Source organism: Neolamprologus brichardi, chromosome 6 (genome assembly GCF_056152115.1).
Source record: "Neolamprologus brichardi isolate AB-2024 chromosome 6, ASM5615211v1, whole genome shotgun sequence".
Lineage (NCBI taxonomy): Eukaryota > Metazoa > Chordata > Actinopteri > Cichliformes > Cichlidae > Neolamprologus > Neolamprologus brichardi.
This window is the reverse complement of record NC_142109.1, coordinates 12,677,450-12,749,538: the sequence shown is the minus strand read 5'-3', so window position 1 is coordinate 12,749,538 and position 72,089 is coordinate 12,677,450. Positions and strand designations below refer to the sequence as shown.

At 40.3% G+C, this 72,089-nt stretch overlaps 1 protein-coding gene across 1 annotated transcript; it reads left to right on the top strand.

The window, feature by feature from the left end:
• Nucleotides 1-63,154: 63,154 nt before the first annotated feature.
• pou4f2 (POU class 4 homeobox 2) lies at nucleotides 63,155-66,117 on the top strand. The gene is made up of 2 exons (XM_006796058.3): nucleotides 63,155-64,029; nucleotides 64,357-66,117. Exons 1-2 carry the CDS (start codon nucleotides 63,808-63,810, stop codon nucleotides 65,284-65,286), a joined length of 1,152 nt encoding a protein of 383 aa, XP_006796121.1. The 5' UTR covers nucleotides 63,155-63,807; the 3' UTR covers nucleotides 65,287-66,117.
• The last annotated feature ends 5,972 nt before the right edge of the window (nucleotides 66,118-72,089 follow it).

The following is a 72,089-nucleotide window of genomic DNA, read 5'->3' as shown; positions in this document are numbered from 1 at the left end:
ATGCTTTCCCCCTTTTTTGTCCAGTCAACACAACACTCAAGAGAACGTGCCATATGTGGGGTGGGTGTGAGGGGTGGGGTAGTTACAGTTTAACAATAAAACTAAAAGCAGAGTGAGAACCAAAAGCAAACAACCAATAAAAAAGTCTAAAAGTAATAAAAAAGGTTTAAAAATCTTTGGTAAACTTGTTCTGTGTCAGATTCAGACTTTAGTCTCTGATGTTAGTCCTGACCTAACTTGCACCTTTGCCAGTGATCCAACCTCCTAAAGCAGACACTTGACTTTGTGTACAAGGACACAAATCAATAGATAAGGTTTGTGTTGAATTGGGAAAATGTGTGTCCAGGAAAACAAATGTATAAATTCAGTTGCATGACTGTTTCACAAACTCATTTCACAATGAGGCCGTGCTGGTAACCAAACCAAACCTACCAACGTCAAACACTAATACTTTATACACCCCTCAGCTTCAGGGTTTGCAACACCTATAACTTCTGACCCTAGCAAGCAATTTAGTGTTTAGTTTTTAAACAAACCTCTCTGAAATCTAACAGTGTAAGGAAATATGTGGCTCCCAGTGTAAGGCTCAACACTCCCCAAAGCCCCCAGTCTTATATCCACAGCTACGCACAGATGACGAGGAGTAAACAGAGCATGAGGGAGGATACTACTATGGTAGATTTTTCAGCTGTGATGTAATTATGGAGATATCACAGTGAAATCAAGCTGGCTGTGATTCCTCAGTAAAAGGAGCTCATGCTAATAGCACTAGAAAATAATGTGTGATGATGGACTTGGTCCTCTGCTCTCTTCTTGTTCCTGTCACTGCTGCTTTAAGGCCGTCAGTGCAATAGTGAGAATCCTGACATCACCTTTTGATTTACACACATGCATCTGCACGTGCACTCGTGCAAAAACAGCACACACAAACACACATACACACAAGCAAAAGAAGAAATTGAAACACACACCCTTTCAAACACACACACACCAGTTTACACAGACACACACACATACGAGAGGCAGGCTGCGAGCAAGCTGGGTTTTTGTGTAGCACCACATGCGAATGAGGCTAAAAGAAGTGAAATGAACCCTTTGAGTCAAAGAGGAGCTTGGGGCGTGCTGCAGGCAGAGAGCTCAGTCAGAGAGGGAGCTTGGCAGGCAAATGCGCCTTCTGTTGACAGCTTCCACTGAACATCTAATGGCAAGAGATGGGGGCCCACAACCGCCTTCTTCCATGCCATTGGTTTCCCATTTTATCACATTTAGTAGGGCGCCTCTCAGCGCATTTGTAAATATGTCAAGTCACCATTCATATTTTACAGTTATTAGCATTGTCTCTCAATTTCTTTTCTGAGCAATGTTGTTTTTCTTCTTTTTCTTTCTCAGGAAAGTTCTTTGTTTCAGCTCTTTCTGTTCAGAGTTAGAGAACAGGGCTAGGCACTGATGCCTTAGAGACTAGGTTTTTTTGGAGAAGGGGTTTATGTATTCTTTATGATGTGATATACAGCCTGAGAGAGGGAACACTGGGTAAGAACATACCAATGCCAGGCTACGTTCTCAGCATGATATGAGGATGAAAATGATATGAGAATGTCTGAGTGCTTGCTCTCTTTCTGTCAATACCTGGGGCTGCGATTGTAAGTGAATGGCCCATCACGATTTTCAAGGTGCTTTCGCAAAATTCCTGATGTCCTTATATAGCACAAAGGTAAAACAAAATAAAAACAGGTAAAAGAGAAATGGTGACCATGTTTAGAGGTTATATATACACATATCTATCTATCTATCTATCTATCTATCTATATATATATATATATATATATATATATATATATATATATATATATATATATATATATATATATATATATATATAAAAATCAGATTAATAAATTAATTAAAGAGAAATTATCGACTATATATGAAAATGACAGTGAGATTAATTATGATCTAATTTTACTGTCTTTCAGCTAAATGTTTTGATTTTAGCGCCTCCGTGTCTACTAGTTTGATTCAGTCTTGCTTGTTTATGTCAGTCAACTTTTAGTCTCAGCGGGCGGCTGTTTCAGCAAAAAACAAAACAAACAAACCTACAAACACACACACACACAAAAACCCAGCAGCCCTCAGCAGGGAGCTGTTTTTAGACACACAAAAAAGAAAAAAAAGACCAACAGCCCAGCCCCAAACGGCAGCCAGTGGACAAAGTTTTAGCAACTAGCCACTGAAAAGTGTGAAATAATTAGCAGTTTAGTTGCCAAACACCCCAAGATTCTCCTCAGGACTTGGTTGAGATAAAAACGGAGGAAAAAGAAAAGTGAGTCTTGGAATGTCAAAGTTGTTCTGTGTTTGCTGAATGTGTAACACAACTTTGAGGAAAGTGTAGCCTGTTTTATTGTCCCCCCCAGACACTCAGTTAAAACCGTCGCAGCAAGTTGCAAGTTGGAAACAATTAGAAAGGAAGAAACTGTATTTGACAACAATGACACAAGTATATGATATACAAATATCATAGCCACATTTTTTTCGCCTGTATATTCATTGCTTAGTTAGCATGTTTAAAATTCAAAAGGATGAAAGTCCTCAAAGTGCTTAAAGTTTTGCCCTCAGGAGACGTAATGAGAACTTTCTGTGTGGATCACTGTAAAGAATGACATCATTACGTAAAGGTGCCTTACCCTCAGCTCTCGCCCTCTGTCTAAAGACCTTTAGAAGAAAGGCCACATCTCTGGCTATAATTCCAATTAATATTTTCCCCTCTGTGCTGTGTATGCATAGATCACCTTGATGTGGCCACTGCTTTGAATGCACTGAGGGAAAGAAAGTACTTTTCTTAATGTGTGAAAATGATAAACATGTTGTTCCTTGGCTATCTAATTTGCTGTGATGGTATTAATCAGTGTTGCACGGCAGGCGACGGTGAAGCGGAAAGGACAAAATGAACCAGAACATTAGTCAATGGGAAGAATGATGTATTACCTGTTCACTCATAAAGTCATTGAGTGGGGAAATTAGAGAAAGAACTTAATGTTCACATGACTTCAGCTCCCTGTGTAAATATCAAACTGAAGATCAAGAGGAGCAAAGACACGTAATGTGTCCCTATCTATCTATCTATCTATCTATCTATCTATCTATCTATCTTACAGATGGTTGCAGACCCTCACTGTTGTACCTCTCTCCTGATCGCCTTTATACACACTGATAACTAGATCTTTCAAATTTCGATTCACTTCATCAGACATGTTGCCACTGATTTTCAGTTCAGCTCTTGTGTATCTCAGTCTTTTATCAGTTTCCCTTCCTTACGGAGGTCTTCTTGACAGTCAACCTTTCATTGGGCCCATTTCTAATGAGGCGACGGGCCAGGTGCATCTCTCAGGTCCTGTATCAGGTCTTTCCTGGATTTTCTTCCTGTTTCTTAAGGACAGTACTTCCAGGTTCTGTTGTAGGTTCTAGGCCTGTCACTTTTTCCTTTTATCCTGCTCTTGTCCAGTTTCCTCACAATTCTTAAGGACCAAGTTATGCCACATTTTTTGGCAAAAACCTCTTTGGAATCACCTCGTTGGTGAAAAAAAAACAACACTTTTACACCAGCCAAACTCTGTTATGTTTGGTATTTTTTGTAAATTCATGTAAAGAAATGGGAAAAAAATCTGTGTTTTTGCAATGAGCTGCTAGTGACAAAAGATAGATACAAACCTGATTCTTTGCTAAGTTGCCTGTTCTGTGTAGACAAAACATTGCTTCATCTTTTTCATGCTTGAATGATTCATAGGTCACTATTAAGTGGCTTAACAAACATCTGGTCTGTAAATGATCGGGTACATGAACTGGACTGAAAATGAGTGAAACAGCAGCCAATGTCCGAAAGAAAAACTCCAGAAAGCTTGGAGAACTATTGCTCAAATCTGTCTGTCGCAGTCTTTATCAAGCACACAGCTGAATTTGAGAATTTATAGACATATTAAGTTCTGTTAATAAGTCTTTCTTAACCAGGATGAAAATGCAGACTTATATGACATTTGTCTCTCCCATATTGGAGATATCACTCAGTGTGAACAGCACTGTCACCTGGTGAAGTGGAGTTTTCGGCCTCCTCCTCAGAAGATGTGGCAGCCTTCTTCACAGTCTCCTTCTCCTATTTTAACGGACTTCTACATATGTTATTGAAAAAACACCATTTATTAATTTATTACTAAATTAATAAAATTGCTACGAAAGTGGAAAACATAGAGTAGGCGACCGCAGTATTTTGGTTACTTAAAAACTTCTCATATATAACACCAAAGCCCTAAATAATTATTTTCTCTGTTAGGTAATTTGTGGTCCTTTTTCCATAAATGATCATATCAACAGTACTAGAAAATAGAAAATATTACAAAGTATATAAGGTGGTGTGAGTGTGTGTGCGTAAACAACAAAACTCACAGGAAGAAGTCATGGAGTAACCAGAATAAGAGACACTGTACAAACTGGTGGATGGACAGAACGCTGGGGGAGGAGTAAGGAGGTTCCTGAGAGAAGAGGAGAGAGGGGAGCGTGGGGGACGGAGCCAGACCTCTAACAAGTGATTATACTGAACCCCCCTCCATCCCTCCGCTCCCTTTTCTCCCCCTCAGGGCATGGGGACAAGAGAGCAGCAGGCTGGCAGTGTCTGCATGTGTGTGTGTTTATGTGTATCTATATATACGTGTGTGTGTGTGCGCGCGTTTGCACCCTGCCTGTTTCAGCATATTGTGCCCTCAAACACAAAAAGATGATTAGTGGGATTTTCTGTTGGCTGAACAGCATGCCTTTAAGACTGAGACAGCTGGTAAAGGATGTTCAAGATGAAATGGTCCTGGGGTCTCCTCGGAGCCATTCCACTTGAAGAAAAGACAGAAAATAAAAACAGTTTCAGGCCAACACACAGCGCACGGCTCTATTCACGGGCTGTGCTGCATATTACAATGAAGTCACCTCATTCATGAAGCCGAGTGTTATTCCTCTGATGGACAGGTCGGGAATACTGTAAACATTTCTCTGTTTCTCTTTACTTTTTTCATTACACATATTAAGGTAAAGTCCATTGCACACACACACACACACACGCACGCATGCACAAAAGGTGTCCCTTTTGCCCAAAGGTTAAACAAATATATTGACTTTAATCAAACTACACATTTAAAAGCCCAGCTCATATTAAAACAAGGGGCAAATCTCGGCATTCTTTCCAAGCTCATATAAATCCAACCAACAATATCTATTTATTCCTTTATGCAATATGCCTTTAATAAACATAGTGTCAGAGGGAAACCAAATCATCCACGGCTGAGAGCATGTACGAAAATCAATTAAAATGAAGTCACGGAGCTGGCTGCCCAATTGTCTGTGGCAGTTATTTGATATAATATGGTTAATACTACTGGCTGGGTAAATTAACACAATTCTTCCACCGTGTGTGTGTGTGTAAGTGTGTGCGTGACGATAAGGGGGAGGTTCGACGGAGGGCACTTGGTTCCCAGGGGACTTCTGGGAGTCAGAGTAATACAGCTTGAAGTAAACAATAGCAGTAGCTGACCAGAGAGGACCTCAGATGCTTGCAGGATCTGCTGGCTATAATTGAAGCTATAATAAATTTTCAGTCGTCTACACGTGCACTACAACTGAATGATGCATTGTGAAATGACGAAGAGCTACAATTTTACTATTGTGATTATTACATGCGCAATTAGCAGCATTAAAACAAACAGTAGGAGGAGAAAGAGTTACCTAGTGACCGTCGGCCAGCAGCTGCTGTCAGTAAATGTGTTAAATTAACATCATGAGAATTGCTTACTTTCATTGTAGGAGTTAGCTTAGAAGATCCACACTATTTTACCTTCAGTGCAATATGTCTGTCTCACACATCAACGCTCTCAATATGTGATTAAGAAGAACAAGAAAGAACAAGAAATGCCACAGTCATCATACCCTCTCTTTATCCCTCCAAATGCAAAGTTTCTCTTTTATGTGGAACATCATAAACGCTTCACTGTGGCTCCACCATGCTTTTAGTTTATGTAAGCCTAGATCACCTGTGTTGCTACAGCTGCTCCCTGCTTCATCTCTGGTAAGCCAGCTATTTCTGGTTGATGTAAAGAAATGTCACTACCACTGTGCCAGGATAGAAATATTACTGCAAAACTTTGATATTCTGCAGAGACATTTATGAAGCAGTGATAAGCTATGGATAAGTATAAGGATATGGAAAGGGACTGAATAAAACAGATTTTGATATATGCTTTATTATGCAAACTAACAAAAACCCACCCCATGCGCATTTTCTGCCAGACCCGGGGCGCTTTTTCAAAATTTTTGTATTCCTGCATTTAGTGAAAAAAATTCCACCATACAAATACATACAAATTTTGTGACAGTTAAGTCATTTTGGGAGACATTAAATGTAACGCGGAACAAACTCAAACTGAGAACATAACATGACATTCGCAGTGGGATGATATATGTGAAAACTGGAAAATAAATTTGAATTGATAATAAATGTTTTCTGAAAACTTAGAGATGTTAGTAATTGCTGTATGTGCGAAAATATTTGTCCAAAGTTTTACTGTAATTAGCCCAGGAGAAAGGGTGTGTTGAGAGGTATATACATACATGCATAAAATCATAGTGGGATACAAAAATATGGACAGTTAGCTTAGAACACAGACAGCACCCAAAACTGCTTACATGGTTTAACCCAGCAGCGTAGCATAACACTACAGAGCCCACCAGCACCTATAAATTCCATTCATTATTTCTAAGCTATACCTAAAAGTGTCAAACTACGTACTACTATCAGTTAATGCCCAAAGTATACGTATCATTAAGTTTATCATTTGTTTAGAAAAGGAAAACTAGTTTTTCATGGTTTAACTAGTGAAGATGCTAATTTAAACTTATTTGTATGTAATTGAGTAGTTTCATTCCTTTACAGTTATATATTACACTTGTTTACAAGTGTATGTTTACACTTGGTACAAACATCTAATTAATTATAATGATAGCTTACTATAATACATATCATCTGTGTTTCTGTCTGTGTGTTTATTTGTTTGTTTGTCCTTTAACTCCTGCTAAATGTTCAGGAGTTGAGGAACCAAACTCACCACTCAGCTACATCTTAGGCCCCTGAAGGTTCTTATCTATATCAGATACTATGATGTCATCACGTTACTTAGCAGCTCCTTAGCAATGGGCTAAAATGACCTGTTTTTAGCATTTATGAACCTATAATATATTATAAAAGCATTGTATTATTTTAATTTCATGACAATAACATCTCATTTGTGTTACTCATTATTTGTATACAAAAATGTAACGATACATGCCTAGGAACCACCTAGCGAAGAGCTAAAATGACCCCTTTCTTAGCATATAAACACCAGACTGCACCAGACTTTTTTAATATGCTTTCGTGATTAAGTATATCAGATTCCCAACAGCACGTGTCACAGACACCATAGCACTGGCATATACTAAGTTTTATTGGTTAAAGGTCTGTGTAATTTCCTACGGACACTCAGTTTAAAATATTTTAACGAATTGTTTAGGAGCAATATGTGCACATGGTTTGTTTTTTCATTTTTCTTGTTTTGCTGCCACATCTCTCTTGTTTTTCCTTCCCTCCTTTAATTTTATATTTACCCATAAGAACTTTCCATCTTATTCTGGCTCCTTCTTTCTCACTCCTGAACCACATGGCCAGTCATTGTTGGTGGTGCACTGTACTGTGATGCATGGACTTCGGTGGATCGTTTGTATGGTGTCACAGAGCGATTGATTCTGGTGGTGGTGGTAGAAGGGGGGGGGGGGACCAGGAGAGGGGAGACGGGCAGAGGGGCGGTGGCCAGGCCCCCCCACGGCCTGCTGGGAGAAGGAGTTGAAGCCAGGCGCTGAGCTTGAGGGCGGTACTGAGGGTCACAACACATTGTTCTCCCCTCTCAACCCGTCTGGAACCTGTCACACACTTGTAATGGATGGTGAAGGAAAGAGTTTGAAGAAAGAAAGGGGGAGGAAGTAGAAAAAAAAGAACAGTTAGAGGTATTTTTGGATTTTTTCCCGTGATTTTGACAAATGAAGGATCAATCAAGCCCTCGGCCTTTTTGGAAAAAAATATGATAGCTGTGCATCTGTTTTCAACAGCTCACAAAGGGTGAAGAAGAAATATTATTACCGAATGTTGGATTTGTATTTACTTTCTGTACAAGAAGTTAATGACTTTTTGAACAAGCTATTCTAAATCAAATTTAGAATAATAATTCAAACTAATATAAAACCATTTCTGTACACTATTAATAATAATCCTTTTACAAGGAGGTGCATACATAAATCTTCAGACTCCAGCTGTTGGTGTCCATTTGTTTGTTTGGTAATCTTTAAGATGCATGACTTTGCTAGAAATTTCCTGCAAATATATTTTTTTAGTTTGTTTTACAAAGTAAATACAAAGCTGGGATTTTTAACTGTTAACTTTTTTTTTGCTGTTTAAGACATGATAGCTAGTGATCCTTTCATTGCCATCGGATTGTTTTTTAAAGTTTTACCGCAGTTACTAATCCAAAGCACTGTTACTGAGTTGTATGTTTTTGAAAAGGCCCCCCAAAATGGTAGCTGTCTGAACCATGGTTATTAGAGATAACTAAAACTAAACTAAAACCTAAAACTAGACTTGAAAAAACATTTTAGTTAACTAAAATAAAAAAATAGAATTTTGAAAGAATTTAAAACGAACTGAAACAATTTTGTAAACTTGGAAAACTAGCTAAAATAAATATCCTCACATTTAGTTTCTGTTGGTTTGCCAGAATAGGCTATCACAGTTTGCTTCTTCAGGTTTTGATGAACTGTGAGTCAACTGCTTACAAAACATTCTGCATTTTTATTGTAATACCTACACTGGGAATATGCCTCCAAACATTTAATCATATTTTTAAAAAGATGAAAACAAATGAAACTAATAAAAACTAAAACTAAGAATAACAACTAACCTGAAACAAGCAAACACAATCCAGAAACTACGTAAAAATAAAAATTAATTAGAAAATTTAAAACTATAATATCTCACATGTGAGTTTTCTGTAGTAGGTACATAAAAGGATCATTTGAATCTGAATTATATTTAATAGCAACACGTTTTTGACACGGGATTGCATTCACAGTATGGTTAAGGCTAGAGGAAAATAAACTCATTGTGCATCACTTTATTGCTGCAGGTTGGCCACTAACCCAGGTCACATGTCAATCAATGATATCCTGCGTTCTTGCTGCAAGTTTAGCTTTAATTACTCGTCTTGAAGTTGAAAAAAGTTTTGTGTGAGCAGCAGTTATTTCACTCAGCGTCGCTTTAAGTCACTGAATGTTGTTGACTTTCCATAGTCTCAGCGGCTCCTAGTCACTTCCTGTTTGGATGGTAGCTTAGGCAACTAAATGTAAGGGAAATGCCACAGTTACACTTAATAAGAAGTCTAGCATTTACTACAGGTCTGCAATGGGAATCTCATGTGCTACACATCCAGCCTCACCAACATGCATACCACTTCCTGTACTGGCACCGATTGTGAATCACAAATTGGAATCTCGTCCTATACAGACTATAAATCAGTGATTTGTAATATATGTACACATATATTTACACACACACACACACACACACACACACACACACACACACACACACACACACACACACACACACACACACACACATATATAGATATATACTCGCAATAAGTGATAATGCTAAGCTATGACAGCCTTTTTCCTTTGGATCAAATTGTGACAACAGGTGAGCAACCGCTGACAGATCTGAAGGTCCTGAGAGCATAAAACCTCTCATCAGCAGCCCCAGAATGAAGACATGGAACAGGACACTGAATGACAGAGCTTCCCTTGGTATGTGTCATCGTGCGTAGGGTATTGTTGGCACTCTGGACCCTGCACGTGTGGCACGGTCCACATCCACTGTTCCATGTCTACATCAAGGAGCCGTGGGTGTGTTCAACATGCAAATGATTGCAGATCAGCGGGGCCACTCGCTGCCTGAACTCTCCTGTGAGCCCCTGAACAAAAACAAAATCCCTCCAGCACAGCCACATAGCAGAATGACAATATATGTCAGAGAGTGTGACACCACTCTTTGAGATACGATATCACACGGGTCAGTGTGCGCATATTAAGTCCAGCTCTCACTTCCCTTCCACTTACACAATATTTCTTCCGCCTAGCAGCGCTGTCTGAGTATTTCTGAGGTCCATGTGAAGGGGAGCATATAACACAAAGGCAATGAGGCTTAATTAAGACACTTTAGCAAGTGATCACAGTGGGCAGATGGCTTTCTGTAGTGGATCCAAGCTCAACCACGGGACACTGTGAAGTTGAAAAGAACTGCCAAAGGGGGCTCTGCAAGTGGGCTTCCCTTCTCACCAGCCAGACGGGTGGAGGGTTAGGGGGATGGATGGATGGAAAAGATGCACGGGTGAGAGGGGTGAGGTCTGAAAAGCAGACCACCCTGCTTCCTTTTATTAAAGGGAAAGGTATCCTGTAATAACAGGACCACGTGTTAAGGATTGATGACAGTTATTAAACACTGCAAAAAAGCCGGGACCAGGGAATCTCATGATGCTGTGGGATTTCTGTTCAGAACAGACATCCATATAGACGGTGTTACCACTCACAATGGTTGTCGTCACTGCGCTCTCTCAGCCCTGTAAGACAGCATGGCGTGTCTCATTTTTAGCTCAGTGTGTTTGTCAATCCTCAGCTGGCCCTGCTCCAGCAGCAGACAGATCAGAGGATTATGTAAGCTGGAGGGGCCTTGAGCTAAGTGTGCTGAGAGTTACTCAGAGGTGTGATTTGACAATCTACGTGCCAAACCATCGCCCAGCCCTCAATACATGCAATAGATGTTAGTGATCACATATCCAGAGGGGTAGAGCGAGCAGAAAGAAAGCAAACCAATATTTTTGTTATGTTTACTCTCAGCGCTCTTCTTCTCCTGTGTTGCTGTTTCATTTATGTGAGCTGAAGGGGGTGCGGAGTGAATGGGAGATGGATAGAAACAGGTAAAAAGCAGCAATTTATCTTCAAGGAAACTGAGCTAGGATAGTAATTTTTTGTACTGTTGTTTTTTTTGTTTTTTCAAATGAGCACAGCACAGATAAAACAGAGTAGATTGCCACCAGCTATTCCCCATCATCCTGTTGACTCATGGAAAAGATATGTATAAAAAAAAATTGTGCGTTTTTCTTAAGGTGTATGTAAAACATGGCGTCTCTTAAGATGTATGTCTGTGTCCAATACTGTAATTTATTAATAGAAAACTGGTCTTTTCAAAACCACATTAAAAAAAAGTTATTTAGGAAACAAATGATCTCAGTTCGACTCTTTCTGTGTCAGAACATTTCCCCCATCACCAGAAATCCAAGTGGATACTTGAACTTTTTGTTTAAAGCTACCTGCTGATCTATGGGCAGACTCACATGAAGATATTATATTATTAGATTAGATATTATATATGCAAATATTTACCATTTGGTGGATTTTCTCATCTGATCATCATTGTAAAACTAAAGCAGAAAACAGAAATAAGTAATTTAATACATAACACTTATACTAAATAAATATGTCAATGTATTTGAACTTTTCAGTGAAGTTAAAACAACCCTTCACTGTTGAGATTGCAGAATAAATCTGAATCTTATCTTTCAGTTCTAAGATTTCATGCATCAGGATGTAATTTGAACAATCTCATGCTCCTGTGGTCTTAAAATAAGGTAAATATAACCCGAGCTGAATAACAACACACTGTGTAATTATTTAATAAAAAACTAAGCCAAAATCTAGAAGCAGTGTGAGAAAAGCTAAGTATGATCCACATGATTCGCCTTCAGCATACGTTACTTAAAATCTTTGCTTTCTGTGTGACTTCATCAGGCTCTCACACCATTCTTGAGAAATTTTGGTGCTCTCTTCTTTACAACGTTGCGTCAGTTCATTGAAGTTTGAGAGCATTCATTCATGCAAAGCTCTGTTATTATCTCACTACATTTCAGTCAGGTTTACATCTGGACCCAATGAATGGAAGGTGCCCTGGTCCAAATCCAGCACCATGACAGTTGGTATGAGCTGAGCATTATGGCCGGACAGGTCAGAACTGCAATACAGCATGAACTAGAGCTTCTGTGTAGCATTATGTTCGTCACTTATAAAAGCTGGTGAGCATCGGCCCATAATCTGTGTCCACTGGTGCATTGTTTGTCGATGCAGAGGACTGTTGTGACTCAAAACTCTCCTTTGAAGTCTCTGCCGTGACAAGCCGCTGAGCCGTGGATGAATGGATGAACATGGGCATCGGCAGCCCTGCCAGCGTGGCGCCCATTCCTTTGAAACAGCCAAGGTAAACGTATGCAGCGTGCTATTTTCATCCCTCCGTGGCTGTCAACCTAAATCTGCCTCTCCAACCGGTCATTTTTATCACTTGCCAAAGCTGCCAACTGGTGATAAACTTTTAAGTTAGTTTTTAAATTTCATTTCCCTAGAGTCAAACCGAGCAGGAGTCAGCTAGAATTTGCAATGAATTGCCCAAGGGCAAAAATGTTTTGTTTTTTCCCCTGCACCCACTTGCACAGAAAAGAAACAAATAAACTGAAAAAAAAGGAACAGAGGAAGAATTGGACACAGACAGCAAGGCGAGCCTACAGACATCCAAACACACATGTAGAATCTTATTTTTTCAGGAACATAAGGGAGCCACATTACCTATCTGTTTATCAATCAGTCAGTCAATCAATCTATCTATCTGTCTGTCTACCTATCTATGCATGAAGAGTCAGGCGGTCGTAATAGCGAGGCAGCACTTGTTAGAGAGGTAATATCAGGGTATAAATAAATCCTCTGTATCACAGATGGGGGAAAGAAAGAGAGTGAGCATAAAGAGAGCCATTCATCAGTCTCCCGGGGGAGCGGGACAAATTAAAGCCCATAAAAGGGCCTCATTACTGGGGGCAGCTCTCCTGTCTCAGCCTCCTTCATCCTTCCACATCACCTCTCTCACTCTCTCATTCTCTCTCTGTTTCTGCTTCTGTTTCTCTCTCTCTCCTCACTCTCTCTCTCTCTCTCTCTCTCTCTCTCTCTCTCTCTCTCTCACACACACACACACACACACACACACACACACACACACACACACACAGACACACACACTCACAAAACACCATAAGCACCACCACTATCAGGGGGAAATTATACACATAAAACACTAAGGATTCCAGTGCTGCTGCTAATATGTCCGTATGACAATGTCCACAGGCACTCGCTGATTCATTCCACTGTGCTGAGCACACACACACACGTTCTTTGCATATTGTATTTTAATTGATTGTTATAGCAGGTGATGAAGCCACTCTATGGCTGTTTTTGTGCTTGCTTAGAGTACCTTTTGATCATTCTGACTTATGGAGGCTTACACATTTGCATTTTAATTATTTTTACTTAGTGTTGTGGAAAGGTGGAAAACACAGAGCACTTGAACTTTTAGACCCACTGCAAGACTTAATGAAAGGGCAATTTTCAGACATTATGCTCTTGTATAACATCTCATTGAGGACTGAGCCCAGCTGATGAGGAGATAATGTTGCTGCAGCCACCTGAAGGATTACATTATCCTCAGTCCGTTGAGCAGCTCCTCACTGAAAAGGATAAAGTGTGTAGCAAAGTTTATTTCCATTCGTCCATACTTCAAAAGACACAAAGAATTTGGAGGAAAGTATTAAGTATGAGGGTGATGAGAATTTATGACCAAAGAGAGAGGAGTGACAGTATGACCGGTGATTCCCAGCACTGTTTTGCTACTGTAATATGCACAAAGTAGGCTTGTGTTTTGTTATGGTAGTACATGTTTTTGGTATTGTAGCTTTGCAGATAACACCCAGATTTATGTAGCTCTCTCACCAAATTATTTTAGCCTTGTTGATTTATTATTATTATTATCAAAATGGGATAGCAGCAATAATTAATTAATTAGATTACATGTAAAAATTGACATGTTATTTTGCTGCGTGAGTAAGGTGGAAATTGTTACATTTAATGAAATTTGTTCCAATGAAATAAACTTGACTGGTATAGATCCCGTTTATATCAAGCAAATTTTCTTTTAATAAATTATTATTTCTATACAAATAATAAAACTTTGATTTTATATATTTCTTAAATTTTACATTTTATGTTATAAAAAGCTTATTCAAGTCCTTCCAGTAAGATATGGCATTTAGTTCATAGTATTACTTTTTGTTTACAAGTTAAAAAAGGGTTTGGGCTCTTAACATATAGCTGACATATTTAATCATCATAAACCAGAAAAAGTCTTTGAAAACTCCAGGAAGCCAAGTGGTGCCTAGATCTAAAACTAAACAGGATGAATTAGCTGCTCTAATGCTCACTGCTGGAAACTAAGTAACTCTTAACTTATCAGCCTTTATCTTGGCACGATACCTGTATTTTTTATCATTTAATTGGACTTTGTTCTCTTATTTACCTGCCCCTTATTTTATTCATGTTCATTCTTTTAATCTATAGCAGATGCTCAGTCTATCAATAGAGATACTCAATAGCATTTAGTAATATTCTGGAAAAATAATTGGAGATTAGGTATCGGAATTTCAGGAGCAGAACCTGTCAAACCTAAAATGAGGACGTGGGCCCAGGTAGTGGAAATCCTGTTAACCGAGGGATGTTGGAGTGAAAGAGGAAGTAGAAGAAGAGAAACACATGCAAACAAATTCCACTGTTGTTCTGACAAAAGATGTACATTTTGACCTCACTGATTTAGACACTACCAATAAACCTTTATCTTCCTGGTGACAACGCACAATAATGAAAGGACTTGGGAGAGTTACAGCCTTTTCCAGGTTAACTATTGTGCTTTGCTGCATGTGTGAGCTGCTTTGGGAAACGCATCTTCAGAGTCGAAAACTTCAAAATGCAAGAAATGTGCCAAAGCGACTGAGGAAAAAATGGAAAAGCAAAATTTTACAAAAATAACATTAAATTATGAAAAAGGGTACGCCGCGTTTTTTTTTGTTTTTTTTTAATTGAAGCAAAACTTCAATTAAAGCAAAAAAAAATCCTACAAATAAATTCTCTGGCCTCAACATTGTCATATTATCATGATCATTTAGGTTCTGTTAGCAAGCAGTAGCTTATTTTGAATGGTTACGCAGAAATATTGCCTGCCAAAGATGTGAGAGCAACAGAAAGAATAAAGTTTTAAGCTGGACACCCACTGCTTTGTAAAACCAATGTGAGACTACAGATTTGGGTGATCATTCCCTGCTGGCTCACCGGTGTCGTCATTCGATAAACATAAACCTTAAAGCTGCCCTTTGGCGCTTTCTTCTGCACGAGATGTGGTCCCATCAAAATGTGTTAGACGAGTCCTTCTGAGCCAGCAAATATGCTGAATGCATTTCCTTCCTTTCTGAAATACTGCTGCAAACCTGACTAAAAAATATATTCATGAATATTTACATCAGCTTGTCGTCTTCTTTTTCCCCGACTTTGTTGGCACATTGCTGCATCTTAGTGTGGGAAACCACCGGTTGTTATGTGCGTAGCATCACCAAACATTCCTGTTTGTGCGTTCCTTTGGATAAACACGTGGTACAATAGTGTGTCTGCTTACTGAAGCTCTATAGTTCGAGCAAACAACAGTTAAGCAGTGGACAATAAGAAGTGGGCCCTTCTCCCAACGCCTGGTATGCAAAAGCATGTTTTTAGGTGATTGTACAGTTACAGACAGCAATACACTTAATAAATGTTTATGGCAAAAGAAACAATTAGTCATTTCAAGTCGGCAATGCTGCTAAATTACATGTGTTTGCAGAAAGTTTTTGATAGGACTGCAAACCAAAACTCGCAAATAAGTCGAGAAGAAAAGCACAACATTTAATGAGCGCAAAGCAAGAAAGCTGCTCTGGGACCCTTTGCACAACTAAAGCTCCTCAGCTTCACAATCCCACCACCAATCCTCCTGTTTTCTTTCTTAGAAATTAGCCTACAGACTAAGTGTGGAGTTATGTGAGGCTTCTTATTTCATTACAGGCCCCGTGTAAATAAAAGAAATTTGCCATCAGTACAGGCGAAAGTATGTTCTGAATCCTATGAAATCCCTGACATGAATTATTGACAGTCTAATGGGACTGTGCGAATGATGCTGGAGTTGAAGCCTGAGAGCAACCATTGTGAGGAGAAGCTTTAATATAATACCAATTTCTCTCTCTGCATGATGTGTATCAACTACCCCAACCTCCAAACAACCTCCGCATACACACCCCGGCCAGCCGCAACCACAACTAACACCTGTGCATACACAATACACAACAAAACCCGAGTGGATACAGAACAATTTTGCCAGCATACCTTCCCAAAAAATTTAAATCACTTCAGGTTTGGTTACAAGCCGTCCAGAAGAAGCACAAATAAAAATGTAGAGTAAAACTCGGCTTCTGTTTACTCTGAGAAACCTTGTCAAATTACACTTTGACATCTTATATTACGGCAGCGTGAAATGAGAGCGGTTGATAGGATGTGAATCAGAGAAAGCTAGATGAGATGGTACAGCTCTTGGGGGGATTCATTCCAGCATTCGCCCCGCGGAGACGCTGGATGTGTAACATCTCACTTTATTTTCCTCAACGCAATGTGAGGCCCCACTTTCTACTTTTGTCTTTCAGCTCAAATTCGCACACAAACTGCATACTCAATGATTATTTGCATTAAATTATTAATATGCCAATGGTAACTGTGCTGGGCTTTGGAGTCGGTGCAACCAGCGTATATTCTTTCAAGATGAACATGGCAAGAAGGAACTTCAAGGCTGGTAGCCCTCATTTAAATCAAGTAAGAAAAGAAGACACTATTGATTCCATGCTCTCTCTCGCACATTGGTTTGGCTTGCCTTCCAAAACATTATTTCTTTGCAAGGGGGTGGGGGGTGGGGAGGGGGTCCCCATAGAGCTCAAAACAAAGAGGACAGACTTGTTTGAGGGTAATACTCTTGTGCACAGCGTGAGGCATGCACTAACAAGAAGGAGCAGACTGAAAAAAAAAATGTTCCAAACTTCATCCATAGTTGTGAAGCTCCTACCTTCGTGGCCGCGCAATCAGGGACAAAATAAAAAAACATAGCAAACAATGACGGGACAGGCGTATCTCGAAATATGCCACATCCAGATGCCTCACGTCAGCATGTGAACAAACTTCAGGTAAAAATAATAAAATTAAAAGGGAGAGATGGGAAAAAAAGAAGAAACAGTAACAATTTCCTCCCATCAACATGCCAGCATTTGTAATTTAACCCCTTCAAGATTCAACACTTAAAGACACCAGCATTCATTTCTCCATCATCTCCATCATAATGTAAACAGCCGAGTTTGAAGGTATGGTACGAGACAAAGCCGAGTCTGACTCGCTCAGCTCACGATCAATAGAAGGGAAAAAGACACAGAGTCTGGAGTCTAATTGATGGGGCTGCTGTGACTGCTGCCCTTCAGAGAACAAGTGCTTATTATTCGCCCGTTGATGATTTGACACAGTTTGATCTGCACATATCCAATTGCGGGCTTTCTCTGCATCAGGGTTTGTTTACGGATTGATTGATCAAAGGGCTCCCGCATGTCTCCGTTTGTTTCATGTGCGCACACTGAGGGACACTTTTGGCTTTTATTACTGTAGTGTGAAAATTGTAATTTTTGAGTCCATTTGATAAACACTAAAAGAGATTTATAACACACCTAGTTATGTAGTCCCGACCTTGACTTTCTGTACTGTGTAAACACGGTGTAAACCTCGGAGTCTGAAAACATACAGGGTTTTTAAACCCGAATGTTTACGCGGTGAAGGGAACGAAATAAGTTTTACTCGTATAGCAAACATGTTCATGTGTGTTTAACAAGTTTAAAAAATAAAGCTGTAATAGTGAGAGCCCCACGATGCTCGATACAGTTTAGGAAACACAACGAACACATAAAGACTTCTGGAATATTACCAATGTGTTTAATCTTTGGTATTATTATCTTTGGCCTTTACAGTTACAGTAACTTATTACTCCTCAAGTTAGTAACTGCTAGCACCAGTAACATTGTTATAAATATATGCTATAAAGTTTCCTTCATGAAGATTATTTGCATGTTTTTGAACACGTCATTTTAACCAAAAAAAACCTGTTCAGAATAGTATTTGCCAACCTTATTTGTCTAGGTCCTCAGTCACACAGGCCTAGAAACCAGTCGGCAACCATCTGGTAACAACCTGTCATGAGGCAAAACTGTGTGGTCTCTTACTGGATGGCAAGTGTTTGTTGGAGGAGGTCGGTAGTATGACATTAGCAGTGTTGGGAAGGTTACTTTTAAAATGTATTCCATTACAGAATACAGAATACATGCCCCAAAATGTATTCTGTAACGTATTCCGTTACGTTACTCAATGAGAGTAACGTATCCTGAATACTTTGGATTACGTAATATATTATCATGCTATTTACAACTACGTGAATGTACTATTGCTGTGATTTATTACTGTTACTGAAGGTCCGCGGCTCCGAACCGTAGTAAAGGGACCTCTGGCTAATATGTCGGGTTCGTGTTGGGCTCATAGCTGAAAACTAGCTTTACTTTGTTGTCTGGGTCAACTTTGCTTGCGAGAGACAGAGAGAGGCGTTGAAAGGCTGCTCCAACAGAACTTATTTTTTCGGAGGAAAACACAAACACAGCGTACAGTCGAGTCTTAATAGCTTACTTACAACTGGGCTTGTCAGGCACTCTTCTTGGCTGCAGTGGTTATTATTATATTCACATGCTTCCAGCTCCCGTTTTTGCTTGATGACAGCTCATACTTTTCCTTTTTCTCCCTCCCTCGCTCACAGACACATAACGTGTATGGCAGTCCATTCTCCCTGCAGCACGGACTACACTGCCTATGATGCTACATTCTTTAGAGCTATGCATGTAGCATTCTGCCTATTAGCTTAGCACAACAACAAAAAGTCGCTCTCTCACCCAGGAAACACGCAGAGAGAGAGCGTCACCCTGTAACTATGGCAACCGTAACGCTGCCGCCTGGAACTACAGAACATAGCTGTCAAACAAAACCCAAACAGTCCTGACCCGCCACAATATGAAACAGGGAAGTACCGCCGTGTAATCCATTTATTTCAACAAAGTAACTGTATTCTAAATACCACATTTTTAAACGGTAACTGTAACGGAATACAGTTACTAATATTTTGTATTTTAAATACGTAAAGGCGGTACATGTATTCCGTTACTCCCCAACACTGGACATTAGTTGAAAGTTGCTCTGAAATCCTCCTTGTGATTGCTTTGGCTGTTGTCATGTCTTTTGTCCTCTCTTTCCCCCCTTCGCCCCAACCACTAGCAGCAGATGGCAGCCCCTCCCCAAGCCTGGTTCTGCTGGAGGTTTCTTCCTGTTAAAAGGGAGTTTTTCCTTCCCACTGTCAGCAAAGTGCTTGCTCATAGAGGGTTATATGACTGTTGCCTTGTTTTTCCTATGTTGTCTGATTGTAGGGTCTACCTTTCAGTATAGAACGCCTTGAGATGACTGTTGTTGTGATTTGGATTAAAAAACTACTTGGCAAGCAGTAGTGAAACTATGAACATGTGACGCAAAATTAAAACGTAAACCGTTCACCTTCAAAATAAAAAGTCTTGCCTGCAGCAGTATGACATGACTTCTACTCTCCATTTCTGGTTTTTGTTGCGCTTTTTTAAGTTTCACTACATCTCGGAGAGTACATAGCGAGTGTTTGCAGACAAGACGGTGTCTTCCACGCTTACTACAGTTGTCTGCACCAATCTGCTAGCAATTCAAAACTAAATTTTATTTACACCATCATTTACTTGAAAGTAGTAAAAATGTTACGCGTACAACATAATGATCCTAAAAATCCTTTTAGAGGAAGTTTACACTCATACTGCAGCACAGGCACCTCTAGCTCTATTTATGAATATAGGGTGTGGCCTGAACGGAGACAGGCTGGTGTAGATTTCAAGTTATTATGTAGTTTTTATAATGATTAAAAGCAGCTTGGCTAATGCTCAGTGGTTTAAGCACTCTAATTTCTTTTCTAGTATGTCCACTCTCCCTCTCTCTCTCTCTCTCTCTCTCTCTCTCTCTCTCTCACACACACACACACACACACACACACACACACACACACACACACACACACACATAAATATACAACCAAACAAACAAGCACACTTTCACACCGTGACATTTTAACACACGCACTGCACACACAGTGGCGATGGCACTGGTACACCATGAATACTGCATGCACAGTATGTTTAAAGCACATACAGTTTACAGAGGATCACAACCTACACATGCTTCCTGCTGGCAGTGCTTTGGGGAACTGTACTGGCATGATTTGTACAACTTACACTTCATAAAGCATTTACCAGGCAACATTTGTGTGAGCTGTATATTCACAGAGAGCAGCAACTGACAGACAGGGAGACGAGTGAGAGGATGATGAAGGAGCAAAAGGGCAAATCATCCTAGCTCAGCGTCTGCATACAAGCAGTTTATGTGTGTCATACATACTGTATATATTTTGTGGTCTACAGGCTGCTTGTGTCTGTGTGTAATGTGCGTGTGTGTGTGCGTCTTCTGGTCCAGGTCATTAGAAGCAGCTTGCTGTGCCCTGATTTGTGCATTCACAGTATGTGAACACAGCATGACATCGATTAGTACTTTGTGTGGCATTTCACACAGGCCTCATCTCTCAACCTTCATTTCCTACTGTCACTGGATCAACTGGATCAGATCTACGATATGAGGCGTTTGCACGCCTGCGTATGGGTGTATGTGTGGGTGGAGGGGGGGGGGGGGGGGGGGGGGGGGGGGGGAGAGGTGGAAAGAGAGAGAAAGATAGCAAACCAGTAGCCTTTCCTGTGTTGGAGTGGTGCTAAAAACCAGTTGAGAAGTCAGCTCGCGTGGTTAAAAGGATCCTGAGTGTTATCCTGTCAAAAGACTTTGTTTTGTCAACAATGCATCCTGTACTCTTAAGCAACAGCTAAGCCATGAACATTAGTAGAGTTTTCAATATTTTATCAATGCAGAACACTGAATTTAGGCCAAATATCAGTTGTATAAATACCTGGGCAACAGGCATGAGTATGCATAACTAATATTACTGTTACATTTTAACAGTTTTCAGTCAGCAACATTTACAGATTTAATCAGTTTAAGATTCTCAGTAAATCCCATTTGTGGGGAAGAATTAATGCTCCTGCTCCTTCTTCAATACCGCGGTTAAAGTGATTCAAGTTACTGCAGATCATTTGTGGCTGTTTTTTTTTTTTTTTCAAAAGTGAAGTAAAAAGTTCAAGTTAATTTTGCTATTGAACAAAGGAAGAGCAGTACTAGTAAAATGTGTGTAGGAAAGGAGAACTTCAACAGTCAAATCAAATCACAAAAAGACAGCAGGCCTGTTTGTGTAGGTCGGAATGAATGCATCCATTTGAGGCATGTTTGATGCATTTCAAAATCCAAAAACAGCAGCATTTAAACTGACGCTGATGATACTTTGCACAGGTCAAAGATTTCACCATGAATTGGAAGAACCACCAAAGATGGACCACACATAGAAAATCTCGCAAACACAAGGAGTGGCTGCATTGGACACTTTTAATTGTGTCACACTGCAACAAGGAAGATATCCTGTCTTCACTGAAGGGGGTAAAATAAATGACCTAAAAAAGCACAAAAATCAGCAAATGCACCCACATCAGTGTAGGTTCAAAACAATCTGCAGTGTAGTTGAGCCGGTGATATAAATTTCTTTGAGTTTGCTAATACTATTGCAAAAGGCTGTATTTAAATAACATTTAGCTTGGATCCTTTTGTATTATTAGTTTATTTAGGCTTGGGGTGTTAACTGTTTTCAGCTTCTGAATAGTGGCACGCCAGAAAAAAAGAATGACTCCGTTATGGGATGTGTACATGTGGCTAAAATTACTTGATTAAGCTTAGGAACAAGTCTTAGTCACAGTTAAATGAAACCAAGATTGATCAGTTAAAGTACTAGTAATATGATTCATCCATTGATGGTTCTTATTGGCAGCTCATCCAGGGTGTACTCTGGATGAGCTGCCAACAAGAACCCAATCCAGCAGTCACGTGAACACCAAGATTGGTCAGTTGTGCAAAGGCGAAACCAAAATTTTGATTTTCACTTTCCTTTTCACTTCTTTTCTGTCACTTTTCACATGTATGACTGTGTTTAAATCCATGAACGCTTCCTACAGATTAGTTCTAGTCAAACCCCTGAGTTCATCACCCCGGCCTACTTTGTTCGCTATTTTTAGAGAAGAGTTACCAAAGGCACACCGGACTTTACACTCTGATGACCCAATCTCACCAAGCACAGCACAGGATTTCTATCTTTGTAGATGGTATAATCACCATTTAACTAATGGCAATTAGATACGGATGATGTTGACCAGGGAACAGGGAGGTGTGTATTTCTCTGTGGCAGTTTGAGGAAACAGAAAATCTGCCCAGTCGATGTATAAGTGTCCGCCCGACTAACGCTCGCAGGTCTATTTGCACACACACATCCTAAATGAGTGGTCCTTAAACTTGGTAAGGTGCTCAGGAGGCTGCGGGAAGCACTGAGGGTGGAAAGCTGAAATCAGCACCACATGCACAAAAAAAAAAAAAAAAGAAAATCTGGCTGAAACTACACAAAAAAACAGAACATGTCTTTTAATGAAGCAACCGTGGTCCTCGGTCATAATTTTCAAAGAAGTAGCCAAGATTAAAGTCAAAGGAGTCTCCCAATGGCTTCAAGTCTGCACTGCTTTGAAAAATACCCCCAGTGTACAAAGCACCCCCCCCCCTCCTCCCTTTTTCTCTCCACCCACCCTATCTTTCTCTCTTTCACACTCTTCTTGCTCTGTGTTTCTCTTTCTTTTCCCCTTTTTTCCCCCAGAATAACTGGAGCTGCACTTTAGCCACCAATTCAGGCCCCTGATCCCATCATTAAAAAGGCTCAGGCAGAACAAGGGCTTTTTACGTGTGCGTGTGTGTGTGCAAGAAAAAGAGAGAGAGACAGACAGAGACAGGCTGACAGACCTGGGCCTGCCAAACGATGTGGCGCTCGCTCTTTAAGTGCAACAGACACCTCCTCTCCGACTACAGAACTAACACTATGCCACGCGCACGCACAGTAGGATGAATAATTGATCGGCCTGGGGCTTCACGTGTTAAGAACAGAGGAGGCGTGCCAGTAGCGTTTTCACTTCAAATTTGTATTGTCTTTAGTCTCCGCCAGCCATCTACATTTCTAACACCTGCCTCAGTCAGATGTGCGCCGGTGCACTAGCCCCGGAACTATCTTTCATCTCGCACACACTGTTACTGGAAGAAGAGGAAAAAACACACACTTTCAAGAGATCATTATCCAGTAGAGAAACCAGGACACAAGTTCGATAGCTTCCCTTCTTCCTGCCGCCTCCACCGGCAGTAACCTTTGTTAGATCATTTCAGCACCTGCAAAAATCTTCAAAACAGGAAAGAGGCTCAGTGCTTGCAAAGGTTTCGCACATAAAGCGCAAAAGAAGTCTAAACATCAGGTCTTAATTGTGCTACTGAAAAAAAAGAAGATTTTCAGAAAGTAAACATGGATCACGTTGCCTGAAATGTCAAGAGCACTTATAGTGCAGTTATCAGCTGGTAAAAAAAAGTTTAGTCATAAAAAAATGATAGGATAATCACATTAATTTAATGCTGACAAGTTATCATTGATATTACAACCTTTCTGGCCGAATTTTATTAAATTACCACACAAGTGAGGTTACATCAGGGAGGTGGCTTTTATTGTGAGCATGCTATAAGTGTTTTTCTAAATATAGTGCAGGTTGTCTGTTTGTTCAGGGGGACAAAAAAGTCCCAGAATTTTCCAGATCAGTGTTTCTTCCTCTTTAAATAATGACACAATTAACCCTGGGAAGATTTAGTCTATACCTTCCCCTGAGTTTACATAATATTAGAGATGCAGCATATTTGTTGATGCACATCAAGGAAATAAAATGATGTATACACACCTGACTAAAAATCTGGATTTGGTTACAAAGACTTACGAAGACAGCGAACGAGCATCCCCATGTGTTTAACGCGTGAACACGCTGACATGTTTACTACCTTTGTTCAAAACCAAGATGTATAAATTTTAAAAAAAAGTGTAAAAGAATCAGTAACACATGCGTTTGACTTTGATGCTTCCCCTTTACATTTTTACGCTTGCTCTGAGAAGCAAATGTATGATTAAACAATAAATAACAGTGTTTAGTCTACATGCATTTTACATTTAAATGATTTAAAAGCTTTAAAATGTTGCTGTGCCAAATCAGGTATGGGCCACTGGGTGTTAGAAGAAGTTGTGTGACCATTTCTCATCTCCTGAGAATTAGAGAGTAGAGAACATTTTCGTAGAGACCCTCATAAGTCACAAAAGATAAGTAATCATGCTGCATATAGACAATTTGCTAAATATATTTGCTTTCTTGTGAGAGCAAAATAAAATGGGCAATAGGCAAGTAGTTTTTGCTTTAACTTATTATCATCCTAATAAAAATGTTGTTGAATGGTTCTCTATAAGCCTCAGGAAGAGGATAATGCTTTTGTTTTCCCTGGAAAACTTACCTTTTATTTCAGATGTAACTCAAACAGTGACCCTAAGAAACTGGTATAGAAAGGTGACGTGCAATGAATCTCAGCCACGTATTAGCTGAAAGGGCTCCAAATAAACTCAGTAAGTAAAAAAACTCGCTGCTATATAAATTGACTGTATGCGAGTGTTTCCAAACAGAAATCAGTGGCACTGGGGGGAAGTGATGAAGCTGTCAGCCAACACTTTAAATAAATTCTAACCAGCATGAAGACTTCAAAATTGGGTATCCTGACTGTGTTAAACAGAGACACCAACAAACCGTCTAAATATCACTGTTTAATAGTGTATATCACATGCCTATGCCTTCCTCTGTACCGAAGTCAGAGTTTAAAGGTGCGGTTTTAGATACAGTGCATCGGATTATTTATTAGACAAGCTGAACTTTAAGAATTCTGAAAAGTTTAGCTCAGAGTTTCATCCATGTTTGCATCCGGCTCTCGGCAAGAAAGCAAATAAGCACCTTACCCAGATTTTCAAACTACTCCGTTAAGTTTAAGGTACGCTGAAGAATATGAAGTTTTTGGGGTTTTTTGGAAAGTACGTAACAAGTTCCATCACTGCCTTGACTCGCCTGCCAAGCTGTTCATCACTATGTAATGTCCTCATGCATTATAAAGACCTGGCCACGATTAAAAACAGCACACTCAAAAACAACAAGTGATCAAAGATCCTGAAGTTGACTGAAGAGGAACCGAGATGGCTTGACCTTAAACATACTTGTGGTCCCCAGTGGATCAGAGAACCAGCTCCCTCCTCTGTAAACAGTCCTGTAATATTAAACACAGAGGGCGTCAAAGGGCTCTAATGTTTGCTCCTCTCGACTGTGCATTGGGATGTTTTGCCCAGGGTTGCTGTCCCACCATTATGACATCACTCAGGACTTGAGCAGCGGTCTATCAAAGGCTCTGCGGTGGCTTATCGTATTCATCAATGGAAAATATTCATATGCATATAGACCCTTGCCACCCTAGAAGGGGAAGCGTTTCCTTTTTAACGGCACCAATGCACTGGCAACACATGAAAAGTTACAAAACATCAAATAAGGCAGTGGGAAAGGAAAATTAAAAATACAAAACGCTGGGGTGAAAAAGCAGACATTAAAAGAAGAAGAATTTCTTTAGAAGACTAATCATTGAGCATGGCTTGATTAATCACCAATGACTTTCTTGGATAACTGTCCAACATTACTTTTGATTTAGCATGCTGGGTGATCAATAGAAAGAGCTCGGGGTGTTTTTTCTAATTAAGATAATTCATGGTGTGGCTGGTATGGGTAAATTACAAATTACTTTGTACATGTAGATACACATTACAGAACTCTCAAGTACGATGAAGTTGTTAAGTTTTCTTATTCTGGAACTGATCTCTTATCTAGTCACCAGCTGGTATGGACATATCGATTAGTAAGCTGCAAACTTGTGTTACGACTTAACAGACACACATTAAACCGAGAATATAAGAGAGAGCCCTCCGTCTTAATATTTGTTGCTTTTCTTATGCACGGACAGAGATCGGCCAGCTGTCTCCCCCCAGTTCTAGTTTTTAACCTGAGCTAAGCTAACCAGCTGCATCCTGCGGCTTCATTTTTAGTGTAAGCATATATCCCAAAGTGCCATATTCCTAAGAATTTGCTGTGCAGGAAGTGGTGTAATGTTATTGTCAGTTCAAAGACACACGAGAAGAGAAGTGTGACAGGGTGTTACGGTCCACATCCGGCAGGTCTGGGACATGGCTGCTGAAAAGCCTGTCTTTATTGGCAGCTCTTCCAAAGGCGAGATTTAATGGAAACGGCGAATGCTAAACCTACTGAGGATCAAAGAGGCTTGACAGCAGGTGGATCATTCTGCACCGGAGAAACAAAACCTTATGACTCTGTTGGTCGGAGGAGGATTGGGGCTGGCTTGAGGTGATTTTTCTGTTGTTTGTGTCAAAATTTGATTCTGGAAAATGCTTTCTCCTATAATTTATATCAAGCCAGCTCAGCAGGTTTAAAGATAAATGGTATCGATATTGAACTAATAAGTAATTGTGCTGCAAAATGCAAAATTTAAAAACTGTATCAGGCGTCTCTAACTTCTTTAAAGAGCATCTGTGTTACTGGAAAAAAAAGGTGCCGGGGAGCGTGGAGTAATGATAAAATAATAATACTCCAGTTCAGGGTGGTATGTGTATGATGCATGTCCTTTATTGTTAGAATAAGAAGGCAGCTGCATTCAACATCTGTAGGATACGCCACCAACACTGCAGCTGCTCACTAATTCAAAGCAGTCCTGTTTGTCCACTGCCACTTCTCAGCAAACTGATGTCAATTGAATAACTGCAAATCTTGCTGTTTAGTGTATAATCGGGAGGTGTTTCGAGTTACCGCAGGCCTCCGAGCCGCTGTTAAACCCGGAGACTTTACCGTGACGGGGGCCGCGATGCAGAGCAGAGCATCAAAAACGAGGTGCCACGTTTTCTCAAACACAGAGGTAGGTTAAGTGGCAAAGAATAGCAGAAAAACGACATTTCAGAACACCGCTGCTGCACTACGTGCTTATGCCAGCAGAAATGGCTTAAATACACCCCCATGAATATGCGAGTTCGGTATGAAGAGTTTGACAACAAAGGGCCCACCGCATTGTTTTTGATGAGGCTACATTGTCTGCGTTTTGTGTGTATGCATGAGGGTGTATAGATCGGCAGGTTCCTGCTATTCTGTCCTACTTGCATCCAATTAGAGGGAGTGGAAAGGTGACGTGAAAGGTGTTTTGAAAAGCTGATATGTTTCATTTGCTTGATGCATTTTCTTGAATTTAGAATGAAAACTTTATTAACATATTGTTACTTTAATTTATGTCCTGAACAATGCAAACTGGTAATAAGTGTCATATTACATGATGTATTTATCTTAGATTTTGAGGTGACAGTGATTTAAAAGCCAGACTGGAACACTACTGGTGCTACATGGTCATTGCTCTTTAATTCACCGTTACAAAAAGGTTTATAAGAGTTGCAAACTGATTATTATATAGTAGTTATAATGAAGATAACTTGTCAAATCTGTAAACATCTGTTTAACTCCATGAATGAATCAGTTATTGTGTAATCAGGTTGTGGCCAGTCAGGGAAAAACATATTTATATGTATGTTGTATTGAGCTTTTTTTTTTTTTTTTTTACCTACTGTAAAAAAAAAGAGAGATTTCTAAGTTTGGGGTAATAAAGTGTGTCTTTCTTGGCGACACATCTATTAACATTATGAGAAGCTGTAAATAGTTAAATATTTTACCACATGTAGCCATTCTACAGTGGGTTAGTTATACCAATTATTTGCTACTTACATTGTCTTAGAGTGGTTTTTATAATAATCCCACATTTTTGTTGCGTTTATACTGGAAACATATAAAAAAATAATTATTTAATAACAAAAAGCCACTTAGAGTCCTACCTGAGTTTGAATCAGATGCATTGATAATGCATTAAAGGTACAGCTATGGGTCAAAGATACTGGCAAGTCAACAGCACTGGTCAAAGCTCTGTTCTCTGGTTTTGTGTAAGACCTCTTGCAACTCTTTTAGTTTAATTTAGTGTGTTTAAATTTTAAACGTAAATGTGCACAAACATCAACATCAATATCAACAGTTCCAAAATTAATGTCTGACATATTAAAACTCTGCATAATGGAAAGCACTTTAGACCACCTCCTAAAGGGATGGTCTATATAAATAATGTGTTAGTAGCTGTGCTATATAAAAAAAAAGTGCATTGACTAGTTTATAGAAAGTGCTGTTTCTGTCCTTAGTGGAGTCTTATTTTTTAATTCTACACATACCACTCAGTGTGAAAGCAAAATTACATTTGCATTGGTCACTTGTTTAAAATAGTTGAAACAGCTGGTGAGTGATGCCGTCGGGCCGCCGCGACTGATGTGATTTATTTGACTAAGGCGGTGACATGATGAGGGATGAGGGTGACCCATGAGAATTGGGAAGAAACTGATGCCATGAATTTTCTGCTTTAGCCCAAGGTGGACCTTTAAGACTCTAACGTTTTTCATTCGGCGCAATTATTCTGCAGATAATGGCCACATTCTTGAAAAATAAAGGACATTTATGCATAAACTTTATCAATTTTATCGTACCAGGTTGTACCAAAGTTTCATAAAGTTGACTGATATTATTCGTTTGGATTATTTCTCCCCGAAAAACATTTTTCACTTCATCGTTTCACCCAAATTATTCCACAAAATCTCCCTGCGCTTCTCCTTGAACTTTATTTCTACATTCATACTCCCCTTTAACTTTCATTTTACAGTTCACTTCCTCTCCAAAGCCCGGGTAAAATAGCTCTCCTTATGACTTAAGCAGAATTGACAATTAGCCTGGTAGCTGGAGCAGAGGTCTCTGCAGTGGGTCCCTGATGGTACTATACAGCAGATGAAGAGATTGAACCACCACCATCAACGGCTGCCTGGCTGGGATTGGCTGCTGTAATTGGTACCCACTCTGTAACACTCACATTCTATCACACTTTATTAACGCCCGTCATCCAGTCAAAAGCTAATCTTTTATTCTGTTTTCCAATTATTGTAAAGTGGCGGGCTTTAAATGAGGAGGAGGAGATAATGAAATTAACTTCCTAACTTAGAGCAATTCTCTATGGCACAATGATCAGATATTCTCTTGGTCTGGGAAATGTATGCTAATTTTATGCATCTATCATTAGTTATTACCATTGCAGCAACATAAAACACAGTTTTCTTGAACAATTAGACTTAAAATGGTGCATTTTAATCAGTCAGGGGAGGCTTGCGTGCATATTAAAGCTGCTGTAATTGAAAAGTCTGAACTTTTGACACTTCTTGAAGCAAGTGTTTGACAGCAGTGACAGTTTGTTTACATCCCGTTGCGTCTACGTTCGGTTTCAAAGATTGTTTCGTAACACCTGAAAGCAACTATGGGGAATATTTCAGGACTCCTGTTCCCCTTTGCTTGTTTATTGCTGGCACATCAACGCAATTTCTTCTGCTTCGTGAGTAAAATATCACACGCTTTGAGCACTTTGTTTGATTTCCTTTTCCCCCTGTTTGTTTTCTGGATCAGGAAAGTGATTGTCCAGCCTTGCTTATGCAACAGTTAGATACGTTTAGGGCTACAAGTTACTTAAAAGAAAAATCCACGCAGTTATAATTGAGACATAAAGTAGCAATATCAGAGAAAATCAACAATCTGTGCTTTTAAATGAGTTGCTGCCACTTTATGTGGTAACTACAAAAAGCCTGCAGTCTGAAAGAGATGCGCTCTACTAGGACAGCAAGGTTCATGGCAGGTCCCTGCTTATAGAGCAGAGCTTCTAAGACCTTATCAATACAGCCCGGCATTGTCTCCTAACCATTGTCAACCTAACTGACCCTCGATCTGATTTTAAAATCAGCAGTGATCCCAATTTTAAGGTTGTTGCACTCAAACAGTCTTTTTCAGCCAATCAGGTTGGCTGATTGTGTTATTAGTCTTAAAACACTGTAGAAAACAATTTTTTGTGCCTTAGCTTTCCCTCAAACTTTCCCCCTTAATTTTCAGCCATGGTTTGCAAACTATGGTTGATTATGTGTAGGAGTATTAAAGGACAACAGCAGCAGAATTAGTCCTATTACAGTGAAAATACATCAGAAGAAGATCATTTTTCCACTCCAAGGCTGAAACATTGGGTTGGTTTGTTAATATTTAACTGAAAGTGTCTTGAAAAATGATTAATCGTCATTTTCAAGAAACATATTAGTCACCGTTGCCAGCTCATTCACTGTGAGGATTTTCTGCTTTTCCTTGAGATTTAGGGAATCAGTTATGTGGGCCAGACAAATCCAATGGATCTGATGTTACCCTGACAGAAATTGTATGACAGCTATTTTTTTTTTACTCTTTTCTTTTAACTTTATAAATAAAAAGGTAAAGTAATTATGCAAGAACATGACCACATCCAGAGTACGATAATGGATCATGAAGGGAACAGTGGTGGTTGTAACCCTGGTGGACCCTTACTTCAGTATTACTTCATATAGACCAAAGTAGTAGAAAATATAACAGTTCCAAGCAGACAGAATATAAACAACTTGCAGCAGCACTGTTTCCCAGCAAATTCATCTGTCTTTGCTTAACTAATGAATCTATCACTCAATAAGCACCCCCTCCCCTCCTTTCTTCGCTATAGGCCCAGAGCTCCGAGGCCCCCAGACGAGCTACCATCCCCATCCACCTCATCAGTCACCCTGGGCAGTCTCTCCCCAAACGGGACCCCCTGATGCCCAGTAATGGCTGTTTGATGACCCTCATAAAAGGAGTCAATGTATTGACGGAGCCCTTTGAGGACAGGCTAATTCATAAGAGGATCAATTCAGCCAATTCATAAGAAAAGCGCCAGCGGATGGAGAAGGAGCGCGCGCGTTTGCGCGTGGGACGTAACATTACACCTGTGACCTCACTCCGTGTGCTCACGTTGACACACACAATTTGTTTTAATGATAGTCTGTCTTGTTGTTATTAAATAATTGAATCCCTCTCAGATCAGATTACCATGTAAGGGCCTGCACATTACATTATGCGTGTCACTGCTGTCTGTCACACATTGTGCTTCGCGTCATCAATTTTTATGAGTAGGCTCCACGCATGCACCAAGCTCGGAAAATCACTGCAAAATGATTCGTTCTGTTACAAAATGAATTGAAATAAATACGACGCTGACAGATAATTACATCTATCAGAGTGGCAGTACAATCGTTTAGTGCATTCAGCGGCAGATGAATGAAACAAGAAGCAGAAAACAGCAGCTGGGATTCAGATGGAGGAGTGACTATGAGGGAAAGAAAAATAAATGCTTTTTTAATGCTTTAGAAATCATAAAACGAAAAAGCCTAACCAGACAATGCTTAAATGGGGAAAACACATTTATTTGACCTTTAAATGCAGTAAATTCCAAACCTCATACTAAATCCAAGTTAACAGAGAAGATTAATTCATTTTTTCAAGTCAAAGAGGGCTGTGAACTATAAGAGACAGTAGCTTTAATCAGGTGTATAGCTGAGGTGATTCTCCAGATATTGCTCTCAGAATAATCAGCGTCTGGGTGAAGCCCTGCTGCCCTGGCCTCTGCTTACCTAATGAGACCCCATGCCCGTCATTTCTCAGCGTGCTTCGCCTCACCAGCCCACTTCTGCTCCACCCAGGGAAAAGAAGAAGGAGACGAAGAGGAGGAGCAGGAGGGGGCAATGAATCCAAACGCAGCAAACTCCCCACACCCCCCGCCCTCCTCCTTTTTACCTCCCATATCATTTGCATGTTCAGAATCAGGAAGGATATCCACAGAGATGTAGTCAGATGGGATAGCTGGAGAACAAAAAATAAAAAGAGAGGAAGAAGAAAAAGAGGTGTGACCACAAAAGTCTGCAGAAATCTGGTCACCTTTGATTTGGTTGTCTTTAGCTTCATCTCGGGAAAAATTACAGTGACAGGTAAAAAATAGCCACCACAAGATCCTGGCTTCTAAAAAGCAAAAAAAAAAAAAAAAAAAGGGTGGTGGCAGCAGCGGAGGCAGGTGATGTAACCAAAAAGAGGAAAAAAAAAAGATAAGCAAAAGAGAAAAAGCTGAAAGGTAGGGGCGGAGGGAATAAGGCAAGATGGGAGGTTTTCCTTTTTTTTCTCTTTTTTTTTTGAATGAAATCCAATGGCAGGTCCTGATGGTGAGGAGAGGAGAGAGTGGAGAGCCCCAGTGTCTGCAGCTCCAAAAGAGGATGTGATGAGACTGCATGGCTAATGAAGCAGCGCTCCTCTCTGACTCCACAGAGAACCCGGCCTTTTCTTATTCCCATTCATCATTAATTCAACAACGTTGATAATTTCATTAGTTTTTTTCCCCCCCGCGCATTTTCCAGGGCCTTTATCAATAAATGATGGGCAATGGACCAGGGGCTGCCCCTGCTTAGCTAAACACACACTTCTCTCCCTCAATTTCTTTCCCCTTTTCCTTCTTTTCATACGAGAAAATTTGCATTAGTATAATAAAAACAGTAAGGACAAAAAAAAAAAAGGACAGAGAGGACAAAAAAAAAAATCTGAATGTTTCCGAATCTGAAGTAAAGCTCCACGCTTCAGTCTTCCAAGTTTTTACTCACTATTTTCTCACATATTTGAGAAGCGGTATCCAACAGCTATTAGCATCAGAAGCAACTCACATCCTGCATTGTAGTTTATCCATTTATTTAATTTCTTTACCTCCTTAGCATTTCAGTCTAACGTCTACCCTGCTTTTTTATGTTCATTTTTATTTCATTACTCTTTATTTTATACATCGTGCACAACCAACAAATACACTTGTTGATTATAGACTAATTTCCATTTTTCAATAAAGATTTTCAGTACAAACATTTCTCCACTCCTTACCATATATATGTATATATATTTTTTATAATAGCACGTATACATTTAGTATGATAATATTCCTTTAAACACTAAGCTTTACATTACACTTGCCTATTGCACATATTGCATCAGACTAAAATTGAAAAAAGGGACCCGTCTGGGACCCGTCATCCTGGGATCAAACATATGGCACATGCAGTGACACGGGGAGCATCTCAGGTAAATAAACCAGTATCTGGCATCCCACAGTAGAGTCTGCTTTGGCACAATTGCAGTGGCACAGGGAGCTTGGCCAGCGTATGCATGTATGCACACACACACACACACACACAGGCGGGCGCGCGCACACACACAGAGCGAGATTTGGGGCTCTGAGGGGCTGGATCCAGGGATTACTCTAACCACATTTATTTATTAACTCTCAATTAAGTATGGGCGTCCCAGGGCTTAGAGTGGCTTAGTGAACAAGTGGGACCTCAAGCACGTTTTTGATGACAGGCAAGGCCCCTGATCTCAGTTCACTCCATTTTGCTGATTAAATATAAGCTTTTCATCTGTGGATACAATGCTATTAATTAAATCATTAGATGAGCGATTCACTTATGAGCAAAGGGAACAGTGAAAAGAGAGACTCACAAGAGAAGCTCGCTGCAATAACTACTGAAAAATTCATTAATAAAAAAAAAAAAAAGATTGCCTAAATTCATTGACAAGGATTACATGTGTAGAGACCCTCTCTCTTCCTTCATTGGGCCAGCCCCCTTCAGGATGGGCACACAGTCCCTTTTTGATCACTAGATAAAGGGATCGAACAAATGCAGGAATCACACGCGCTAGAATAATGGGCGGGCACAGCTGTAACACACATATACACATGTATACACATACACACACACACACACACACACACACACACACACACACACACACACACACACACACACACACACACACACACACACACACACACACACACACACACAAAGTTACAATGAGCCTATTAAGAATGTTGCATTTTAAACAGTCCTTTAATGAAATATGACCACAGAGTCGTAATAGCTTGCTCGGGGGAAGTAGGATCACTGTAAATGAAAAGGGTAAAACAGAACTGTGTTTTCTGTTTCCCCGCTGAATTACAAACCAAACATGATGCAAAAATGTCCGTATTTGTAGTTCATCCCTCAGCTGATTAAAGACATGCTATAACACGATTTCACTGCTTAACAGAAAGGCATCTAAAGTTCATGTATTTCAATGTGCGAATGTGACTCGTCGTATTCAGGCCAGTGATTTATTTATTTTTTATTCATTTATTGTTTTCTCAAACAGTGTTATGTGACAATAGCTTTTAATTGTAGTGAGATGCTCCAAATTTAGTACTCCCATAAAATGACAAATAAAGCCAATTTATTCTGTTCTTAACTCAGCCGCCTTTTTCACTCCTTTACCTGTGTTCCTACTTACTGACCGTAACTGACAAAGGGACTGACTGAAACTGATCTGTGCACTGAGGAAAGTGAATGCAGTTGCTTAGCTGCTGTAAGGGACACGTGTGCCACAAATAAAACGTCACACCACCCTGACTTGTGTGAAGCTACAGACAGAGGTATCAGTGTAATCAACCATAAAATGTTTATATTCGCTTATGTTTCAGTCTAACAGATATTCTAAATGTTGCCATGTACAAAAAGTAAAAGTTGTTTGGTACGCCCACATCACTAAGAACACCAACAGGTTCAAACAATGAAGGCTAACAGCCCAAAAGAAAGACACGTCAGCACTTTTAACCTTTGAAGAAGGTAAAAGCAAGAATTATGTGTCAATGTACGTGAACGTTGTCATTTTTACATATCAGGCAACAACGATTATAGAAAACGACTTAAAAGGTCAATGAGCGTCATAGAGACACGAAATGGCAGCCAGCCAATGCTGCTGTCATTGTTTTAGTAGTTTATCTTTATCAGGTAACGTGTTTATTTTAGTGAATTTTGTTTAAAAAGTGGAAGATGAAAAAACCTTAATTTGCACAGAAATACATGTTACCTGCCTGTTTCATCCCAACAAATCCACGCAGCAGCCTGAAATCATAAGTTGTTTTAAAAGAGGGACCAGGTTTGTCAGTGGTTGTACTGAAAAGATGAATCTGAATTAATCAATCAAGAGTGCATTTTCAGAGAGACGCTTGTGTATCTTTATTAACCTCCTAGGACCTGGCGTCCACATATGCGGACATCACATTTTGGGATGTCTAGACCAAAATACCTAATTTTACTCTACAAGGGCCTGATATCCACTTACGAGGACATTATGCTGCCACTGTTCTATCAAAATTTAAAACAAATGTCCTCATATGTTGATCTCATTTTTCTCAGAAACAAAAATTGGTAAAAAAAAAAAAAAAATCTGGTAATTCTTTGTTTTTACATTCATCAGGTCCCAATCATCCCAAATAGCAAAGAAAAATTAAAAATGCATGCCATGAAAGAGTTCGGGTCTTAGGAGGTTAAGCTAACACCTAGCTGTCATTTCACAAAGCACAACTACAGATGTTATTTACGGAGCCCCTCTGATGACAAGGTCCAAAAAATAAATAAATTGTGGCCACGAAATACTACTCCGTGGGCACGAAATGGGTATAACGTGCGCACGAAATGCTAATTTGTGGGCACAAAACACTTGACCAATAACCGTGATCCTTCCCAGGCCCTTGCAGTTGGTTGACAATAAAATATATCCCGCGTCCAGGTCATACTTACATTTGTAAAGCAACTGGGCTCTCAATATCCTGTTTAAATGTCTCTCCATAATAATGGTTCCTTGCATTGCAGGCTTTTCAAAATGCATTTGTAGCTCATTCCCAGCCTAAAATAAAACTCAATCATACTGTCTCTGTCCATGGTGTATAGGTTTAGCCTACTCTTATGCTTATGTCTCTACGCAGCTGTCCAGGAATTGTATCAATATGATGTGCGCACGTTATCTATTTCGTTGCCACAAATGCGTAATTCGTTGCCACGTTATACCCAAATTATACCTATTTTGTGGGCACATTATACTATTTATATATATATTATATATTTATTTATTTTTTGGACCATGTCATCAGAGCGGCTCCATAGTTATTAGCTCCATCATGGCTGAAGTGATGCTAGCGTGCTACATGTATGATTGGGATTTTGACATTGTTTCAATAAAAAGCATAAATTAAATACATATATTTTTTCAAATATATATTTTTGCTAGGTTCTTACATGAACTACATTTGTGATATATCAATCTTGTATTTGTACAATGCACTAAATAAAGGATATGATGGAGAAAAGCTTTTGTAGCAGGAAGCAGCAGAGGATGATAGACACAGACAGGTAGAGCACTACAGGTTGGGATATAAAACAAAGCTGCAAGTTCTTCTTTACAGAGAGACACCTCTTTTGCCTCCTGCTGACATGAGAGCACAGGAGATGGGAGAGCAGTTGGCTGTAATAGACGGACAGGCAGAAGGAAGAGAGATATGGCAAGGCCGTGAAAACACTGGGAGAAAAAAAGGGAGGAATTAAAGAGAGGGAGGGAGGCTCTGTCTTTCAGAAGCTGATGTTCTGGAAGGCCCGTCGGAGGAGGTGAGTGCTGTCGAGCAGACAGAGGCAGATGAGTGAGCAGGTGGAGTACTGCGAGACAGAACAGGTCAAAGCTTCAATGCTGCCACCCAGGAAGCTAAAGGCCAAACAATCAGCATGGCAGGAACCACAGCTGTGTGATGCTATAAAAGCTGTGCTGCTGAAAAAATACTGACAATACAGAGCATTTCTCTGTGCTGGCAGCAAACAATATTCCTGTATGATATACAAAACCCATGTGTGTTTGTGCCAAATGTCCAAAATAAACTGGTAACTAATATTGTGGGGTTGTTGGTGTGGTGATTAAGGTATTAAAACATTGCCTTTAAAACAGTACAAGTCAGTTTGATGGCATGCTCAGACCAACACAGTAATATTCAGCAGGAAAGTATTTATACTAGTCACCATCAATAAACAGTAAACACAAATCCGAGCTAAGGCTAATGGAAGTCGCAGATACTCAACCGTAAACTATGGATGGTGTGGGTAGACAAAAACACCAGGAACTGCTGAAGTTACGACAGCATGTCCAGAAGAGAACATGAGGCTTTTAGTTTTAGTTCAGTTTATATGATAGTTTCAAAAACCATAAATCAGTAACATCCTATGTGGGTCATGTCTGATGAAGACTTTGTGTTTATTTATCCAAGACTTTTAAGTCTTTTAGTCTGGAGCAAAGTGGCAGACCGACCAGCATTACTCCTGGTGCAATTCTACAGTTATTTTATGGCTCAGTCACATTAAATAACAGATGACTAGGAAAAATCTGGTTGCCCAGTAACTGCACTGAAGCTTTTTGCAGTTGTAGACCAAATGCAAACAGCAGCTAACCTCTGGGTGACCACTTTCAATTGCAAGGTGACTAGTTGGAGAAAAGCTGTCTCCGAATAATCACTGTCTGACTCAAATTGACTGCAGTCACTCTCAAACAGATTGGAGACTGTCTGCAAACAATTGCTGTCTAGTTTGTAAACTGCGATACACTGCCAACACGTCCCAATCGATTAGAGTCGGCTTGTGCTACTACGTCCAATTCAACTGTAACATGTCTCTTTGTAACAGGGGACTCGAATCAACTGGTTGACAACTGGTTTTGTTCTGTACATTCCTACATAAAAAAGGTTGCTGGGTGTCTGATTCTGTTTGCAATCAAACCATTGTCCTGCAGCAACTACATCACTATTTGTGGCAGAATTTCTGTTTCAGATCTACACATTTCTGTCTAGACTTATGTTAATGATAATGTGATTTCCTTCGCAAACTGCTAGTTTCTTGATGCACCTGATTCATTTTGAAGACAACAACCATGTCCCTCATCATCACTGCACACAGTTGTAATAATTTAGGCGTTCATCTCCTGGTTTCCTTAGTTTGACTTTAGCATTAGCCTTAGAGCTCTGCAGTTGACGTCACAGATGATCATGAATAAGTCCTTCTAGAAACACATGCTTCTGCAGAATTTAATTCAATGTCATCTCTTAATCGGTTATTAATTAGATTAGAGCTGGCTGCTGCGACCCTGTTTTTGAACCTCCAAGGTAAAAATTACGAGACAAGAGGGTCACATCAGCCTTAAAAATTTAATTTAACTAAAAAAGAAACAATATTAGGAACTACAGATGTTAGACAACTCTCAAAATGTGAAATGCTCTATTCATAATGGTTGCATTCAAAGGCCATAGTAGCATTTTTTATCACCCACACTGATATCCTATAAAATCAAAAATACTCGTCATATTTACGCTACAGCCTTGAGGTCTAAAACTAAAATGGTTGTAAGAGCAAGACTGAAGGAAGGCTTTCGGTGACTGCACATTGTTACAAACCTACAAACAATCATTCTGTTGAAACTAATGTCTGGTTTATGGCTGCAAGAAAAACCAGTGGCTGGGGTACAAAAGCAGATGAGAAGGATGCTCCTCCTGCATAGATAGAGTTGTGTGGTTTCAGCATCTGCCAGTTCACCACCCATAGGGGAGTGTCAGTGAGCTCTTCAAACACCCTGCGTGGGTCCTCCTCCTTTTGAAGCTCCTGGAGAGGGAGAGGACAGGGGGAACAGGAGACACTCCTCCACACACGCTGCTGAGGACCAGTTGGAGCAAAATGCAGGAAATAAAGAGGTAAAATGGAAAAAAGCTGCAGAGGAATCAGGAATTTATAGAAAGAGATGTGATTTTAAAAAGACGCTTTAAGCAGAAATTGGAAACTAAATAAAACTGACATTATTTATATGGATAAGGAAATTATATAGAGATATATATATGACCACTTGTTTGTTTTACAACATGTAGCAGACATGTCCTTACAAGTTTTGCTGAACAACTGTAAAATAAATGATGTTTTTTCTAAATTAGCTGACCTCCACTTTCATTCCATTTTCATAATATTTTAATACCTGGATTTTCTTTGCATTTTGAACTTGCCAGTATTAATAGAAAAGCAAATGAAGCGCGCACACACACACGTGAACACACAAACACATCGAGCAGGATCAGAGGGAAACCATCACAGGAAGGGAGCAGCGAGGGGGAGCAAATGCCTTCTGTAACTTTAAGTTTTCTCGGAGCTTTATTGGCTGCTGAAAACAGACCCATACTCAGCAGTTTTATATTTTGCAGGTGTCTTCTGGATAGGTTTAAGGCAAAACCTGCGCTCTCACTGTGTGTGCGCGCGTGTGTTTCCGTAGATGTGAGGACGGTGGGTGTTAATCCGTAGCTTTACTCAGGATTTAGAGCATTACCAGCACCAAAACAGTGCACGCTGATGTATGGTCCTATTTGGATGATTGGGAGATCAAATATAACTCCTCAAAGGAAATGCTGTTTTGGGTAATGGACAGGATGATTGCAAAAAAAACCAAACAAAACCAAAACAAAAAGAAAAAAAACAGAGCGAGCCATAAATAAATGAATACATGAGGCTTTTGTGTGTGTTTTTTTGGTGAACATCTGGTATCAAACACACTCACACTTTGCGGATAAAAGCCATGACAGAAAAATTACAGCAACAATCAGTTAAACCTTGTACAAGAGAAAACGCTGGTTCCCACCGGTCTCCAATGGCTACAGTTTGACTGACAGGTGTAGGTGAGAGGTAAACTATAGAGACCAGCAGTCAAATGGACAATGGAAGTCTCACTTGTGCTGATGTACAGGTAAAAACATCTTACGCTGTCTGATCTACAAAGACAGAAGACCGAGGAGCAGTCATGTTGAAATGGCTCAAAAGTGTTTCTGAATTATTGACGAGCTCTGGGTTTTTGGATGACGTGATAACTAGCCAATAGGCTTATTAATTAGGGGAGGACAGTTTGTCATGTTTAAAATAGTATTCAAGACACAGCAAATTCATTGGGGTAGTTATCAGAAATCAAAATAATATGAAAAACTAGAAAGAACCGAATGAACAAAGGACAGTTTATGTGCACACCCTGCTAGGATTTCACCCATGAGGCTCTATCAAAAAAAAAAAGAAAAAAGCAATGTGAACATATGAAATAAAACACATCAGTGATGATATAATATCTACAGCAGCAGGAACTGTGCTGAACCAGCCCAGCTGACTGGAGCTACACCACCACCATGTGAGCTGAGGGCATTGTGAGCGATGGATACTGGGAGGCAGACATGAATCATATGTCTGGGAATTACGTCCACAACATTTAATATAGTGGGAGTGTATTTCTGTTCAGAGCTATGTAGACCCAGCGAGGCCTAGACGGGGAAAACAAATCTGTAATGGGTGCACAATTGAATCAGGTGTCTGGTCCTCTTAAGGAAATTAAGTTGTCGCCGGAGCGGGGCCACTTAATGAGAGGCAGGCTTGCGGACAGTGACGAATGGAGGGTGACACTGGCAAGAGTGTGAGGCTGCCACAATATCTGCATTCGGACCGGTGATGATTTTTCATCCGTGGACCCCCCTCAAACACACACACGCACGCACAGACACACACATCCTCACTTCCCCTTCCACCCTCCCATTTCCAGGGTTTCATTTGGGCCACATTTGCTCCCTGTGCGATACTAGTCATTTATTTGCACATATATTCACGGGAAAGATGACAGCTAATAAAGAGGGGAATCTTCTTTCCATGTGTTTTTACTTCACGGCGCTTCTTGATGGTGGCCATTATGCGATTTTGATAGATGTCCTTCTATAGTCACAGACCCTCTCACATAATGCACACAGCATGCTCTGCCGTACACTCTACAGTAGGATTTAGCTGCAAGGAAACCCCATTACAATAGAGGTACTGTAAGTTTTATTTTTATTACGTTTATTACTATGCATTTGTATATGAATGCACCAAGGACATCTCCTCTGCTTAACCTTTATGCATAAAATATTTATGAACAATTATTACACGGTAACATTTTAAGCAGTCATAATGGGAAAAACTAGCATTGAATGTTAATTTAAAATCAAACTACAGTGAAAATGTATTTTGTTGAGTATCTTATTGTCTTGAAAGGCGTGTGAGGTCATCATAGCCATGTGTAAACTCACATGTTATCAATTTCAAAGTTCCAGAGAAGTGTTAAACAGGCCACAGAAACTTCTAGATCGCTGCATTTTGACAAAAATTGATGTCACCCAGTGTTCCTCTATGGAGTTGTAAGAACTGGGAAACACAATGTTGAATAATTTAAGCTCCCCCCATGTCTTAAAGATCTGTCTCTCTCCCCTCACCCCTAACTGGTCATGGCAGATAGCTGGCCCTCCCTGATCCTGTTACTGCTGGAGGTTTCTTCCTGTTAAAAGGGAGTTTTTCCTTCACACTGTTGCCAAGTGCTTGGTTGTAGGGGGCCATCAGATTGTAGGGGTTTTCTCTCTAACGCTGTAGGGTCTTTAGGCTACAAATATACATATATATAAAGTTTAATCATTCCCATATGGAAAAGAAATAGTAAAAACTTATAAAAGACTTGCATAAGATGTGGCCTACTTCATATAGTGAATCGTATAAGGCTTATATGATTTACTCATGAAAGTGGCTACTTTCTCATTACTTTCATATATTGTTTTATTAAGTATCCAAAACATGCAAGTTTCATTTATATCATTTTTCAAGGGATCCTATATCTGTTTTCACTCTTGTATGCTTTTCATACAAGTTTCACACAAGACAGATACAAACTTTATAAGATTTATATATATATATATATATATATATATATATATATATATATATATTAGGGGTGCAACGATACACAAAATTCACGGTTCGGTTCGGTTCGATACTTTGGTGTCACGGTTCGATATTTTTTCGATACACAAAAAAATGTTCATGCCTTTTTATTAATTTGTCATTTATTAAATTTTCACAGCACATTCTGCACCACCTCTCTGTGCGTTCATCATTTGTTTGAAGCCAGCTCACCTCCTGCAACCACTTTTCCGAGAATACGCGCTTCTTTTGTGGTTCGGACTCCTCCTGACATTTCTTTGGAGGTGGAGGAACACCAAAGTAACTGCTTAAAGGAGCTTCTTCGACATCTTTAAGAGTTCTAAACAAATGTCTGTCCTCCTCCTGAAAATCTTATGTATGCAAACACGCGTTGCAACTTCTTATCTTGTGCACGTTTTTTATTTTGACAGCGAATGCGCACCTGCGGACCACTTATGTGCAGCCCTGGTTATTTATCTCGTCATATTGCAGCCACAGAAATTCTTTTGTCCATGAAACCATAAAGCTGCACTTTCTTTTTGCCTTATAGTCTGATTTGTCATAACTTTTCCGTTTTGTGGTAAGCTTTTCTTTGGCTGTCACGTCTTCACCCTGACCTGTCTTATTTGGCTCAGCAGAACTAAAATATATATCCTGCTGCTTTTACACACGCACTTACATAACGCTCAGCGATTCTCTGCGCGATCAACCTCTCACATGTTTAAGCTTGCTGCGGGAGATTTCACTTGTCATGTTTGCATAGTAAGCTAACGATTGATAAGACGATGTCAGAGGAATTGGTGCGCAAATTATCATCACTCACCAATCAGTGCTGTTGCTCTCTATACAGAGTTTGCGTGATTGCAAAGTGAAAGCAAAAAACAAGCGCAAATTCAAACGCGATTTCAATATGTCACATATTGACAGTGGCTCACCGATGCCAATGACATAATTACCCAGCTACATTTCCGAAAGAATGCAAAAGCATTGACATATATTTTTCCTTCCTATGATAGGCCGACGAGCAGAGCAGGGCAGCCCGACTGGAAAAATCGCTAGCCCCAGGACGTCGGGCTTGCGATTTTGCGAGCCCTGTATCTGATTGAGGAATCACTCATCTTTGGAAAAGAGAGTTTATTACAGACAAATGTCTCTTTCCAAAATAAAAGCTTTACTATACGCTTCTTCTGGGCTATATTCTCAGCAGCATATTAAACATATCAGGTCCCCATAAGGAGAATCATGTGCTAACGGCTGTGTAAATGACTCGGGTAAAGTTTGTATGCGCGCTTGTTGTTTTTGTCTGCTTCCACTTGTCTTTGCACTAGGATGCTATCGGGTAAATGTGCAGTCATATTCGTTGTGTTCCCACTAGTGCTGTCAGCCTTAATCTGAAATGAGGTTAACGCCACAACACGGCAAATCTCCGTTAACGAGCTACCGCGGATTGCCCCCTGTGTGGGGCTGGACAGCATCAACACATTAACAAGCTAACTGCGCTAACACACTAGTTCCCACTCATGTAATTGAGCATTGCGTGGCACATCTGACATACTGTTTTACTTTAGTCCATGATGCGCTTACCTTCAGGGTCATACGTCACATGAAGACCAAAATAGTTCCAGACGCCAGATCTGAATGAGGGTGGGGGAGGTTCAATTTGCCATGTTGCAACGAGCTTAACTTCTGTCTAGCTAGCTTGCCCTGCGCTCAGTGAATCTGCGTTCGACTACTCCGCCTAGGCTGCACTGTCGAGCGCAGATCCACTGAGCGCTCAACACAGACGGCACCGCCAGAAGGAAAGTTGATAAAATAAATTAAAAATGTTGTATTGTTCGATACATATGCGTACCGAACCGAAAGCACTGTATCGAACGGTTCAATATCGATACGAGTATCGTTGCACCCCTAATATATATATAATGTTTATTATACCACTCAACACTAATGGTGCCATTTGATTTTAATTGTCGATCTGTCTCGTTGTTAATTATATGGGGAAAAAAGGTAGCAAAATGCACGAGTTAAACGAGCAATGCATTCACACAATTCACATGAAGGCATTGTGAATCATGCTGCAGTCTTAGCGGACACCTGCATTGTGGCAGTCACTGGAAATCTGTTGTGCAAGTAGGCACATGACTACCTGCAAATACTACAACTTAGAAACAAACCTGATGACTTATAAAAATGTAACAGATGGATGTGTATATTTCAAAACTGGAATATGGTGGAGTGTTTCTTTGGAGTTTTTAATGATTTTCTTGAACCTTATTAAACTTGTCACTATTCTGGTTAATTGTACAATTTATTCACCTTCACAACAGCCTTTGATGAGGAGGACACGTTGAAGATATTATCACCGCACACATTCTGATCAATCCTGTAGAATCACACTCGATTTATTCTTCCCCTTGCGCTTGAGAACTATTAAAATACCGACTCATATGCAACTTCTAAGCAAAAAGCTCAGCAATCTGTCACTCTAAATGGATTACCCCGACGTCAGAGATATTGCCACTAAACATGGAGGTAAAGAAATTTCTGCCGAGGCAACATGGCCATGAAACAGGAGTCATTCCCATTCTCAGGAGTTGCCCGAGTGTCGCAAACGGACGTGATGTGTAGCATCTCGTAGCATCTGACAAAAATGAGAACTGTTATTCTGGAAGAATCTCTGGTATTGAGGTGCACTTGTTGCCGTGTTTACCACACCTACAGAAGCATCTACAAAAACAAAATCCACACTCGCCACTGAAGCGCAACATGTTGAGTAATTCCCTTTGATAACTGACCTGATATGGTCTGCTGTATGCATGATGGCAGTACTTGGAAACAGATGTAGCATGTTGACGATCAATGTCTGTCCTTTCAACACAGTAATTTGTAAGGCCTGAGAATGGCTGAGTAGCTCAGGCTACTGCTGCAGGATGCCCACTGGAGTGAGTGGCCACTCATGTATGCCTTTTAAAGTTACACTCCATCCATCCAGACAAGACCCAGTCTTAGATTTAGTTGTGTGGATGGAGGCAGCACTATAACAAAAAAAAAAAAAATCATTGTGGAGTGTGGTGGAATTGTAGGATTCGATGAAGCTTCAACACACCTCCTCTCTACCTCCATCTCTCCCAGCTGACTGGATATGAATAATTGACCCCATAGTCTGGGCCCCTGCTCATTACTGGGGGAAGTGTCGGCCTGGTTTGTGATGCTATGAGGGAAGGTGCGAGCGCCCACTGTCCGGCTTGGTTTTCCCCTCTACCTCTGACCACACACCAGTCCTTCATCTTTAATGGCCTGTGCCGTGATCGGACATCCAGCCTCTCCAACCTTCCAGCCTTGCCCAGTTCATCAAGAAGGTGAACGGTTGGGCAGCAACACATCTACTGCCAGAGAGGAGTTTTTCAAGAATTCTTAAGAACTCTCTTGTGAATTTAAGGAGTTTTGGGCAGGATTATCAAAGGGTGCAGAGAGGTAGACAGGGGAGCGAACACTGACATCCAGGAAAGTTCTGTGGGAAAGTTTTCAGGTACACACTCAAACTAGAAGAAAAGTATTCATGGTCTTAAAGTGAGTAGTCTACTTCCGTGGAGTCCTGACTATTTCGATAAAAGTTGAAAAAGTCACCCAAAGAAAAGTTGCACAGAGCAACACGATGCCATTGCAAATAACCAACAAATAATAAAACTGAACTCAGGCAAATGTGACGTTTACTCTGCTTCACCTACTGTGAGGTCGCCATATGAGCCATTTATTACTGCAGTGCATTGAATCTGAAACATTTGCATCCAGATAGGAGTGGCAGTGAAGACAGTAGCCACTAAACACTGGTGAGGAAAACAATAGTTGATGGGTTGTACCCTAATACATCAATCAGACAAGTCAGTCCTCTCAGCTCCCTGTAGAGAGATCCGTGGGACGCAAAAGAGGGAGCACACAAAACACAAATGAGAAGCCACAGTATGGACTGATGCATGATGAGCAACCAAATTAGATAGAGAGAAGGGCTGACTGAGGAAGATACATATGCCTTAAGACAGTAAATTAGTGCGTTGGAATAAATGTGGTATTGTGCTTGTACATATAGGATTTTTTTCACTTTTCACTTCAGTTTGGGTCTTTTGTAGGCCTGTTGAACATACAGTGCGTACATTTTCACACAAAGATTTTAAACACAAATGGTATATCATAAAAAATAATGCCTCTCTTCTAAATGAACGTTGTCCTATATTTACCCCGGACTCTATAGTAAAGAGCTTTTCCTGAGCATATGTCTAAATATTAATTATACATACAAGTGTTATGTGGTTTGCAACATTATCTCAAATCATTCCAATCTCCAAAAAGAAAACATCACAAGTTAGTTGTGCAAACAATAAAAATAACTTGTGTTCACACTGCCCCGAGACGTTACCTCTTGAGGTCATGAAAAAGAGGATACTTTAAAATTTTTACACTGCCTTAAACCCCTTAAGGAACAGGTTGGGTCACCAATGTTTGAAAATTATTTTTATAACAAATCCCTACAAATTATGATCAAAATGAACTGCCACATTACTTGTGCGTTATGTCTGTGTTGTTGTTTGTAAATACATTTTTGCTGAACAAGTTTCATTCCAGTGGCACTAAAAATTTACTGAAACATGTTTTCAATCATATGTGTAATTAAGCGTTCATCAAACAGCGATGGTAATACTTCCTGTAATTGATTATTTTATCTCATACAATAAATATGTAGCTTGCAAAGAAGAAGAACAATAAATGTTTTTATTATTAATTCGTTTGTTGTTTATGAACAGCCTTTTTGCCATCCCACTATATTTAGAGGCATAATGAACATAAAAGAAATAACAGAATAGGTTTGCATTCAAGTTTGTGCCGCAGGCCTGGCAAACCCTCCAGTAAGGCAGATATTTGCTAGTTAAACTAATACTTAGAAGATAACTTTAGGATGCTAGCAGTCGATTAAAACATTAGCAGTGCGCTAAACTAAAAAATTTAAATATTGAGAACAAAAAAGTGTCCTTGTGTCTCGTTTAAGGGGTAAGCTGACACAACTGGCAAGCTAATCTGAGCCATCAAAAAATGCAACTGCTAGCTATTTGATAAACAAGACTTTAAAGTAAAATTCTAAGTATTATAAATTATAATAATTTAATTCCTTAGTTATGCTGATTTTACTGTTGACAACATTGATTGTTTGAGCGTAACAAACAGAATTTGTTTTTACTTGCAGTGTACTCGCTCCATGTTTGGCACCCTAGCTTACTTAGCAAACACTAAAATGTCAAAAAAATACTAATACTTAAAAACAAATTTTAAAATCAGAAACTCTGTAGCCAATGCCATAAACACCAGCAAGCAATGCCAAAAAACAAGCAAACCTTGGCACTGGCACTTCACGAACAATTCATAGTCCCCTGATGGAGCAGTTAAAATATCAAAAATGTGTCATCCACTCTGCCTTCCACAGTAAGATAAAATAAGCTACTGAAATTGAGGTTCAAATGACAGAAATTGTGTTGGTGAATCAGCTCATCTTAACCTTTTCTCCTCTCGTGGCATGAGATGAATGAATGGTACAGTATGGTATGGAGTATAATAAATCTGTCTAGCTAGCAGATATTTGCAGCTTATTTAACTTTATTTTCACTCGTCTTTATATTTTTCTTTGTTTGCATTTTACACATGTTGGATTGTCACATGGACTGGTTTGACTACTGGCTTCAAGAAAGTCACAGGTAATTATTTTCAAACAAGGTATTTTCTCTATGCAAGCTTGTGTTCACTAGTGGGGGAAAAACATGCTATTAATAACCTAAAATTTCAGGTTAGTGTGTCGACATTTTGCCTTATTCAGATGTATTTTGACATTTAGAGAAATGTAACTCAAAACTGAGATAATAACACAAAATTGTGAGACTTGCTGCTTCTACAAGGACCGTTAGTGTGTTTTTGTGCTTGTGTGAATAAAAGTAAAACATGTTTTTAATATAATTTCTAGTTATATATTTATTTATATATTTGCTTTCAAAGGATTTTGTAAAATCATGTGAACCAACGTGTCACCAGATATCACCCTTACAAAGTAAAAATGATAATGAGCGAAGTTCCGTATACGTAAGTCTGTTACTCTATATGTTCTTTACTTATATACAACAATTAATTTGGTTTTATATCAACAGTAAATTTCTAATAGCATTTATTAACAAGGATATCACCATGCAAAAAAAAAAGATAGAAGAAGAAAGGCAAAAACACCTCAAATTCATACCTCAAAAATTCATTTCCAAGCATCACACCCAACACATTCAGCACAAAATGAGTGAGTGGCACAAGTTTCAGTCCATAGAAACAAAGAATAGCGAGGTGTCTTACCCACAATGTGGATGAAAGAGATTATCAGAGCTGCTCCTGGTTGTTTCATTGGTCGCAGGCAGCCAAGGATTGTGGAGGAGAATATCGCAGAGCTGTCATTGTGTTTTCAGGGAGGGAGAGAGGAGGGAGACATATTGTTTGAACTGCGAGTAAACGCTGTGAAAATGGCGGAGCTGGCATATTTACACCCATGGTCCGTGGGGGGATTACATGCAGCGTTTTTATGTCATCCGTTTGACAGCATCATCTAATGGAGGTTTTGAAGGTTCCCTCTCATTAGCTGAGTCGGCCCGGCACTTAACGCTTTGAGTTTATAAAGACAATAGCTGCCAAACCACTGGGCCTTTAACAAGCAACAAAGGAGAGGTTAACAATCAAAGAGCTAATGTCTGTTTGCCAAACTTGAGTGAAAAGTTGCCAGCTCGCAAATGACAGCTGGAGTGTCCCCAAAAGAACCAAAATGCTTATAAGTGAAAAATAACGTCAGTGTTTCAGGGCTTTAGATGTTTTAGTAAGTGTAACTGATGAAATCTAACAACAGTTAAACAACACTGTTTGATATAGAGGCACTATAAAGTATTTAAAAGCACCTCGAGGTCAAGATATGTTCTTGCATGTATAGATGGAGAAAAACAGGAACAGTGCTGGAATCTGTGGTTATTTTTATTGTGTAATACAATAAGCATGTGGAAATAAGCTTATGCCACAGCATATGTCCATCCAGTTACATTAATTTGATGATTAAATCTGTTCCAGCACATCCCAAAGATTCTCAATGGGGTTAAAGTCTGGACTCTCTGTTGACCAATCCATGTGGGAAAATGACGCCTCATGCTTCCTAAACCACTCCCTGAGCCTGATGAATCCTGGCATTGCCATCTTGGAATATGCCTGCGCCATCAGGCTCTAAACATCCTACTGATGGAAAAACGTGGTCATTTAACTAGCTGGGTAATCTAAACTTTTGGGCACATGACACTGATTTCTTTAGATCTTGAATCCAATTTGAAGGCTCTTATCTATCTAACTTCCAGGCTATTGTGTCTACAAATTATATACATTAATACATAATTGTAGACAAACCAGACTTTCGGTGTTACCTTGGGCTTGATGTTCACTTTGAAAGAAGACAGGGTATTTTTAATTATTCTTCAATTTTTTAAAGAATATAAAACTAATTGTTCAAATAGGAAATGACATAATCATTATCAGTTTTAGGTAACAGAATAGAGAAGCAGCAAATCAACACTTTTGAAAAGCTCAACCCTGTCAGGTCTCATTTTTAAGCCATGTTGATAAATGACTGTAGCTCTAAATAGTCTATTTTAATGTGAATGGTTTTTATGCGTCTCTGAAGCCAGAGAGGTTAATTTTAAAAAGCCAGCACGTGGTTGGGGAGTTATGGTTAGACCTCACAGCGTTAAGCCACAGAATGTTTGGAGTTTACATATGAATCAGTCACATCTACAAATGGTAAGCATTGTATGATACTAAAAAAGTCTACCCAGGTAAAAGCCAGAAGCCAGAAAAACAAAGATCCGATATTTTGTTTGATGATCTAAAAGAAAATTAGGGGGGGGGGGGGAAACAAGCTTTAAAAGGCCTCTTGTCTTTCTCCTCAAAGCAGCACAACAACCTGCTTGTGTTACAGCCTCTCTCGCTCTGACGTTTAGACACAGCAAAGTATTCACCCACCAATTACCCACAGAACCCCTTTCTCTCCTTACAGCCGGGGCCCCCTTAAAAGGGAACAAACAATAACAACAGTGAAGGCTCCTCAACTAAAAGAGACACATTATAATGCGGGCAGACATAAGAACGAAGGGTGTGGAAAGACCGTGCATTGATAGAGATGAAATTGAACTTGATTAAAAAGCAGACAAAACAAACCCCCTACAAAACACAAACACTCTGCGCACTTTGTGAATGGGACTGCGCAAAGCTAATATGTAGCTCCCCGAAATGCTCCTGAGGAGGTGAGATGAAAAAGACAACTGTTTAAAAGGAGAGATCGTCTTCTGTTTGGCTGACATATTTACACAATTATGTGCGGGATCCAAAGCAGCGCAACCGGCATTTCTCCTTCTCGACAAGTCACAAGAAGTTTACTTTCCTCACCTCTTCCTTTACCTTCGTGTCAGGTTGATTAAATGAGAGCGCGTAACATAGATCTGCAGAATAATGCCGTCTGGCAGAACAGTGTCGTCATGTTTCCTGATGGAGGTTCGCTGACTTAACTCTCCATCAATTAATCTTAAGACAGTTACACGCACACTCCGCTACACTTGTGATATCTTAAAATGTGGTTTTGATTGATTATTTCCACCGGCAGCCCTCCAAATTAGAGCTAATCTTATTGCTTCATTCACATTATGAACTAGTATAAACTAAATCTTCTCTCGGTTTCACATTCATTCCTACAACTTAATTAGAAGCATCGCACCTTGTCTTGTTTAGCGATCAGTTGCCGTTGCGGGTGGATGTGTCACCAGCTCATAATGAAGGAGTCTGTGCAATAAAAGCACAGTAGAATACACGGCATTGCACATAATGCTGCGCGCAATTAAGTTCAGTCAAACAAAAAAGGCCTTATGCATATTCACTCCCTCCATTGAAATCCAAAGGAATTCCTAAGTCATCTTCCATATCTCTGAGGCATTCACTTACAATGGCACTTTTATCATATGCTTATCAGTGGTGGCCCCTCTCTTATAGAGCTCGATCTTTTGGCCCCTCAATCACGGAGCATATTACTCCTCTGTCAGAGCAAAGCACTTCCTAACGACAGGGAAGCCAGCTGGGACTGAGGAGAGGGCAGGAGGCACATGCATTAACATAATAATCCAACCACACTCCCACAGGCCCCAGGGCCAGACAGCATATTAGGTAGGCCCCCCTCGTGAAGGTCCTTGCAGAGAAATAAAGCTGCTTTATGGCGAGCCTGTCAACCTGTAGCAAAGGCAAGGATTTACCTGTGCTAATTGTTGACTGAGAGCGAACCGCGCGGCGCCACCAGCAGCACACGTGTGAAGAGAGATCTTGTTGCGTTCACAAAAAAGGCTAAGTGCTGGCTAATGTGAGGTGTAACTTAACCTACTTCTGAATATCTCATGACGGATTAAAGAGAATAAGTAAGGCTGTTTCTTTCTCTCCCTCTCTGCGCGCAGTTGCTTTGTTGCCTTCTGCAATGCATCGCATTGCAACACAACATAACCCAGTAGCCTGACACATATTTCTGAGTATAGGAAGCATCTCCTCGCCTCCTCATATTTACTGAAGCGAAATGCGGAGAGACATAAGCTTTGAGGACAAGAGAGACCGAGAGGGGAGAGAATAAGGGGGTTGGGTGTTGGTTCCGCAGCCTTCCCTGTGGCATAAACTGGGGAGTGTTAGCAGCATGCACTGAGGCCTATAATCCTTTGCACTGGGGTCCCATGGTACCTTGTGTGGCCTGCACATTTCTAACCACATGAGACATTTACTATCATTGCATCAAAGCTGTCGTAATAAAGCCATGCAGCTTTATTGCACCGCTTACGCCTGGAGACACGACAACAAAAAGCCAACACACCAGCAGCAAGAGAAAATGTGGAATAAGAGACTCGAGTTCAGCCAGTCGGAGAAACTTCAACTTCTGCCAAACCCAATTCGGAGTCACATCGAGGGGTGGAAAAGCAAGGGTTCACTCAGAGAAGAGAGTCAGCAAGTAATGTATTAGGAAAGCTGTAGCAAAGGGCTGTGTGGAGCATTTTCATTGGAAGGCCTGTCTAGCACAGTCTGTCTGTCAGAGCACCTCTAATGTGAATGTCCCACTGACTGCTGTTAGGCTGTCAGTCGCTGGTTGGGGTCCTTGACTGAAGACACTCACTAACAGTTCACACACAGTAGTACCTCAGTAGCAAGAGTGAGGCAGCTGTGGAAGAAGAGAGGAGTGAAGAGAAAAAGGATCTCCACAGATCATTTTGATCAGGAGACAAGGTGAGAGTGAGGTATACCTCTCCCCCCAAGCCCCCGCCCCATGAAACGACAACTCTCTAATTGGTGGAAAGGGAAGCCTGTCCGTGGCCGTGTGCGCTCTTAGATCTCTCCCAGGACAGCCAAAGCAACGTGCCAATTACTGCCAATTGTTGGCCTGTGGTTGAGATGTGGACAGTTGTCCACATGGAATAAGAGTGAAGGCCTGGCAAACGCTGCTGCTGATGCTAATATGATATAACAGCGATATAAAATGGCACGGTTAGACCACATAGTTTCTTAAAAATAAGCTATTAGCATTTGTTAAACACACATCATTTTGATTTAACTTGTTAATGACCCCTTGAAACTAAAATAAGTTCAATATAATGCACTAGGAGCACGTGGAGCGTAAACACTTGAAGCTAACCGTAATCACGACCACCGAACTGAGCCTGCACTTTTTTAACAGCCCAAATAAAGCCCATGTTTAGCCCGACCAGCAGACCATTATGGGGGTCTTTCTCGGCGGAAGTGGAACCTACACTTGCTTCATCCATTATCCATTAGCCGCCCATCATGGTGTAGGTCAGAGCTGGAGCACAAACTCTCCGAGCAGTCGCACAGAAGCCAAGAATAAGGGACTCTAACAACTCAGCTCATCCGCTGCTCATAACAAGGAAGCCAGAAAGCGTAGCAGAGAGGAGGGAAAACAGTCATAATTCTCGTTCAACTAAAAATCACTATAATGCTCTTTAATTGTGTAGGCAAAAAATCTTTTCAAAAGAGCATGGTAATTTTACCCTGTTAAATTATTCAGCGCACATTAATAACAGTTGGGGCCGGGGTGGACGAGAGCGGCTGTTTTAGGAATGATGAGCTGCTGGAGCTGGGAGACAGGATCTCACTAAGGCAGTTTTAAGGCTCGTTTTAAAGTTACATTTTCAAGTAAACGACGTTAAAAAAAAATGACCCGGAGTAACCCCGAGTGTTGGCGCAGAGCTTTAAATACATTTTAAAAGACGTCTTTTTCTTGGGGAGAGGGATCAAGTTCACAATGAGAAGTTAATTGTGAGTAGGAAGTGGAAATCAAAGAACATACTAGAGTATTTTTGGTTCCTCTGTTAATTGGCTGCATAGTTTAACCTGCCCAATTAAGGCGATCCTCAATTAATTGTTATAGGATTATATAAAGGGTTGCTGTCTAAAGTTGGAATGCGCTGTGAGCTAAAACGTAAAATATACCCATTTTATCTTAACCTTCATTAAAAGCCAGAAATGCTAGGAGATGTTTTTTTTTTTTTTTGCTGGTTAATAATTTGCAACAGTGAGAATCACAGTGGAACAAGTAAAGTATAAAGAAAAAGGTCATAACCAAGATCTGATGAAGGGCAGTGCGCACAATGTGCTATAAGGGATTTCATCCAGCAGATAGCACGTTCAAGAGAGCAATGCAAATGAGAATTTGCATGAACTATGCACCAGGAAAGGTAATATACATAATTGAGGAAAGGGGTGGGAGGGGATTGGGGGTAGCCGGGTTGGGGGGGGTTCTCCATCAAATACGGACATGAAGCAACACTTTCTGTACTTAATAATTAATATAATACAGTGCACACACACATTGCAAGGGTTACATGTCATCCATCCGTTGAACAATGACTTTTAAGTGCACTAGAACATAGCGAGCCAGACAAAATATGCACAAATGTGTGCACGATGAAATACGCCTTCTTTCCCCATAAAGATGAAGTAAAAAAAGAAGAAAAAAAAAGAAGAGAAAAAAGCAACAAACGCCTTCCCTAAGCAGAGAGAACTATTCCTCTGAGTTCAAAGTCAGGGGTCTACTCTAAATATTTGTGTATTAAACATAACAGCTAAGATGGAATAAATGGTGGGCTCGAAAAAGAAGTGCAGGGCCTGCAGGAGAAAACAGCACAGAGCTGCAATGCTTCTTAATGTCAGCTCGACTAACACAAACAACCATGAAAAACAAGCCAGAGCTTCAAATCTTGTTGAAAGTATCAGCATTGCTCAGAAGCATGGCCCCTGCAATTCATACTTGTGCTGGGAACGTTGATGGAACTGGTCTGGTCTTTGCAGATAAAGCATCACCTTCTGTCTGTTTCAAAAAATATATAATAAGACAAAAAGCTCTTAGAATTGAGCCAATAATGGCAGTTACGCCTCAGCTGAATCGGTTCAGTGTCCTTACATGCACAGCTTTCGAGGTATGCATCAAGGACCAGTCTAAGTAGGCACTGTGCAGCATGATTAAATCTAAAAAAGGCTGACTCTTACTCAGTTTGTTTGTTTATTGAGGCAAGTAAGGGGGTGCTCTGAGCCTCAGAACTGCATTTAAAGCTGATCTGGCTCCTTCAGACAGCGCTGCATCCGACTTCCTGTTGTCGACTCGCAGTTGCCACAGAAAAAATTGCTGCTGCAGCCTTAGACAACCTACCATACTTTGTATGCCGAAAGAAAAGAGTTAATTAGAAATACAAATTCTCCCAGATTGTTATTAATGGGAACTGTAGAGTAAGCAACACATATTTTGTGCCCATAAGTAATTCTCAGGTATCTTTGATCTGTGGCCCACAGCGGATGCTGCTGCGTGCCGCTGTCTGGCTTCTGGGATTCTGCCAGCGCCAGACATCTGGCTACTTTGTTATCATTGGCTGATCTGCTCCCGGGAGGCCACTCTTGTGACACCAGGCAGAGAGTGTCCTGGCAAGGAAAATTATCAGCACATTTTGAGTGGATTAGAGTTCCAAAGTGGTCTTCAAATCTCTACAGGGGTCTAGAGAGCCATGCTCTACTGGGGGCTCCTCAGGGCTCTGTTTTGACACCACTGTTGATTTGAAAGGCAGCGAGGGTACGGCTCCCACTGTTGCATCTCAGGATTCAGGCAACATCTTAGGAAGTGGGGGGGGGAAAAAAACACCCCAATTATGATCTGTCAGATGTAGGGAGAGGCGGGGGGAGGCACCAAAGACTTTCCTTGATTAGTGTGGAAATTCTGCGTAGCAGCAAATGTTTGTACTAGATTGGAGTATGTCGCTTATACTCCGGTGTCATGTCTGGCAAAAATACATTAAGCCCGCATTCATTTTTTACTTACTAATGCAGTTTTGTTGTTCTTCGGATTCTGCTGCTGAGAAATTTCACATTCATAATACCTTTTGCCTTGAGCTTTTTATATATATTTTTTTCAACTCTAAGGGAGTTAAATACGACTCCATCTAAGAGGTTGTGTCTGACAATCCGTCACACAAAACACTTAGAGGTCAAAGAAAAGAATGCTGCCTAAGCACTGGCTTAGTGGAGGGAAAAAAAGCCATGATGTGACAATCTGAACCTTATTCACAGAATTGATTGAGGTATCGTGTCTTCTCCCTTTTTTCTCTTGGCGTTTCCATTTGTGAATACAAAGCTGCGGTGACCCATAAATATTACATGGTGTGGAGATGCAAAGCAGGAATTAATGACTGGTGTGTGTGTGTCTGTGTGTGTGCGTGTGAGTGAGAGAGAGAGAGAGAGAGCGTGCGTAAGGCAGGTCCCTATGGGATTCTGCTTAGACAGGCGGGCATAGCGAGGGTGTGGTCTCTCTATCTCTGTCTCTCTTGCACACAATGTAGGCTGTATTTTTTCCCTCCACTTATCCACTGGGATGCAGGATTTTGGCCAGTGTGCTAACCTGCTGTCAGTAGGCCTGAGATTGCATTGCACTGTATGTTCACTGACTTATCCACTAAACTAATCCCGATGATTCGACACAGAAACAGGGCTAAAGCTTTAAAGTCACAATGTTTTGGTCCTGCTAAACGATGTGACATCATTTGCTGTTTATTATAACAAGAGTGCGGAAAGTGCTCACATCTAATGAGTTGGAAAAGCTGTCTCTCTTTTTGAAAGCTCCGTTAGCCCGAAGTTTAGCATTAGATTTGACAGCAAGTTTCATAAATAACCATTTTGTCAACTTCAGGCAATATGCATGAAAAACACGCTGATATTTTTGGAAATGGGTTGAAAGTATGGTCATTTTACACTCAACAAAGTAACTAGCAGTTTTAATCAATACTGAAAGTAATTATTAGTTGCACTGTTTGACCTACACATAATAATGTACGCCCTATAAACTTGACAAGATGATCCAAACTGTGGACCGAGGCCTGATTGGTTCCATCAAAGTTTATATTAAAGGATAAGCTAACATGTCATCAGGCCACGGCGAGGTAATGACAAAGTAGTTACACGGAGATACAAGAAAGAGACTGACGAGCAGAAAAATACAGACACAGAGAAAGAGAGGCAGAGAGTGAGATCAGCTTTTCCTCTCTGCTTAGCGTGATGAATCGTTTGAGGAGGGGCCACTTGACACCTGTCACCTAACCAGCCAGGCACAATTACCTCCAGGGGGAGGACGGGGGACTTGCTAGGGAGTTGCGCATAGCTCCCAGTGAAATAGGCGAGCGTTTGAAGATCATTAGTGTTACAGGCCCTGTCTTCGTGGCCCCGTCCAACCTCCTGAATGGCTTGCTTTGATCACGGCACTGCGTTTTTGTCAATAGTATGAGTACACCGCATAAATTATAAAGTTATACACACAAAGTCAGCAGGTAAAATGCCACGCTCAATTTCTGCTTCGGCCACAGATGGGCAGATGATTGCAGGTAATGAGCATCATCATCATCATCATCACGATCATCCTCCTGCAACCAATAATGTGCGGTGGCCGAGCTCTCATGTTGCTATTATGTTCAGGCCAATAGCTTTGGAAAGTGGCACTCACATGTTTTTATAGTGAAAGAGAAAAAATATCAGTGAAGGGTCTCAGAAAAAAATCTGTGTTATGTAACTGTGAATCCAAATTTCTCCTGCCATGAAAGAGTGAGTAATTAGGCTAATGTGTATTTTTATTCAACCAATTTAAAGATTTATTTTACGTTTTTTGGGCAGTTAATCGAGAGGTCCGTGGTTCGATCCCTGGCTGCTCCAGTCTGCATGTCGAAGTATCGTTGGGCAAGATACTGAACCCTGAGTCACCCCCCATGTGAGTTTGTGAATGCTTGATGAATGAGTGGTTAAATGGAGTAGGAAAGCGCTATACAGAGTAGCCCATTTGTTTACAGTGGGGCAGGTAAATGTGACAAAGTAAATAATGTGAGGCTGTTAAAGACAAGGTTAGACCGGTAATGTTTTAAAAATCTCTAAATAAAATATAATTACTGCAAAACTGGAGTCATGATAAATAATAAATATTATATATATAAAGGTATAATCCTCAAACATGCACAGCTTAAATTCACTTGGATAACTGGATTCATATAAATAATATGAGCACAAACAGAAAAAAAAAATCCACATCCTGTATATGTTGATGGCGAGTTCAAGATTAAACAGTATAGACAATTTCACAGATGACAGACATTCAGATATGTCACGCAACGCACAAGTGCCGCAGCACGCCCCTTAAGTATTGTGTTTCGCAGTGCACTGCAGCGGTTTCAGCGAAGACATGATCATTATAGCTGATGAGGCAAGGGCTTCGGATGATGACAGCGTGACAGCAGAGAGCTTTTTAATTTGTCGGATCAGATTGTGACACGCTCCATCACAGGACGGAGGAAATCTTTTCATTTGTGCAGAAGAGAGTGGGGGAAAGGAGGTCAATTAGCATCAGCCATTAGACAACTCAGTGACAAGCAATATATTACTGTGCGGGACAGTCAAACTAATGAGAGAGGCAGCAGAAATGTTCATCCAGGTCAGACACAATTCTACAACCAGCCTGGTACATTAATCACTTTGTATAGCGGTTGACATATGCATTCTTCTCCTCATGTGCACTGCCTTCCTCACCAGCACCTTTTCTGCCATTTGAAGTCTCAAAGGAATGACTGTCATGTCAAATATTATCCTACAGAGCCGTGTGAGTCGATGATAAACCAAACTGATTCAGTTTACGGTTAAAAAACAACAACAAATGTGCTTTGTTACATATGTAAAATTTTGTTCATTCTGTCCCGTTATTTAAGGTTAATCTGCAAAATGTGGCCAAAACCGTAGGATACATTACCAGATGTGAGGATGACCACGCTTTTTTCGAGCTCACAAAGCCTGCCTACACTGTGATCTTTGCCAAAAGCAGCATGAAAGAAAGGATCTCATTTTATCAGCAGAGGCAGTCTCAAAGTGAGTTTTTTTTTCCTCCTTTCCCTTTGCCAGGCAGGCTTTATTTGACTGACTGTCAGGTATCACGCGCCTCTCTCGATATTGATCTGAAGTACCTAAAGGTATGTGACATCATTATGAGGCTTGACCTTATCATCTGCTGCCCTGCAGCCTATAGGCAGGGCTGGGCCAGAATCTAATGCCTCTCCCCTAAAGGTTGGCATCTGGTGCGTAATAGGGAAATTGGTGCTGGTGTTATTTGTTTTCCTGACCTCTTAGCCTGAGGTTGACTTCACTACTACACCAGGTTAGCAGGTTTTGCTGTTGGCTGCAGTAAAGGAATCAACAGAAAGTGATGAAATTAGCAACACCGGTGTAAAAACGTACAAATAAATAAACAATGGAAATAATTGTGGAGTCTAAAAAGCAGCATTTTACCATGTTTCTATATTTGAAATGACTGTGTGCAATGTGAAGGGTGATACTTTCAATGGTGTAACCCTCATATGATTATCAGCTGACTCTGCAGTTTGTTGTTTTTGTTTTTCAGCCTTTACGAATCACTAATAATTTGGTTCATTCTCACAGACTTCATCAGTTTCAGTCGTTTTTATCTAAACAGCTCAGAAATCAAGTGTAAGACAGGATGCATCTGAATCAGCTGCACATTTATACACTAAGAAGACTCAAAAGAGGAAAGAGACCAAAACAGAGCTAAAAGAGAGAATGTAGGGTTAAAAATAACACAGTCACATCCTACAACTGCTCGTGTGTAAACAACCGTTTGCCTGCACATTTGCCCGCTTTTTAAAGTTAATATGTCAGATCTTGTTCCACTGACCCCAAGCGGCAAAAGAAAAAATAGTTTCCTGCAGATTTGTAAGTAAAGTTCAGTGAAAGCCCCCTTCCCTCCAGCTTTTTGGACTGCAAAGTCATAAAAATGTCCAAATTTTTTTTCTGTCTCAAACTACCCATAAAATCATTAGTTGTCATTAATCTCTGGCTCTCTTCCACTGCATGCCTTTTGTCCTGTCATTCTCCCCTCATTCCAACTAGGTCGCGGCAGATGGCCGCCCCTCCCTGAGCCTGGTTCTGCTGGAGGTTTCTTCCTGTTAAAAGGGAGTTTTTCTTTCCCACTGTTGCCAAAGTGCTTGCTCATAGGGGGTCATATGATTGTTGGGAGTTTCTCTGTTGTATTATTGCAGGGTCTACTTTACAATATAAAGCGCCTTGAGGTGACTGTTGTTGTGATTTGGCGCTGTATACGTAGAATTGAACTGAGCTGAATTAAAACATAATTTGACTGTCTCGCAAACTGTTGATGCTCATACTTTGCCCCACGGAGAGATCAAATGCGCTTACAGTCGAGCTGCGATTCTGGAGCAGTTTTTGAACCCGCTTTCATTATCTCAAGTGGCGAGCCACTTGTTCCGCCTGAGAGCTACAGTACAGTATGTGACATTTAGTAAATCCTGAAGGCTTCTACCTTTTGTTGTATGCATTTAAACAACACATTAAAGCCTGAATGTTCCTCGTGGAACCTGTCACATTTCCCAGGTAAAGCAGATGAATAAATAAAACGCTGCTTTTGGTGACTGAAACACATCCCCCCCCCCCTCCCCCCACTCTCGTTTTTGTGTGTGTGATTTGCTGTTGCCTTGAGTTAGATCCTGATCTCTTTGTAGACCCTCTCCCAACAAGCATTGACCTTCTGCTCCAGCATGTAAAGAGCTCCACGAGATCAGAAAAGGTAGGGGGAAGCTGTGAATAAAGGCATCACCACTGCGAGCAGTCGAGAGACTTCATCCACTTCACTCCACACTTCTCTCCCTCTCCTCTCTGCCTCTGCCTCACAGTCGAGCTTTATCTCTGTGTTCAGTCTAGGAGCGGAGATACCTTGTTGGCGGCACAAAGGAGCGGTTCTGTAATAAAAACAGCTGTCTCTGGTGGTCTTGGTGTAATTGGGATTGTTAACGTGGAGAGCTCCTGAGGGAGGCTGAGAAGAGTATGTCTTTGTGTAAAAGCACACAGACACCTCTGCAGCACTCCTTGATTCGAATGTAAGTAAGAGAGTGAGGAGGAGGAGGAGGGGAGAAAAAAAGCAAACAAGTCACCTGAGTTATATCAAGCCTTGCTGCATGTGCTCCCTGTTTTACTTTTTGGCTTTACTTTTATTTTTAGATGGAGCAGATTTATTTATATATGTATGTAGCAAAGATCCTTGAAGTGCTAGAAATCTTTTTTTCCTTTTTTCTTTTTTTGCACAATTACACTGAGGCTATATGTTTTTAAAGGCAAGGTATGTGCAACTTAAACAACTATGTGTTTTTTTTTTCTAATAGCAACATTGCCTCAAATTACTGTATCAGTGTGATGATATAAATGGAGGGAAAACTATTTAAAACTGGAGGAGCATTTGGCTAACTATATGAAAATGTTGAAAAAACTCATATTTGCACATCAAAATATTTTCACAGTGTAAAAATAAAATTGAAAAAATCAGAAAGGCTGTTCTGATTAATGCATTTTATTTTCTTTAATAAAATATTGTCGTGAGTTAGATGTAATAATTTATTTATTGCTGATGAATGATTAAAGATAAAAATTGAAATGCTGCACATAACGTGTTGTTTATAATTAAAAATTCTATAAATAAAAAAAAAAGGAAAACAGTAATACGTTAAACCAATACAGTAAAACAAATATAACAGCTTTAAAAAGAAAAGGGGGAAATATGTGGAATTGCAGCTTAATTGTGTTTCTGTTTGCCATGACAGACCCTTCAAAGGTAATTCTGTTAAACATTCTGACACGGTGTCCTCCCTCAAACGTGAGAAAGCTGTTGGCAAAGGAAGTAAAAGCCTTAGGTATGTGAACACACTCGCGAAAGTGTTGAAAGTGCACTTCAAAGTCAATTGCTTGGGAGAAGCTGGGGCTGATTTATTTGACTTAAGATATACTTTTTTGTGTGTTTCATTGTGGATGAAAATTTCATACACCGATTTAGAGGTGGTGAAATATAAATGATTTCTTTAAAGTTTCATCATAAATCAGTCTGTCGGTGTATGTGAGCAGACACTGATTGCTCCTTGATGTCTCCCGAGCCTGATCTCTGTCTCCCGAAGTCTGGAGGTGGCTCCAGCAGCGCCTGTTGTCCCGCTGGGGAACAACATATTTCTGCAGCTGGATGGCTCTCTTGCAGTGTGCAGCAACACCAACAGGCTTGTTGTGGCAGCCATGGGGACATATTAAACGTATGTGCGCATTAGAAAAAAATACAGCGAACATGGCATCGAGTCGCTTGCAAAGACACACGCTGTATTCAGGAAAGCGCGTTTTTAATCGCGGCTGTAATATCTGTATTTAAAAAAAAAAAATGAAGGCGCAGACACAAAGCAGAGCGGCGAGATGTAGACTTTAATTATAAGAATGAGAACAGACTTAATGTTCTTTGAAAAAGGAAGTGATGTGTGGATGTGGAACATTTGATATTAGTAACATGTTTAAGGAGATTAGTGATCTTTTCAAACACATTCATCATCGCCTTACACCTGTCACAAGAAGTGTGACAGGTGTAAGGCCGAGTGTCTCTCTCTGTCTCTGTCTAAACACAGATTATATATATATATATATATATATATATATATATATATATATATATATATATATATATATATATATATATATATAACGATTGAATATTTCCACTCTCCTTTAGCTTAGGCTACTTAGAAAACAATTAGCTGTTTCTATAGACGGAGCCATATTAAATAAATTAGGCACCCCTTGTTAATTACAACGTGATTAAACGTTTTAATTACGTTACCGATAATGTGGCGTAATTAGCAAAGAGATAAGATAATAGGCTGCTATGACAAGTGTGTGGATTTACAATTTAACAGTGTTCATTACTTTAAAAGGAAAAATCCACTTTTATTGTCATTCATTAACGTGCAGCCTTTACGCATAGATTTCAACGTAGAGGATTAACAAAAAAAAAAAAACATTAGGTACAATTCGTGATTCTTTAGGTATTTTCTTTTTTTCAAGATTACAAAATATGGTTATATATTTAGTATAATTTCATATGATTTTTACTTTGGATGCTAAGATAGTAATCGAGTCACTTGCCATTCCTGTTTCAAAACTCTGTAAAAACCTTTAGTTATCGTAGTAATCAGTTTTTTTCCCCTTTACTATAGCGGAAAAACTTGTGTAAAGGGGAGCTGTCCCTGTCCGTCGTGATAATTTACTTCTATTCTCCCTCCGCGTTCAATATTTCCATGTATTTTTTTAATTCAAGATTTTAAATCCAAGATTTTAAAAATATAGAAATATTTTCTGCTACAACAAACCGGGATTCCGACTTTTATTGGACACGGTGTTGGTAACAAGGTGTTGGTGGTGTTGGTGATGAAGTAGATTCATTTGAAATAAATGCCTTGTTGCAGACTGCCCATGCGCAGAGTCCCCAGCGGCGGCGGCTGTGGTGGTGGTGGTGGTGTGGCTAATGAAGAATAATAAATCATGAAAGGGTTTTTTTTTCAGGTGCGCTCAAAAGGGTGTGTGTGTGTGCGAGTGTGTGAGTGAGTGAGACACTGAGAGCGCTGTAGAGAGAGAAGGGAGAGGGTGTGTATGCGCGTGTGTGTGTAAGAGAGAGAGAGCGAGAGAGAGAGAGAGAGGCGGAGAGAGACTCAGTCTGCCCTTCGCCTCAGAGCAGAGGCAGTTCGGGTCCCCGCAGCATTCAACGTAGTCGAAGAGGTACAATACAGAGACTGTCATCGCCATTACTTCTCACTTACGGTCATATCAAGACGGAAACTTTTGAGGGGAAAAAATAAACAGGTCAACGAGAACGGCAACAGTTTTCAAACTTGAAGTATTTTTGGAAATCCTAAGAGACGGAGAGAAACTTTTTTTTCTTGCTGGCGTCGTTGATGAGGAGCTCTGCCAAAAATAATCCAAGGCACACAACAACAACAACAACAAAGAAAACATACTTGTGTAGTACAAGGTGGGGGGCAAGCTGAAGGAGAAAAGGCACAAAGTGTTTTTGAACCATTGCGCCACAAGTCCACAACGGGAAGAGGTATCATCGGCGCTCGGCTGTATGGTTTGTTGGCGTCTGTGATATCTCATTCGCCACAAAAAGACGAGACGCCTCTCCGTTTCCTCCGCGCGCAATAATAAATAGATGTGATTCAGTGTTGGACGACCGTCTTCAACCGACACTTTATTCGACAGTGACTTGAGATTCCTGCGAAGCAATTGGGCTTCAACTCCCGACCAGAGGAGGCGGAGTCTTAACTTATTAAAAGGAACTTGCCGAGGCTTGGACGCCCGCAAATATGATGATGATGTCTCTGAACAGCAAGCAGCCTTTTGCCATGGCCCACGCCAGCTTGCCCGAACCCAAGTACTCGTTGCATTCCTCCTCGTCCTCCACTCTGACTTCCAATGCACCTTCGTCCTCCTGCTCATCCTCCCGACACAGCAGCACCATCATCAGCAGCAGCGGCAGCAGCAGCAGCTCGGAGGCGATGCGCAGAGCCTGTCTCCCAACCCCACCGGTATGTATTCTGCATAATCACTGCTTAAAGGCACATTTTGACAGCCCACTTTTTTTTTTCGTTGCTTGATGTTTTTTTCATGTCTGCACAGCAAATCACCCAACACCTCCATATTTTTTTTCCTCCTCTCTGCTCAACTTATGTATTCAGTCGGCTTTGCCTTTCGTATTAATTTTTATGACCTGGGATGTTGCATGTGTCTTGTTTTGTGTGCTCCCTCCTTTTTTTTAGGATTTCTTTTTTCACATTCTGGAAATGTTTTAAACCGAGGAGTGGAGGGAGAATTCCCTGCTGACAGTTATGTGTGCATTCTATTTGCAATTGCAGAGCAATATATTCGGAGGCTTGGATGAGAGTTTATTGGCCCGGGCTGAAGCTCTAGCGGCGGTGGATATAGTCTCGCAGACCAAGAGCCACCACCACCCACCACATCACAGTCCCTTCAAGCCGGACGCAACCTACCACACCATGAACACGCTCCCCTGCACGTCGTCTTCCTCCTCTTCCTCCTCGGTGCCTATCTCTCATCCATCCGCCCTGGCTGGCCACCATCACCACCACCACCACCATCACCACCAGCCTCACCAGGCACTGGAGGGGGACCTGCTGGATCACATCACCCCTGGACTGGCACTAGGAGCCATGGCAGGACCGGATGGCTCGGTGGTTTCCACGCCTGCGCACCCTGCCCACATGGCGGGCATGAACCACATGCACCAGGCAGCTATCAACATGGCTCATGCCCACGGGCTACCGCCGCACATGGGCATGAACGACGTGGACGCCGATCCAAGGGACTTGGAAGCCTTCGCGGAGAGGTTTAAGCAGAGACGGATCAAACTCGGGGTTACCCAGGCGGATGTAGGGGCAGCTTTAGCCAGTCTGAAGATTCCTGGGGTGGGCTCCCTCAGCCAAAGCACCATCTGCCGATTCGAGTCCCTCACGCTCTCACATAACAACATGATCGCTTTGAAGCCCATCCTGCAAGCGTGGCTAGAAGAAGCCGAGAAATCACACAGGGAGAAACTTAATAAACCCGAGTTGTTCAACGGCGCGGAGAAAAAGAGGAAGCGCACGTCGATAGCCGCACCGGAGAAGAGATCGCTGGAGGCCTATTTTGCCATTCAGCCGCGTCCCTCCTCGGAGAAAATCGCAGCAATCGCAGAAAAGCTGGACCTGAAAAAGAACGTGGTGCGGGTCTGGTTTTGCAACCAGCGACAGAAACAGAAACGAATGAAGTACTCTGCATGCGTCTGAAAAAAAAAAAACCCACCACCCTCAAAAAGACTTGGAACTGTTTAGAGATGATTTGTATCATATTTCCTATCTCACACGTTTTTTTCAATCATCGATGACTTTGTGCTTTGAACTTCGAAAAAAAATCCTGAAATCGAACAATGACTGACAAAAAAGAAAAAGAGAGAAAAAACTCGAGAGAGAGAGAGAGAGAGAAAGAAAAAACAGATCCAGTCACGTCTTTTACTCGCTGAGAGGAAGATGTGGAGTCAAGTAAAGCGTCGTTTGACAGAGCAAGTAAGACCACTGTTTCCACACTTACTATGCTTCACCTTTTTAATGCCAACGCAGTATGACTTACAGGACTCTACGCTTTAATTTGTATTTATAATTCATTTCAAATGGTGACTATAGTTTGGTTTAGAACTCCCACCTTCCCCACCCTCAAAGTGAAAATAGCGGGGCCATTTAACTCAAAGCACTTGGTTGGTGAATATTGGTGTTTATATTTTTGGCTTATAGGATAAGCTATATCCCCCCACCCCCCCTCCAAGTTCATGACAGTGCAGTCTGACATTTATTCAGGGTCCACGAGGGGGATTAAGAGGACCACACACCACTTGTTCTTTTAAGCTAATATTAGATTACTGCCAAATATCCTTGTGTAAATGAATAACTTCCTTGTCTCTCTCTCACACACACATACACACACACACACACTTCATTTTGTGTCTAAATGTGTTATTAATTCCACTTATTTTTGTTACCACATGTGCTCAAAGTCGGGGATCTATTTTTTAAGATACCCTGGGTTTGGATTAAGTTAAGGTTAATATTATTCTAATTATTATTATTATTATTATTATTATTATTATTATTATTATTATTAGGCCTCAGTATGTGGGATTATCAAAACAGGGTGGCTTCTACAGATTTTTTCGCTATTTAAAAGAAAATTTGATTTGTCGCCGGCTACAATAAGTTTACAATCCAGCGTGGGCCGGTGTCTTATGAAGTATTTATTGAGTGAGGTCATGTTTACTTCATTATATATTTATTGGGATTTCCCCCCACCCCCCAACACTACCACCCCACCCCCTTCTCCTCCTCCTCCTCGTTTTGCTTGAGAAAATCAAATTCTGACAGCAAGTTAAGCGTGTTGTTCTGGTTTAAAGGGAAACGACTGTAAAACGTACAGTCACAAAATTGTTTTTGCGACTTTTAGCGTCTGAGATGGTACAATCGAGATATATATGAGATAGTATTCTGTTTTTATATTATTTTATGTATGTTTTCCCCCCTCTCCTGCTATTTATTTGTATAAATATACGCGCATCGTTATGGAGTCGTTGCTTGTTAAATCACCTTGTTTAAGTAATGTTTTGTTTTTGTTTTTGTTTTTTTGTTTTTCTTGAAGAGAAAAAGAAACAGCTTCATGGAAGTATACGTGTACAATGTAAATATTTCATTGGAACCAGTCGATGCACATAAATATATCCGTACAGGTTTTTGCTGTATTGCTGTTTAGCTGAGGTAACTTATTTCTGTAATGTATGTTGCTTTTGGTTCCCTGGTTAAATAATTCTATTAATTTATTACATCCATGTAATTTTAATTAATTTATTTATTGAACTGCAATATGTGTTTCATTAAAGAACAAACTTTAACATTTAATCGGACGTTTTTCCATGACTACACTGTGCAAAGTGGCTCTCCCAGACATATTAATATTCTTTTATTTATTCATCTATTTATTTATTGATGAGGAGGAGGGAAACTGTTTAGCTGTGGGCTACGCAGCTCTTTTTTTCTTCTTCTTTTTAGAGATGGCTGGTGGGTAGAGCAGACGTTATTGGAGTATTTTTACTTCAAATACCTCTCTCTTTAAAAAAAAGACATGACTTTTTGGTACCAAAATGTGTCCAGGTTGTTTTATTTATAACACAACATGTGGACTGTCACAGTCCTTATGAGCAAGGCATAACCACCAACCCCACTCCCTATACCCAATCTGTTCTCTGGCTTATCCGGGCAATATAAGAGCATGAGATGAATACCAAAAATTAAAATGTGAAATTGCTTTTCTTCTTCTTCTGCTTCTTCTTCGTCTTGCCTTTCTGGTTTCGCCACCCTCCTCCAGGCCTAGACATAAAGCAGGCCCTACAGGAACCACTTCCCCTCTATTCCATCAACGTTAAAGACACACGTGGCGTCTCCACTGACGTGCTGCCAGCTTATGTAGCTCACTGTTGCCTTACCTGAGAGCAAATGCTAATATTCTATTAGAGCCTAATCAGGGGGTCTGTGGAGAGCTAGATGGGTCCCTGGAGCGCAGACTTGCCAGATGTCAGCCCGCCAGAAAAACAGCTCGCCTGCCAACGTGCCCGACTCTATTTAAATACACACTCCAACATGCTTCGCTCGTGCATGCGGGAACACAGGCTTTGAAGCACAACCTTTGGTTCGTAGTTATCGTTAGGTATGAGGAAGAAGAGGAGGAGGGTGATGTGATGTCCACATATTTTGTTGTTGTTGTTTTCTGGGGGGTCTTCAGGGCTTACTGGTCTGCTGGTTTGCTGAGCGCTGAGCAAGCGTTTCAGCACCATGGACAGATCCCTGACAGGCCGGAGGAGCCAAATATTAGCATTTCTGAGACCTGTCATCCACCTTTACGCCAATTATTTACATCACGTGGATTGCATTTTCATGGGATTGTTTTTGGATCACTTCAAACTCATTATAACAGTAAAACACAACAAAACAAAAAACCCAGGATTAAACGAGATGACTTTTTAAATACTTTAAATCTGCTTTAGAAAAATTACATCAGGTGATTCTCAACATATTTTTATAGATTTAAAAATATTATTTTACACATGCAGTATTTCCAAAGAGTGTCAAACAATATTTCGTGTAAATAAAATAAAAGATCCACTAATATCTTAATTAATTTAAATGTGAGGAGTGTACCGTACCTCGGTATTTACACACCTCATTAAAATTAGTCCTATCTGTAAAGCAGCGCCTTCATTAAAAAAAGAAAACTCATCCATAAACCAAATATGCTGAAGCGCCACCCTCGTGACATATTAAGGGTATCAAAACGACCCTATTAATGAGACAGCGGTGATGGTTCATCAATTAAAAGATGCTCCTGGTGAGTGCTTCTAATTTCCCCTAAACGAGCCATTCACTTAATACGTTAATAAGAGCGAATTATTAAATTACACATCGAATTATGAAAACCAGATAATTATGAAGAGCGAGTTAAGCAGTCATTAGCCATCCCTGTTAATTACCGCTGGTCAGGGAGGGCTGCCGAGTGAGTGTCTCATCGGGAATTGAAATTAACTTTATGCAGTGAGCCTCGCTGCTGCAGCTCTGCACAGGAAGACAGGGAGACAGACTGACAGACAGACGGGCAGGCAGCGGGCAGCTTCTTAACCAGACGGCTATTGCCTGTTTGGTTTAAACATATTGGGCGAAAATCGATCTGGATTCTTTGATAGCGAATCAATGTGACCCCAGCGCCGAAAAAAATACGCACACACACATAAAGAAAAGGCCCAAGCACAAAGAAGAAAATCGAAGGTCTATTTTTTTCTTTTCTTCTTAGACATAAAGGCGATATATATATATGTATATATAAAAATTTACCTTAAAGTCACAGACACGTCTGCTCAGACCACGCTGCACGGGCTCCATACATTGAAGCACACGCGTAAGAAAGACACCGTGGGAGCCTTCTACAAAACGAAAAGGGCAGCGCTGTTTCCTTTTGTTATAATTACGCCCTCTGTTTTATTTTTCTCTTTCCCCAGAACAGTTCCCCCCTCTTTCACAGGGATACTGATGAAATTTTAATGAAGCCAGGGACTGTCGGAGCTCCGCCCGGGGACCTGAGAGTAGAATATTTTAACTGTACATTTACGGCAAGTGTCTGCCTTCAAAGACGCGACTGCTCTCGAATTAGACGAACTGTGAGCCATAAAGTGAACGCGCCGCGCACCACGCAATCCCGTATTTATCATCTGTTGGCTGCTCCACGCCTCCAAAATACTGTACAAAAGCCCCGTCAGATGGCCGCTTGAATGCGAAGCGGCACACGCTATTTGATAGTGTCGCCAATCAGTTGTTGTTGATGCAATATTAATCAGCCATCAATAGTCATTAGTTTGTTAAGTGTTCCCCAGAATCTAATCGATGGAGTAGCACTGGATGGCTGGAGGAGGTTGGTGGGATACTTTCTGATCTGGGATGGCATGCAAAGGAGGGAAATCCACACTCTGTGTGCCAGTGAAACATAGCCCTTCTCTCTCTCTCTTTCTCTCTCTCTATCTCTCTCGCTCTCTAATACACTAGCTAAAGCACGTGCACGTACAACCCAAATCCACGTGCACACTCCGAAATCATCACGTCTTTAAACGCTGTGTTGTTCGTCAGATGGGTAAGGCTAGATTGTTAGGCAAGCATCCACTTTTCTGAAATTGGAAACTTCAAGCTGATAAAATGTTTATTTCTTAGTAAATAATCATGAAATAAGATTTTTATTTTCCAGTGTGGTGGTAAAAAGTGAAGCCAAAACGTTTGCCTTTTAAAACTTTCAGAAAAGGCCCGCGCTGCATAGCCTTTATTTTGAAATCTAACCAGAAACGAAGACGCGCTATCCGCACATGCGTAGACAAGAATACGCTCTTCATTAAAAATGTATGACGCTGCTGCATTTAAACTCGTACCTTTATTTGAAGTCATTCATATTTTTTGATGAACGAAATAAAAGGAAAGGTGATGATTTCTAAACCCGGAGCAATAATAAGAGTGGCAAATTAAAACCGTAGCATAGCAAGAAATTATAAATTACAATTTCTGTGAGGGGAAAAATAGTTTTTTTAAAAAAATAAAAAAAAAATAGAAAGAAAATCCCCGTTAATTTAATAGCATAGGAAACATTCATAGCCTTCAACGAAAATAGCTCAGGGGCATGATTAGAGGGTGGGTGTTGAGAAGCCACAGTCACCCCTGACATTTGGCTAACACCAAAACAATGATTTGGGATGCTAAACCAAGTTCCTACCTTCCCACCCCCGAGAGCGTTTTCACATCTCCCCTACATTTGTAAATGAAAACAATAAACTTTCTTTAATTCTTTTAAGGAAAAAAAAAAAAAGATTTCTTTCTTTGCCTTCATTGTTCGTCAGGCTGGTGCAGTTTTGTGAATTTTATTTTTTCCTCATGAAACTAAATGAATATTTGAATGCTTTCGCTTGAGGGGGAATAATGTCTACCCCCCCCCCCCCCCCCCCCCCCCCCCCAGACTCTTTCAATACAGTTATCTCCAACATGGTGAGCATGTTTTAGACTTTATGAAGGACAGATTATATGTGTTAAATAAATTTAGCATTTGGATGTGAGCAGGGTTTGTCAATATAGATAATAATAAATAATTAATTATATCCTCAATAGGATCCAGAGCCTGCTGTGGTACAAATTAATCTCTTGTTATAATAAAGTTCACCATTACGTCATAAAAAAAAATATCCACATGCATTTTGCAATACAGCTTCGTACCGCTAGGAGCGTGCAGGTGCAAAATCTGGAATAGTAATTAACTTTAACGTCAGTGGAGGCTATAAAAAGCTATTTGGTGTGAAAATATATTTGAACATTTTAAACACATCATTTTAGTGAAATCGACTTGACTATGTGTAAAAATATATACCAAAGAATTATATTTTTGGTATATATTAAACATTAAACAATATTTAAAAAATCCTCATTAGTTATTTTTGAAGCAATATTCAATTAAGGCTTTGTAATCCCAATATCATCTTCACTGCTCCTTGAACATATTGATTTTCAGATTTTTGTAAAGTGTAGTTCACGTACCGCTCCGTGAATTTATATCACAAAGGTACACAATGCTGTGGAAATGTGGTAAAAGCTGAACAGAAAAATCCAGTTCATAAGGGTGTGTGACAGGGTGTGTGGAGTTATGTGATGATATGAAGTATATTTTAGAAATGATACAATGGTTCTTCTCTGAAGGGCTAAACTGAAAAATTAAAAAGAACAAAAATCAAGCTCTCATCATGGTATATAAAAATAACTCATCCATATTTTTATATTAATGTCAGCATTAAAATCATTGTGTCAACATTGTTCTTATTACATTTTCAATGCAAATCGAAAAGATAGTAAAATAATTAAATTAATTGTACCAGGTCCAGTTTACATAAATTGTGTACAACCCCTGCTCATGCAGTAACCATACAAAACCCTATACTAAGACCCTTGACCTCAGACTGCTAGATTTCAATCTGCGGATTTGCCATATTGTGCATGAATATAAGAGCTATTAACCAAATGGGTTCATCATTTAATTTCAGGCACATCAAGTCATCATACTGTTATGTATTATGACCTAACATATAAATTGATGCCATAAAGTGCCTTCAGCTATCAAATATTTAACAACACTGGATGTGTATACATGTTTATGGACCAGCAGGCCTCCTCCTAGCGTTCCCTTTTGCTTGGTCTTCCTTCCTTGCGACCACTGAGTTTTACACTTCCTTGCTCTCAGAGGCTGTTTTGGTGTTCTGAATGAGTAAGTTGTAGACCGCTTAGAGACTGGACCTTAATGAGAAGGTGGTAGAGCTGTCTAGTGGATGTGTGTTCATTGGGCTTTGACAGCCGTGCTCTGTTGCAGATCTATTAATCATACCCACAAGGAGTGTTAGTCTCTCTCTCCCTTTCTCCCTCGCTCTCTCTCCCTCACTCATTCACTCACTCACTCTCAGTTTTCAGTTTATACAGAACAGAAT

Bases quoted from the DNA above. Each gene is read 5' to 3' on its own strand.
- pou4f2 (XM_006796058.3), top strand. From the start codon at position 63,808: ATGATGATGATGTCTCTGAACAGCAAGCAGCCTTTTGCCATGGCCCAC. The intron at 64,030-64,356 runs GTATGTATTCTG...TTGCAATTGCAG, and splicing joins CCTGTCTCCCAACCCCACCG to AGCAATATATTCGGAGGCTT.